At 33.6% G+C, this 72,089-nt stretch overlaps 3 protein-coding genes across 4 annotated transcripts in view; all 3 read right to left on the bottom strand.

Annotated features, from left to right (window-relative positions):
- The window catches only part of LOC113857282, a 23,880-nt gene extending 16,566 nt beyond the window's left edge, over positions 1–7,314 (bottom strand). The window contains exons 1-6 of the mRNA XM_027489097.1: positions 7,059–7,314; positions 6,460–6,613; positions 5,339–5,513; positions 4,575–4,690; positions 2,397–2,456; positions 1,684–1,831 (exon numbers count right to left, since the gene is read on the bottom strand). Coding sequence (XP_027344898.1) covers positions 1,684–1,831; positions 2,397–2,456; positions 4,575–4,690; positions 5,339–5,513; positions 6,460–6,613; positions 7,059–7,271 — 866 coding nt within the window. The 5' untranslated portion in view covers positions 7,272–7,314. The remainder of the gene's footprint in view (positions 1–1,683; positions 1,832–2,396; positions 2,457–4,574; positions 4,691–5,338; positions 5,514–6,459; positions 6,614–7,058) is intronic.
- Positions 7,315–33,010: 25,696 nt separating this feature from the next.
- LOC113854759 (protein FAR1-RELATED SEQUENCE 5-like) lies at positions 33,011–34,353 on the bottom strand. Its single transcript, XM_027485966.1, has 4 exons — positions 34,195–34,353; positions 33,782–34,096; positions 33,194–33,630; positions 33,011–33,107 (listed from the first exon to the last, which is right to left on the bottom strand). Exons 1-4 carry the CDS (start codon positions 34,351–34,353, stop codon positions 33,011–33,013), a joined length of 1,008 nt encoding a protein of 335 aa, XP_027341767.1.
- A 4,483-nt stretch (positions 34,354–38,836) lies between these two features.
- Positions 38,837–55,896, bottom strand: LOC113856972 (probable plastidic glucose transporter 1). Of its 2 annotated transcripts, XM_027488695.1 has the most exons (11): positions 55,517–55,896; positions 54,152–54,352; positions 53,555–53,654; positions 53,083–53,195; positions 50,412–50,505; positions 50,179–50,335; positions 49,770–49,916; positions 49,608–49,681; positions 42,322–42,410; positions 39,201–39,315; positions 38,837–39,083 (listed from the first exon to the last, which is right to left on the bottom strand). In XM_027488695.1, the coding sequence occupies exons 1-11, from the start codon at positions 55,834–55,836 to the stop codon at positions 38,901–38,903; spliced, it is 1,593 nt and encodes a 530-aa protein (XP_027344496.1). In that variant the 5' UTR covers positions 55,837–55,896; the 3' UTR covers positions 38,837–38,900. The 2 variants fall into 2 exon arrangements, with proteins under 2 accessions (XP_027344496.1, XP_027344497.1); XM_027488696.1 differs by lacking the exon at positions 49,770–49,916.
- Positions 55,897–72,089: the final 16,193 nt, after the last annotated feature.

Genomic DNA, 72,089 nt, shown 5'->3' with positions numbered 1-72,089 from the left:
AAAGTCAAGTCATCGTAATCATTTTACAAAACACAGCACACTGCCATTCTGTATCTTAGTTACAACCAATAGCTCTCATATATCTACTACTGTGATACAAATCCATTATATGCAATCTCAATTCATATTTGACCTATATGTATAATTTGTGAATTCTAAATCTTAAACTAGAGCACTTTTAGGAGCTTTCTCAAACAAGAGCACTTTTAAGAGTTAATTCTCATTTTCGTCATTCCAAGCTTTTTTCTTCAACAGTAAGCATTTATTTTTCAATTTAATATTAATTTAAAATTTGAAATTTTCATAATTTATTTTATAATTAAAAAAATTATCTTTATTTAACTTTATTTAATAAAATAAAACATTTATTATTATTAACATTTACTCTTTAAAATAGTCATGCAATATTTTTTTATTTATTTAAAAATTATTTTAATTTAATAACACTTGTGCAGTGTATAGGAATTTTACTAGTTAATAAAATGAAGCACCTAAAAAGTCAGGAACATATGACAATAAAATGTCAACTAAAAGAATTGTGAATGTTCAGATTAGAATCCGTCTTAAAAAGATAAAGCCAATTCTTTTATATAACAATACCTCAAGTAATATTTTTTGCTCCAAGAACATGTCTGCAGTATATTATTAAGTAACAATTCTATATTTGGGTAGACAATTTTATAATACTTTTTTCAACTTAAAAGTTAAAATATGTTGTGCTCACATAGAAATGAACTCCATTCTTCTTTCATATTCAGTCACTGTCATCTTTCAATACAATGAAAAAATATGTACAATAACAAGAAAGAAACTAACGAGTGGAAGGATAGCACACATAGCATGTATATTGATCCTATAATATCCAAGTGCCAATTGGACTAGTTACAAGGGCAAGGACTAAAGGTTCAAGGAGATACTTAGTGGGCTAATTCAAGGCATTTGGCAAGAAGCATGTCTGTGGAGGCCCAAAGAAGATCAGCCATGCACGTAATAAGACTGGTGAACCATTTCATGTTGTGAAATAACAATTTAGGGAATCCAGCCAACTAATTGGCGTGATTGGAGTACATTAAGTTTTCCTTGTGGTTAAGGCACAATTCAAATCTAATTAGGATTTGGTTATAATTTTAGTTTCTTGTTACTTAGAGATCACAAATTTTATGTATATTCCTTATCATTGAAGTTTTAAAAAAATCAGAAATTCCAAGAAAATAGAATCTTTAACACTATAAAAATAATATATAGGAGGGCTATATACAGAAGAAAGATGATAAAGACTAACGAAAGCATATCTAACACAGAAATATTCCATCCATTTGTCCTCCCAAAAGTCAATATAAGGACCATTAGCTACCTTTAATGAAAGCAAAATCTTTAAAGGATAAAAATGTGATATATTTCGATGAACTAAATGACAAGCCTGGACTGCTGTGCAGGCATCATACCCACGTACTTTGATATAAGCACCATACTACCAATAAATAGATTGTAAAGGGAATGGGTTCTAAAACAAAAGGACAGGGAAATACTAGGTAGACTTGTATATTCTACCTTATATTCTAACAAACAAGTATAAACCAAATCAAAATAAACAGGTATGAAGAAAACTGAGGTGCAAACATCCAGGAAAGTAACATTTTTTATCAATGAGAAAATCCAAGAGGAAATAAAATATATTCTTACAGTGGCTGATCTGAAGCCTTAGCTCCAGCCCTTATAAGGCAGTAACTAGTTCCACCAAGTATTGATGAAAAGATGCCGAATAGGATAGCAAATATATGACCTGTCTTAGCATATGCATTACTTGCTTCCTTAGCTTTGACTAACTGTCCTGGAAAATGGAAATTCTGAAATTAGGAAGAGTAATTAAAAGTATACCAATTATTCTTCCTGAACCAAGATGATGCAGGCTATAAATCCTCAGTCAGAAATGAGTAAAAATATCACAAGACCTCCTGTAACTAACAAGATGAAGTCCTGTTGGCCGTTTTCTTCTTTTTTATATGCATTATTTATTCTAAATTATGAGTAAACCTATTATAGTTAAAGGGAATATACCAGGAAAATTATGTAAATTAGCACATTTGCCTTGCATTGTACATTTATTATCAAATTAAAATAAAATTCTAAAATATTTTTAAATTTAAAACAAATAAATATTTCTATTAATAATAAATATCTTATTATGTTAAATAAGACAATATTAAAGAGATCAAATCTTTAAATTATAAAAAAAATTAAATTAAGAATGAATTAAAAATATGGAAAAAAAAAAACTAACAACTATAAACACTCTCATCTAAGTTGAGCTCCTAAAAACACTCAAGTATAAGAATTTGGAGTCAAATTATATAGAGGTACATGAAAAAAGAATAAAAAATGGAAACTACTGTTACCTTGTGTAGCAAGCATTTCTCGAAAGAAGAACAGTACACCAAAGAAACTACAAGCAAGACCTGAACAATAGGGAGCATTAAATAATTAATCTGTAAATACAGTTGATGATGAATCCATACTTTTATAATCATATGTCTTCTTGTACAAGTAATATGGAATTTAGGGTCTGTGACTTTGGAATTGTGATATAATTATTAAGAATTCTCTCATTAGTTTTTTCTTGTTTGAGACTTAAAATATCTTTATCACTAGTTGGCTTAGGATTTTATTTCCTAATGTAGGTTAGCTTTGCTTGAGTTTATAGATCAGCTTTCTTATCTAAGTAGAATGAGGTTTAATTGGGTGCCCTACATAAGGTATAGTATGCCTCTATGCCTACAGCTCCATTGTCAATTTGTCACTAGAACCATCCATAATAATTTTGAGCTTGTCATGTTTGCTGTCATGTTCTACATCATCCTGTATGCCACAATGGCTTGTATAAACAAAAAGATGACACCATTTATAAGATCTTAAATGGTAGTTACAATTAATAGAATAAAGTTAACAGTTCACTAACTGCTTCGGCTTCTAAACAGGATATAACTGCACAGAATTTAAGCAATATAAATGTCATTCATAATGTAGACAAGTAATTGAGTAAAAAATCATAATTTAAATTTTCTCCTAATTTAATTTTGAAATACAGGTGTTAGGATCTAATAGCAAGAGCTATAAGGGTCCCACATACAAAGTACGAGATTCTAGTGTTAGGCATATTAGGCCCTAGCATAGTGCAGCTGACTCCAAAACTGCTATAACGAGATAGCGGGTAGCAGGATGACCACTATTGGGAAGCTTTAAGATACATCTTAAATAGATTATTCTATACATGTATAAGCTGAAAAAAAATATTCAAATTAAAGACATATTCATAATTAATGATCAAAAGTATTTGAAAAAATATACATGCCAATAACAGCAAAATAAAGGAACCAAACAAGAAGAAATTGATACAGAGGCAAGGCTTTGTCAGGTTCCCTGTGGCTGATTGGAGGTCACCATTGCAGTATTAGACTTTTGGAGAGTTCAAGAACAGACAGATAGCAAAGAGAATGGGTAGGCCAATTGATAGATGGGATCTTTGCCAAATAACAAAGGATATACATAATCTCACCGGAGATGGCGAAAGTGACAACCTGGCCGGAAACGTTGTGCAACACCAGATTCTGGCCAGAATATGTCATGTGTTACTGTGAATCTTGTCAGACTGAGCAGGAAGCGCTGAAGATGATGATTGAGAGCGGAGAGTAACTAGGGTTCACTTTCTTTTTAGGCACACAAGAAGACCATGCTTGGCTCCCAGAACATCTAAATATGTACATGCGGGTGAAATTCCTCCCCAAAACAGGCAAAGCAGGCTTTATTCAGGCAAAGAGGATAGCAGCTAGGTCACGATTTTGCACAAAAGACCCGTTAATCACACCACACTGCCCACGAACTCAAGGTTGGACACTATGGGCATTCAGGGAGTGCTGGTGCTGCCATTGCACACAATTAACAACTATGGGCTTTAAACTCTCCAACTAATAAGAACTAGGAGCAACACTGTTTAAAGATGACCGGAATTTGGCCAAAAAAGGACATCAGGCACTGTTGCCCCCTTTAAAAGCCTTCAAATGTTAAGAAAACAAGGGTAAATTTGACATTTCTGTCATGCATCAACTAGCAGCAGCAATTTTCTGCAATTTTGGCCACAATTTATGCTGCACCAGCTGCTACACAAAATCGCAACGCTATGCACTGTGTTGCGGCGGGGAGCCACTCTGCTCTACTCCACCGCAATAGCGCCGCTATCATGGGTTATTGACTACCATGGTTGAAATATTGAGAAGGTTATAGAGATATCCCAGCAGATATTATATAAATGTGATTGAATTGATTTTATTCCTATTTATCTCAGATTTGATCTGCATTGATGTATATTTAGGAGGTTTGCTGTATATTATCTAATTAGGGTGATATCATTAGATTTAGTTTCATTCTTTCCTCTCTTTGATTTCTCCTTGTGTCAATATATTTGTGTACCCTCTGTACAATTTGAATCCATCAGAAATACATACATATTTCAGTCCCTTTGTGTAGTCTCAACTGTTCTTATCAAAGGTCAGTTTAAGAATAGAACTATTAAACCTTACCTGCAATATCAGCAATTTTTAATTTCTCACGCAAAAAAACCCTTGCCATAATTGAAGCCATAATAGGAGTTGTTGAATTCAATACAATAGCATAAGAGAAAGGCAACCTCTGAAAGCTGAAAAGGAACAGATTTTTTATTACAGTAGGTTTTTATAGTAGGTGTGCTATTCATGAAAACCTCAAGAAGCAAAATAATTCCAATGAACATAGAGAAAAATGAAAAAAAAAAGGCTAAAAAATGATGAAAGGAGTTGCATGTAAACTCATTTTGTTGATGCAAAAATTGGTGATGTCAAATTACAAAACAAGGTTAACTGAACTTAATGTGAAGAATATTGTATGCAAAAGAACACTAGTTGTCAGCATGGAGTTTCATATTTTAGGAGACAGAAAGATAATAAAGTATTACATTGATTTGTCTTTACATAGTTATTATTTACATGACAAGAATATGCAATACAAATCCCTATGCTCAAACCTTTATTGAATATCATACTAGCAAGTAGTGCAATCACTGTGCAAACCCAAAAGCTTCATAAACTATATTCTGTGTGAATAATTATCAATGTTAAAGATCACTATATTATCCAATATCCAATAATATTCTAAAAGTAAGATAAAATATTATAAAATAATGACATTTCACAAAAATAGAAAGATAAAGAATGAACAAGAAATGTCCAATAAAGAAAATATCATACCAAAATCACAAATGAAATGCTGAAAAAGATTAATGTTGAGAGGGAAAAAAGTGATTACTTACCAATATACAAAACTAGACATCGATATACAACCTGTAAGGGCCCTTAAAAGTAAAATGATTCTAACATGGGATGTTCCAAATAGTGGCTGTTCACTCCTTCTCAACCACAAATATGACAGTATCAAGATAATTGCACATCTTGTAAAAGCAGTCTCAAACAAAGGAATTGCCTGAACTGCCAAATCAAAATTGTTATTGCAAAAATTAAAATGAGCAACAACTATAACATAAAAAGAACAGAAGATAATTGTAGATCTTGAAAAAATAATCTTAAATGCAACTGAGTAGCCAAATAAGAAAAAGATAATAAAAGATTGATAGAATTGGAAGGTAAAACTATCATAGATAGTTTGTCAAAATTTTTAAGATGCAAAACTATTTACTGTAACGAGAGAGTTTTTGTGTTTGCATCCATTGTCTCCTTGACTATCCATATATTATACATACAAGAAAAGCACAAAGGAATAGAGAGAGTAATCTCCCAAAAAATGACTCAAAAGCTGTGTTTAAGGACTGATGTATGAACAATTTAGCTCAAAAAACAGTAGAAGGTTTTAATAAAATATTTGGCAAAAAAATCCAGTAGTTGTTTACAGGGTTTGAAATTGCAGGCAGCATCACATGATGTGGCTGCAACATCTCATCTGTAACTGTATCAGATTCTGATAGCAGATTGCATTGTTTGTAATTGACCGCAACAGTCTACAATAGGTACAACACAACAGTGACCACAACCACGATTTAAGACCATGGACATGGATCCATGCAGGGGGATTGGAGTAGTTTGAGGGAGATCTTAGGAAAAATAATTTATGACCACCATGCAGTGAAAACCAATGTTTGACATATATAGGATTTGTCAGACGAATATCAATACTGAAGAAAATGGAACGGAAAGGGGGGAAAATTTACAAGTTTACCTTCTCCCTCTCACTACCCAGAAAAAAATGATGAAAACAAGCTCAACATCATGGAAGTTGAATTCATAACATTTAACTCCTATCAGAATTACTAGCTAGTTGCAACTAAATTCGTTTTTCACTTGTTGTTTCCTTTATTCTGCAAATGCATAATGTGCAAGTAAAGAACACGGCATACTATGCAGATCAGCAGAACATTACCAGAAAAAATATTGGTCAGAACTCCCATTACAAAGTAAATGGTAGATGAGAGCGCCATACAAAGTAAACCAGAGTATCTGGACCCATTCCATACCCACAATGCAAACTGAATTAAAGGAGATGTCTCCGACTCAAGTAATCTGGTCACTTCATCCTGCAGCCACACACAAGTTACAGAATTAACTCTGCTTCATCAGCTTCCCTTTGCTTAAATTATCTTTTTTCTTTGACAGAAACACAAAAACCATCTTTTTTTCAATCTATAATTACAGACCATCATGAGAATCTGACGTAAACAGAAGTCATTTCAAAGCATTTGCTGTTTGATCCAGGTGTCTCACATATAATCCATCCACAGGTGACTAACTAAGGCAAACTTAGCTTGAGTTTGAGTTCTACCAAAGATTTCCGATTAACAGAAAATTCTAAATAGAGCAACACACCCATAGACAGAAATTTATAGTGTATATACATTTATAATCTTTAAACATATTCATAAAGGGTAAAATGTTATCATATAAAGAGCTGACCACAAACCGTGTCTTCATGTATACATTTCCTATGAAAAAGAGAAAGAGAAAGAGAAGAAAGAGAAGTACTCTGGGTTTTCTGCGAGGGTAAGAAGCCGTGAAGATGTTGATCTTGGGTCTCTCGGAATGGGAGAGGAGAGGGGCAATTTGGTCTTTATCATCAGAATCGGTATCGGCGTCGGCATCGGTAACAGCAGAAGAAGGTGCTGATGCATCGCACACAATGAGCTCAACCACGTGATCTGATGAAGCCTCGTTAGATTCAGAGGGTGGCGTTCCCATAGTGGCCTTTCGCACTCTCAAACGTAACAAACTCAAATCATTAAATTTTGGTGAATGAACGAAGAACAACAAAAAGAAGAAGAACTTGAAAGCGACTATGAAACGGTCAAGAGAGACCAAACAAAGGAGTGCTGTTAGCCCTCCCACCGTGCAACGCACGCCCTTATTACTTTTTACTATATTATATATTTTTATCTTACTTGTTTGAGTTTTTTCCCGTAAAATAACAAAAAAAAATAAAAAAATCTTCTGCCAATTTTTTTTTACACGAATAGACCTGTTTCTTTTTGCTATTAAGATGAATCTTGATATATTAGATAGTTTTTGGTTTTTTTTTTAATAAATAAATATTATTATTTAAATTATATTTATATATTATTATTTTGTTAAAACAAATATTTATAATATATTATTTTAATAAATATTTTATTAATTATATATAATAAAATAATTTTTATTATTTAAATTTTGTTTTTATTTTTATATTATTTAAAAATAAATAAAAATAGTAATAATATTAATTTTAAATGTTTATTAAAATTTATTTGATATATTTAAGATAATAAATAATATTATTATTTTTTATTATATTATTTAAGATAAATTTATTTTTTGAAAATGATATGAATATTATATTCTAAAATTATATTTTTGGTTATTTAATATTATATATTTATAAAATAAATAAAGTATTAAATAATAACCAGTTTATTTATTTATTATGATATATTAATATTTATTAAAATTTATACATAATTATTTATTTAAAAAATGTTATTAATATTAATAAATATAATTAAATAATATTATGTAGATATATTATATATATAATTATATATTGAATATAAATTACAAATACTAAAAATTTAAAAGATGCAATAACATTCATAAAATTAAAAATGACATTAAGAAAATTTTAAAATAATAACAACATAAATCAATGACAGGAACTAGAAGCTTGACCGATGTTTGGACATGTCTTCCTTGTGTGACCAAGGGTATGACAATAAGAACAATTTTTTGCCCGACTTTGTTGTTCTCTAATGTCCATCTCTGTTCTTATCTTACTGGACCTGGGTCGACCCTTTGAAGTTCTTTTTAGTTCTAGATTTGGACACAAAGTTGGGCCCGTGTAAGTTGGCCAATAGTCTTCATGTCTGAGTTCTCCAAATTGACTTTCGTATGCCCTAGAAACTTGTTGTAAGGTATACACAGGAAATATGTAGATGTCAAAGTTGTGGTATGTGTGTAAGCATGAAGCAATTACATGCGAGCATGGGATGTGAACTTTTTGAAACTTGTCACAATCACACCACATTTCATCTAACCGTATTGTAAATCTTCCTACAAGTCGAATTTCTGTCGGATGTTGCGTTTCTTCGATTAAAAATCTAGTGTTTGTTCTGTCAAAGGTGATGACTTTATGAGTGTTCGCCTTTGACTGTGCATCTTGAATTGCTTTAGTTGCAACCTCCGAGTACATATGTCCAGCATTAATCATTGCATCTACTTCCTTGCTTCTGTCAATAAAGAACTTATCGCAATGGGTGTATGTTGCCATGATCATGGAGCAAATTGGTAAGTTTCTGGTTTTCTTTAAGACCGAATTGATTGACTCTGCTAGGTTTGTTGTCATGTGTCCCCATCGTCGTCCGTTGTCCCATGTCAGTGTCCATTTTTTCTTGGGATGTTGTCCAACCATTGTGCAGCTTCAGGATTATTATCTTTTACTATGTTGTAATAGTAAAAGAATCTCGGTTCAGTCATCCCATATGCTGGAAACAAGATTACAAATTAAATTAATATAACTAGCTAAGCAATTGTATAAAATATTAATGATAATATAGACTATGTAAAAAATTAAAATTACCCATATTGACGACATCTTTCTTCAGTGTAGCATTTTTGAATCGTCGCATGAAGTTTTATGCAATGTGTCTAATGCAATAGACATAGACAGAATTGTTTTCTGTCCAACCACTTCCATTTCTGAAGTATGCACTTCTTATGGCCTCGTGACAATTCGAAATGAGGCATAACCCCTCTTACGAGGTTACGTACCTCCTTAAGTTTTTTTAAAAAAAGAACCATGCATCGCTAGTTTCACCTTCAACCACAACAAAGGCAATGAGAATTATGTTGTTGCGGCCGTCTTGTGCAACTGCCACTAATAAAGTCCCTTTTTATTTGCCAGTCAAAAATGTTCCATTCACTTGAACAATTGGTTTGCAGAAGGCAAAACCATCAATGCATGCCTTGAAGATCCAAAACAACCTCTTGAAGAACACATTCCCCGCGTCAAGCAAGCCACCATTGTATGCCGGTTGTGTACTCAATTTCCATATGAAGCCTAGAACATACAGTTGCATTGCAAGCAACTGTCTAGGTAACTTATGGTAAGACTCCTCCCAATTTTCGAAGATATTTTCAATGGCATGTTGTTTCCCCAACCATCCTTTTCTACAGCTGATTGTATAACCCATTGTGGACTTTATGTGGGCTAAGATGGTTGCGATAGGTGTGGATGGATCAGTCTCAATAATTTCACGAATGGTTTGAGAAATCATTCGTGATCCCAACTTGTTGTGATCCTGTGAAATGATTGGGGAAGCACATGTGTGGCACCCTTCAAGCTTTATTATTTCCCAGTGTTGCTCTTTGGTGCGCAATATAGCGCGACATCTCCAAGCACAGTCATTGTGAATGCATTCAACGACAAGCTTAGTTGTGCTTGACATTTTCACCGTGTAAGTGCAATGATTGACAATGTGAAATCTATTTATGGCGTCTTGGACTTGTTCTTTTGTTGAGAAGCGTTGGCCAACAAAGTTCTAAACGGATACACTACAATTTCACGATCAAGAACATGGCCAAACTCAGAGTCATGTTCTTGTATTTGACTGGGAATGTTTAGAAAATGTGGAGGTTGGTTGTATAATGGTAATGATTGTGATAGTGGAATATTTGGAAGTGGGAGGGAGTCTTCTTCATCATCTTGTTGTTGAGATAGGATTTCATCTTCGTCCTCGCTAAAAGGATCAAATACTTCGATTGGGAGACCCACAACAGCATATTCTTCAAGAGGCTAAGAGGGTAGGGTTTGCTCAAATAGTTTGGAGGGTAGGGTTTAATTGGAGGTGTTTTGATGCCTGACAAAACAGGCAACAAAGTACATCTTATGTATTTAGCTTTATTAACTAATCTTAGAAGAACAAGATGATATAGTTGGGGTTCTAGTTGTTTAGCTATGTTATACAGGGAAATGTGCAGAGCCACGGAAGTTGGTAGCAAAACAATGGGTGGTTGCTCATCACTGTTAATGTCCTGAGCATGGTATCGCATGCCATATATTGCGTCAATTTCTAGTAATCCACCAACATACCCTCTCATGTGCAGATGGAGCGGGGGTAGAGTACTAAACTTTCGAAATAAACCTCACAATGATGTTGTGGGGTACAAATCAATGTTTAATCACATTCAAGCTAATCAGGTAACTCGTCATATTTATTTTCTTATCTTTTACACATCATCTTAAGTAATAAAGTTAAATATATTTGTAGTTTTTATGGGCGCCATATCAAGACTTGTAGACATCAATACCCATGGAAGCATATAGAGATGTCCAACTGTGGACTTCATGTACCGCCATCCTTTGTTTTGCAATTGTTGAATGACACTAAACAGATAGAGTCAAATTACAGTTTCGTCTAATCCAAGAAGTCTCTTCTCCACCGAATAATTTGAATGACCTCCACAAAATTGACATGAGAAGAAGACATGATGAAAATTGAGTTACAAAACATGCTCAATGGATCAAAATATGGAACAACAGACGTGAGCTGACAATAATAGGTCATCCAATTTAAGGCCTATTGTGTCACACACAAGAATACATGGAATGATACATTGCTAATTCTATCTATTTTCTATATGTGCCACAACTACTACAAGATTCAAGGACGAGCGACCAACAACAAAGGATTACCAACACATTTGAAATGGCCACACCGTCATACCACGAGACTGCATCAATTCCTCTGAACATTACGCCAGAAGCAAACATAATTAACAGAAAACATTTGTTTGCAACAACATCAGAGGATTTTTTTACAAACTTATTTGGAGTTGATTTTACAACTTCATATTCAGTACAAACTTACATGCAGTCTCTTTACCAACTAGATTTTGCTAATGAACCTGGTAATTCATCAAATGCATTCCAACAACTAGACCTTCGTGATGATCCAAATCCTCCACAAGTTCATCTTGAAATTCCAGAGCAACAACCACAACAATGAAACTCACTACGTCACAGACGTCGCCCTCATTGTGAAATTGACCACCATTACGGAGATAATTAATTATTAATGTTGTTATGAATTTATTATCATTTTTATTAATGTACTTTGTCTTCATCAATGTTACCTTAATAATATGAAAATGTTAATTTCAAAATATTTGTCTCAACTATAAATAATTAAATTATAATTTAATATTTTATTTACTTTTTAAAAATAAATTTTTTATTCTCAAATAAAATTTATTCAAAATTATAATAGTATAATTTTATAGTTTAGGATATTAAAAATTATAATATTAAATAATAACATTTTTAAACAAATAATTTAATTAAAATAAAATTTATATTCAAAATATCATTTTATCATACTAATATTTAAAATTTTAAGTCAAAATTACATATTTAAATTAATAAATAAATAAAATAATATTTAATATATTTTTTTAATTTTGAAAAATATATTTAGTATTCTTTAAGTATAAATTATTTAAACATTAACATTATTATGTAAAATAATATACTTATTATTTAAATATTTTAAATAGTTTTTAAAAATTAACTAAAATAATTTATTTATTATTTAATTATTTTTTAAAAATTTAGTTATTTTTACTTTCTAAAAATATTATTTATTATCTTAAATATGTCAAATAAATTTTAATAAATATTTAAAATTAATATTATTACTATTTTTATTTATTTTAAAATAATATAAAAATAAAAACAAAATTCAAATAATAAAATTTATTTTAATATATATAACTAATAAAATATTTATAAATATTTATTAGAATAATATATTATAAATATTTATTTTAACAAAATAATAATATAAATATAATTTAAATAATAATATTTATTTATTAAAAAAACCAAAGCTATCTCAAAATTCAGTTCAACTGAATTCTGAATAGCAAAAAGAAACAGGTCTATTCGTGAAAAAAAAATGACAAAGAGTCTATATCAGGATTTTTATTTTATTTTTTGTTATTTTATGTTAAAAAAACTCACTTGTTTTTCTCAATAATTGAATTTACTTACAATTTTAATTGTTTTGATTTTTACTCCTTATATTTAATTTTTTAATTATTCAAAAGATTAGGTGAAAATTATGTATTATATAATTTATAAATAAGTTAGCAAAATGTATTATAATAAATTTTAAAAGTTACAGTATTTATAATTTAATTTTTAGCTTAAAAGTTTTTAAGTATTAAATATTTAAAATAAATTTTATAAAAATATTTTTTAAAGTAAATATATTTTAAAAATGTAATTGTAACAGTTAACAAAATAATTTTTTAATTATATAAAACTCAAATTTATTCTCTTAAAATCACTTTTTTTAATCTTTGTTTTTAGCATTTCATTTATTTTTATAGCAACTAGTTTAATAGATTCAAAGGATATAGTTAAAATTTAAGTAATAAAAGTTTGAAATGGATATTCAAGACAACATATCAAATAGAATCAAATAATTCTGACTTGATGATGTTATAAAAGTTTTGTTTAGTTCCTTCTTATCATACTTCAATTTTTTTGTATTTTTTTTCTCAAATAGCATGTAAACATGTTTCTCAAATCTAATAATCTAAATAATTATATTTTCATTGTACTGTCTCACTTTGAATTGTAATATTTATAAATAGAACTAATTAAAGTTGTAAACATCATATACTCATTTCAATTCTCTTAGAAATAAACAATTTGGTTAGATTTGAATAGGGATAATGACTAGAGAGACATGGTTGATCGGTTAAAAACGTAGGAAAATCATTTTATGTAATTTTTACTTAAGCTAAAGCTAATTTTACATAATGATAAATATACAAATTTTGTCAATAGTCGCTTAAGCCATGTTTTTTAGCTTAAGCTAAGTCAATTTCACTTAAGTCATAATAATTTAGCTTAAACAAAAATATGATACTCAATCTTCGTTTAAGTTAGACTTTATTCTTTAAACGAATATTAGAATATCTTGTCTGACTTAAGTGAATTAATGATTGCTTAAGTAATATTCATCCAATGAGCTATTTTTATCCTGTAATTTTTGCTTAAGCGAGAAAAATATGACTCAAGGAAATTTGCAGAAATTACGTGAAGTGTGACCAATGTACAAGGAAGGCATAGGAAATATTTAAAATTATATTGAACAATCTATCAATGTAAAAAATGATTTTCATAATGAGTTGAGACTATGAGAGTAAATATAAAAATTTTAATTATAAAAATTATAAACTTCATATATAAGGATTGCAAAGAACCCTAAAGATCTAAAATGTCATTTAACATTCTATTAAATTAAAAATTATTTTTAATTATAAAGTAAAATTGCATTAGTGCATATGAATGCAAACATTCTTAAAATCATCGAATACATACAAGCTTTATTTAAAAAAAATAAAAAAATCGGCTATCAATACAATATATGAAGATATAAAATAACAAGCGTTGCAAGGTTTAAAGATCAATTTTACACATTTTTGCATAGGATTAAATCATAAATATATGAAAAATGATATTCTTAAGTTACACAACAAAGATCTAAACCATTTATTTTATTTAAAATACATCTAACAATTTAAAGAAGTTCACTCACTCTTGCATCACTTACTTGCTAATTCATGTTAGATTGAGCCAAAAGATTATTAATAAAAAAATTAAACCCTCATTTTAGTTCTCAAAAGATTTTGAGTCTAGCATTTTAGTCTTTAAAAAATTTAATATGACATGTTAGTCTTCAACTTCCTTTTCCATCATTCATTTTAGTTTCTAATTTCAGATTCTGTTGAGAAACAGTAATAGAAAACTGAGTTGTCACGTTAAGTGACATGTTAGAAGCATAGTTGGCACTCCATGATGTTATTTTAGAAAATTAACCTGGCAAGTCCTTTACAAATGTAAAAAATGGCATTGTTCTGCGAAATTGTGAAGTGTACTATTTGTCCAAATATAATTACAAATTTCCTCATTTGTTTTGGAGAAGAACCCCTAAATGTATACATAGAATCTCACCTAAATTCGTTTTCATAGTTGTATTTGGCAGTACAATATTTGTAGATTGAACTTTAAATGGATGAAAAATTCATGCAAGCTTAGAAAGACCATCTCTATGATCAAAGTTTTCATTTCATTTTATTGTGTGGTGTAAATTGGTTGTTGACTCTGAATGGATAGAGAACTTTTTGCCGGTAAAATTGACAAAGCTAGTATCTTGTTCAGACTTTAATATTTGTTGCTTGAGGCTTAAAAGTACTTGATTTTCTATTTGGTTTTCTTTTCCATTGGCTTACTTCATTTTAGCTGATTGCTTGCCCAATTATTGATAAATTGGTTCCCCTTTTCATGCCAAAGTTTGTCAATTGAGTTGTGTAAGATAAGATCACAAAATTGAAAGTTTTGCCCTATTTTTCTAGCCTTTTCACACTACTTTGAGTGCTGAATTTGGAAAAATTAGTTTGAATTTTCTAGTTGAGGTTTGGGTCTAGTTCTTCAACGACTATTACCTCATTCAGTCAAATAATTTAGCATAAAAATTTCAAAAATTTTCATGTTCATTTCCTTGTCCAATTTGAGTTATCATTCTAAGCCTATTCTAGAGGTATTTTGGTCTTTTTGACTAATTTTGCAACTTATATTTGATTTTCTATTTTTATTTCCTCTCAATTGATTATAAATTTTGTAATCCTTATTTTATATGGTCTAAAATTATATAAAAATTTTGGATAATTAATCTTTATTAAAATTGAATTACCCTATAATTATGTTACTCGATTTTTCCTTAATTCATCTCTTTTTTGCGTAAATTTTGCTAAGTATGTTTTAGTTTCTAACTTTTCATATATGATCTAATATTAATTTATTTAAATTGATACAATTAGTAATTAATTTAGAAGTAGTGAAATTTTGAGGTGTTACACTTTGCTCATTTAATGCTATATTTGAGCAACGATGCAATGATTTTATCTTATTTAACACTATGTTTGAGCTATACAATGCATTACTTTTATGTAAAGACTTAATTCTAATACAATATCAATGTGAGTGATTTATGTATATATTTCAACAAGTTTTATATTAGTTGCCAAAAGTCTAACACAACCATCCTACCTAACCTTTGAACTGCCTGAGACCACAAGCAAAATTTATGAGACCATATGAGACATTATTAGTATTTTTTAAGCTTAAATGTAATTTTAAATTTTTTATACTTTGTGAGATTTTTATTTAATTTTTTAAAAATATGTGAGAAATTTTGAATAAACTAAATTTTTTTGTGCACTGCATAATTATATTTAAATATTTTTAAATAAATTATTAAAATAAATTATATGACTCTTGTTTAATTTAAATTTTTTATAAATTTAAAAATAAATAAATATCATAATTAATAACAATAAATATTTTATTACATTAAATAAATTACAATAATAAAAATTAAAAATGTAATTTAATATTAAATTTAAAGAAGAAAAAAAGAAAAATATATAATGTACAAAAAAACTCTCGACATAATAAAAAATAATTAATTCTTAAGACTTTGTTTGAGAGTTTAGAAGGAGAAAAAGTAAAAAAAAAGAGTTTAAGAATTAAAAGAGAAGGTAAGAGACAAAGAAAGAAGGTTAAGAAAAATCTTTTAAGTTAGAAGAACTTAAAATTATAAGTTTAAGAAGGTTAAGAGAGTTTATAAAAAATTTATCTCTTATTTGAAAACTATCAAACAAGGACTACCATCAAATAACTTTTCTCTTTCCCTTCCTCTCCTTTCAAAACAAAACAACAAATGAAAACTAACTCAAAAAAAGTCTAAATGCACTCCCATTTCAGAATATTTTGAAAATTACTTTTGTTGATAAAAAATAATCTAAAAAATACTCTTGTTGAAGAAATAATACTCAAATTATATGTTGAATTCTTTGTTCCAAGAATTTATAATCTTTAATTTATAATATGTACATGCATTTAGAAATGCATTTAGAAGCAAATACTAGTAAGCTTTTCTGTGTACTACATAAATATATTTAAATTTAAATAATTTTGTTGAAAAAAATTTAAAAGTTTATCACACAAAACTAATAATAAATATTTACAATATTAAATATGACTAAAGTAAAGAGATAATTTTTTTAAATTGAAAAACAAGCTATGGTAATTTTCAAAACATGAAAAATTAACAAGTTTGTATACACTATTAATCTCTTAACGGAAGTGAAGAGAAAGAATATATTTACCTAAAATAATAATGTGATATTGCATTATTAATAAATGCATTATTTATGTTTTTTATTTATTTATTGAAATATCTCATTTACATTGTTATAAAGCTAATTAATATGTTAACATTTTTTATAATCATCGAATATGATAATTATAACACTCTTTTTTTGTTATTTGTCTAATTACTTCATTTAGTAAAAACACAATAATTACTAGAAAATTGCTTTTAAGAGAATAAAAATTGAGTAATATAAATATTATTAGTATTATTATTGAATACATTATTTAAGTTTTTTATTTTTTTATTGGAATATCTTATTTGCACTATTGTAAAACTAATTAACATGTCAATACTATGTTCTTTGTCAACCGTGTTTATACTAAGAAGTGAATTTTATTTAAAGCTAAGTAATTGATTTTTGAAAAGTATTAAGAAAATTTAGTAAATATATTTAACTTTAAACCAAATCCTTGGTCAGAAAGGATAAATGACACTAAAAATTAATGAATATGAAACCAATTTGTTCAATGTCAAACTGTTTATAAATGCACTCACCTAAGTCTATTTAAAATATTATCAATGATCTTGATTGGAATAAAAACTAATTTCTTATTCCACATGAGAGACTTAAAGACAAACTTAGTTGATATATATGCCACATTTAAAGCAATAAAACTTAGTTCTACTCCCATTTGACTAGAAGTGACATAAAACTAACTCTAAGAAGAAGAGATAGACTGCATTCTAATCGAAGCCTATCACTATTTTGCATCTCTGAACTCATAAAATCAACTGCAAGAAGATCAAGAAGTGCCATATAAATTAAAATTCCAGATGATGCTGCATTGAAGATTCCTTCCACAATTAGGGCAGTGGAACTGCTTTCATCATCAATATTAGTGATTTCTCTACCAATTCCAATTCCCACGTGTTGAGATTGATGAAAATAGTACATCTTGAAAATCTCACATTAAGGTATGTTGCAAAAAGTCCCACATCGCTTAGGATGAACAAAGGAGTAGGTGAATAAAGCTATATAATGAACCTGAGTCCATGGTATCAAGGCACCCTAGTTAGAAACACTTTAAGTTTGTATTTGACTTTTCTTATACTCTTGTATTAGAGTGTTATAAGATTTAGTTTAATTACTTGCTTTGGAGAGTGTGGGTGTAATTGGGACTAAGGAGAATAGTCTATGTGTTATAAAATTTTCATATAGTACCATTCTCTGGTTGTACTTTTATTCTTTTCTAACACCACGAGAGTAGTTAAAGCAAAAAACAACCCCATGATTATGACAGATATCAAAAGTGTTTTCCTAAGTATACGTATGATGTTGTGATTTTTTCAATAAAAAATTAAATTAAAGTAATTTTAAAAACTCTGACCAATTATAGTTTAGTATCACGACCATAATTTTAATTAGAGATGTCTATTTGTTCCCTACCCTATAAGCCTCTCACACAATCCACTCTAGAGCCTCATAAACAGTGGGCTTAATATATAAACAAAATGTGGGTTAGAGTTAGGGTTAAAGGTGAACCCACACTTTTTAAAAAGTAATTAATAAATATTATACTATTTTTCTAAATAAAAGGCACATGTGTTATTTATCATTTTTATTAATATTTTATTTAAAATTAATAAAAATATATTTTAAAAATAAAAAATTCTATTAATCTATGATCAACCAAAATTTAAAATTATAAATATTTATTAATTTTTGCTAAGTTTACAAGTTACTTTTCTGCATAAATGAATATTGCAATATTAAGTATCATTTGTCTACAATTTTTATGATGAGAATAGTATACTTATTTTTCAACACATTAAATTTTATTTAAATAAATTATTTCAAGCATTTTTATAATATATGACTTAACAAATATAGTTACTGTTATTTTTTTTATTGTTAGTTTTGTGTTTTTATTATGACTTTAAAAATATTCATGGAACACATGATCTTCTTAAAATAATTTTGTCAAAATAAATAAATAAACACATTTTTATAGAATAATTAATAAATATTTTTTAATAAAAGATACATGTTTGTTTATTATTTTTATTAAATTATTTTATTTAAATTATATTTTAAATATAAAAATATATTTTTAAAAAAATATTTTTTTATCAATTCTGTCTAATCAAATTATTTCACTTTAAAAATAAATTATATTAAATTAAGATAAGTCAAATTTTAAAATTTCAAACATTTATTAATTTTTACTAAGTTCATTAATTACTTTTCTGCATTTATGAATTTGGTAATATTAAGTATCACATATTTATAATTTTCACGATGACAATATTATATTTATATTTTTTTAACACATTAAATTTTATTTAAATAAAGCATTTCAAACATTTTGATAATTTAATAACAAATGACTTAATAAATTTAACTAATATTATTTTTTGTGATTAATTTTATATTTTTCATTGTGACTTTAAAATTATATATTAAACATGTGATGTTCTTAAGATAATTTTATAAAAATAAATAAATAAAATATAATAGTATAAAAAGATTAAAACATGACAAATTTTATGATTAATACTCAAATAAAATTATAAAATAATATGTTAAAAAATTTTATAATTAATAATTTTTTAAAAACTAGTTAGTCCATGGATTAGACCTAACCCACTTAATTTCATGAGTTTTTGGGCCCTATGTGCTTTTTCATATTGTGGGCTTTTTGGTCTAATGGGCCTTTTGGTCCTGGTCTACATGATTAGGGCTAAATTAATTAGGACTAATCTATTTGACACCTCTAATTTTAATGACAAGTAAGTTTGATAAATTATATATATATTACCTTAACTATAGAACTTTCAAGTCCCATGCCTTAAAAATATTATTATTGTAAAAGAAAATCAACATTTATTATTTTGAACATAAGAAGCTCCATTTAATAATTCATCATTTTGTATCTTATGATTAAAAATTAAAAAATTAAGTACTTAAAGCAAGAAATATTATGTAAAATAAGAAAACAAAAGTGTATCTAATACTAACCTTGTTTTTTATCTCTTTAGAAAAAAAAACAAACTTTTGATTACTGTATAGCAGAATTTAAAATAATTATAAATTAAAAAGTTTATCAAATAATTTATCAAAATAATTTTAAATATATTTATTTTTAAGTGTTAACATAGAATCGTAGAATATGTTTATTTAGTTAGTTTAAATACTCAAATCAAAATTAATTAGTACTTCACGGCAATTAAAATTAAAAATTTATACTATCATCTGACTCTTCATTTTCTAAGTCCATGTCCTCATCTTCTTTCATAGAGTGTTGTTGAAATTAAGCAGTGATATAGTATCAACCATAAGGGTCCCCATGGCAAGGCACGTAGCCACAAACCCAATGAAGGGAAAGTCACCCCATGGATGCTCACTCAAACATAGTGAATTGAGGTTCTCAAAAGCATTAGGCAGCACTTGAATGAACCCTGTCGCCAATATCACTCCCGCAACAAAGACTTTGATAATGAAGAAAATGTCGTTCTCAGGACTCAAAACTGGTAATTAATTACAAATAGCTACTAAATATATTTTTAATCTGAATTTGAACGTTTACCTAATTCAATCGAATAATCTAATTGAACTAGATCACTGATTAAATCAAATTATCATTTAACCTAATCACGATTGAATCCTAATTTGAATTTTAACCACAGAAAAGTTAATCACGATTGCAATACACAAATATGAGATTAGATAAAAAGAGAACAAACTCAGAGTAATTTGGCTCAGAACTCAAATCGGATGTACAATGTTTGGATTCTGCGGATTGAACGGGAGGTTTAATCTTTCATCAAAGCACTTAACCCACACGAAAATGAGAGAATTTTAAAGAAAGTAAAAAATAAGGATTCTTATTTCGGCTAAATCTCAAAAACTTAAAAGTGTTTAATCGCACCCCCTAATTAAAAACCTTGTTAGTCTATTTATAGGTTCTGATTAGGGTAAATTAAGTGGCAAAAATTTGGGCCTCAATAATATTTAAAAGCCCAAATAGAATTATTAAATAACAAAGGTCCAAATGCAATCTTGGAATAATATTCAACAAATCTGTCCTAACTTCAAAAAATCATAAAAAATTGAAAACAACTCCAAATCCAGTGATCCATTTATGCATTTTGAAGTCTTGGATGTGTAGAATCTAGTGCAACTAGAATAAGAAAAAAACAATATCTGTAGAAAAAGTTATGGCCAAAAGAGTAGTCAAAGGTCAAAATAACCGAAAATACAAAATTAAAGCATTTATTTGTATCAAGTCCAAATTATTCAAATAACTAGAAAATGATAAAAAATCTAAAAATAAAGCATATGAAAAGTGTTTATAAATCAAAATAAAACTATAAATGTAAACTTAAAATATATTACATCAAATTCCCCTACACATAAGACTTTGCACTTTGGGACAAATCATAAAATCAAACAATGGGAAACCAAAAACAAACTAAGCTATGTACAAAGCCAACCAAATTCAAATATCATGGCTGGTACAATGGAAATCAATCCTCACACTTCAAATTGACAAATGAACTTTATCAAATCAAGTGAATGAACCATAAGAAATGGAATCATCATGGATTCGGATCCTCTGCAGTCTTGGCGAGAACTGTAGGGCGCAGTGCATTTTTGCTTAAGCGAAATTTGTGGGCCATTCGCTTAAGCGGGAAGAAAGGCTTAAGTTAATGGTGAAAAGGCTTAAAAGCGCGCCCAAGCCAACCACAATACACATGAACCATGTCTCGCTTAAGCCCCTAAATTTGCTTAAGCGATTTGCATTTAGCTTAAGCCTTACCAAGCGAAAAAAATTAAACCTAAGCGAAAATGGACCGGAGAGGGATGCATTTGAATCACCCTTTTTGCTTTAGCGGATTGTAAATCGCTTAAGCTATTATAGAATCGCTTAAGCCTTGACCAGCGGTTTTAATTGATATTAAGCGAATTTGAGGCAGAGAGCCATTATTTCAGGCATACGAAATGGCTTAAGCGAAAATGAATTGGCTTAAGCGAATAGTGGCAGGGCTTAAGCCCAAGTTTGAATTTCTCAGCGAATATAAAACCTCTTAAGCGAATATATCAGAATTTAAAAAAATTATGCAGACACAACAACATGCAACAAAATGGCTTAAGCGAAGATTAATTGGCTTAAGCGAATGGTAGCTGGGCTTGAGCCAAAAATTTAATTTTCCAGCGTGCCAATATTCGCTTAAGCGAATAAATAAGAAAATGCAAACATTTTGCAGAAACAGACAGCATGCAAGGGGGCTAAATATACTGGATTACATCTGTTCATACATCTTCCACCAAAAACAGTTTATAAATACAAATTTAGCTTAGAAGCAAAAGAACTTTTGCCAATTGCGAAATTAAATTTGATCAAGGATTGAAGTATTGGTATCATCAAGTTGTTCCTACAAAATTAAAAGAGATGTAAGACACATAATGAACAAGAATGGATGACAAAAAAAAAGAATGGATGGAAGTTGATTAGTCTTACCTTCAACAAATCTATGAAACTTAATTGATTGACTAATGTTTTAGGGGGATTATAATATGGAGGTGTTGAACAATGTACTTGAAATGAATCACAGAGCATTGGTTGATATTCCTTAAACATTTAAGGACAGTAAAATTTATGATATGGTTATAACAAGAAAGTTAAAATAAATGCATTAATCGACAATAAAAGTCATTATAAGAAAGTACCTAGATGCTGATTGACCTAAAGTTGGACTTTTGTTCTTCTTTTTTGCTTATAGCTCAACCCAACTTTTGAATCTTTTACACCATTTCCTCTTGGTAGTAGGTCTATGCTTGAATCCCCTAGGTTGTATACCATGAATATTGACCTTATCAACACCATTATTGTTATTGTTGTCATTATCTTGTGGTTGTAAGTGAAGCTTTGTGATTTGACTGATTAAAGTATTAATATTATCATCCACTAATTGACAATATTCTTGTGAACTATAAACCTCAGAGGCTAACCTAATCATTTTACATGCTAGGTGTCGATATCTGCGTCTAGTACTCAGTTTAGGATCTCCTTCCACTGGTATTCCTTTTACGTTGTGAGTAATACCACAACGTCCTTGTGTTGTCCATCTCTTTAGTATGTTTTTGTCAGGAATAACCTTTACATCATTGGCTTCAAACACTTTCAAAGCATGACAACAAAGTATATCAAATGTTTCAAACTTTTTACAAGAGCAATTGATAGTAGTTGAAGAATGATCAAATATAACTGTCCATGATCTTTGTTGATTGACTTTAGTAATTACATATTCAATCAAAGGAGGAGTTTCAATCCTTTGCGATATGCAATAAGCTAAGAATTGAGCAAACTCTTGTAGAAATAAATTATACACTACATGTGTGTAAACCTTGGCCATTTGTATTAGTATTGGTGATACCTCATATTGCAACATGGCTAGTGTTCCTGTTTGAGAAACGATTGTCTTCAAACCTCTAATCAGGCGTCCTTCTGACGATTGTTGATATGGAGGGTACCTGCAAAAGGCACTCCGATGGTAAAGTCAGGATTCGGTTCTGAGCAATAAATGTTATTTAATGATGAGAAGTCAACCTCTTACCTGTATTTCCTACCTTCCTTTTATAGGCATTCTATTGGGCTGATGGGCCTGAGTCAACCTTTATACTGTGGCCCATTTTCCTGGTTTAAATAATACTTTGATTATTACCCTTAATTGGATTATTTACCTTTTAATCCTGACGAGGGGTACTCGGTCTAGTATGCCGAATAGGTACTCGGTTTCCTTTTCTTATAGGTGGGACCGAGTTGATTCCTTTTCCAGTACACTAGCCCCACAAGCCCGGCGAGTTTCAAAGCAAGGGCTTTTTAAATGCTAATGGTAATGTTGCAATAGGTAGTCGGTCAAGGTGTTTCTGACTATACCGAGAGAGTCATTCGGTTAGGGTAAGTTACAATATATCGAGGGGGGTATCCGGTCTCGAGTGATGGTAACATTTAAACAATGTGTTAGGTTTTATACTAAGAGGTAATCGGTTTAGTAACAAAGCGATACAGGCCGAGATTATAATATAAATAATAAATTTGCGAAGGAATATTCTAGAATGTTGGTTTTTAGGGTTTGTCAGAGGGTATATGAAATGAAAGAGTGCTCCATCCAATCCGTTGATCTGGAAGGGATCTGACGGTTCGAAACGAAAGGGCGTCTCTTCATTTGTCCGACATCAGTCCCTTATAAATATGTGGTGGTCCCTGCATCCCTTTCTTACTCTTTTGCTCTGTGCCGAAACCTGCATACCGTTGCTCCAAACCGACGAGTGTTCAGAGATCTTAGGCTTTTCTTCCCTACCGACTACTTGTAAGGTGCATTTCATTTTTTCACTTCTTTTCTTTCATGGCTGATCGTATTGAGTGGGAGGATTCCCTATCGGATGCCTCAGGGCCGAGTACTATTGAGGTGGACATTATGAACGGAACTGAGGGGAGTGGCGAGGTTTCGTTTATTTCAAATAGGAGGGCTGAAGAGGCACAGGTCAGGGAATGCAGCAACGAAGCCGAGACGTCAGCGTCAAGTGATACTGACGCTCCTGAACCCTTACCGAGTACTAGTCCTCCTAGGGAAAGGCAAGTGTTTCCTCCTTGTACGATACCTGGTTATGAGTGGGTGCACGGTGAGGTGGCCGCATACTTTTCTCGTTTTAAAAGAAATAAAAGTCTTCAACTCTTTGTAGATAATTGTTATATTTCTTTAGGGAGGCTTGTGACCCGTATCCTATACACCTTGACCCCTGTAAAGGGGACGAGGGCGAGAACCCAGACTTTGTTTTCCTGGGAGGTGTCGGAATGGCCGACACTTTCTTCATGTATGAGTACATGTTTAGGGAATTAGGTATCAGGCTACCCTTCGACGATTTCCAAATGGGGGTTTTGAGGGTATTGAATGTAGCGCCAACACAACTACACCCGAACGGGTGGGCGGCAATTCAAGCCTTTAGGATACTTTGTAAATTCCATTACATAGAGCCTAGTGTAGGTCTTTTTCTTCATTTTTTTTGTACACGTCCATCTGACCTAGCGAGGTGGGTATCTCTAATAAGGCAACCCGAGTTGCCTTTATTTAAGCCATATGCTTCGTCTTTTAAGGGTTTCAAAACCCGTTTCTTCAAGGTAACTGTGGACCCTGTAGGTAAAAACTATTTTTATGATAGCGAGAATAATCCTCTCTTCCCTTTTCACTGGACTCGGGTGCCGCGTTGATACGACACATTCCCTGAGGACATGTTATCGGCTAGGGAGCTGTCGGATTTGCAATTCCTGAAGTCCCTTCCCTGGGACCTTCCTGCCCGACATGTAATCCTCATGCTCAAGTCTCCGCGTCCTCGCTGGGATATGGAGGGTATGTGTCATTTCGTTTCTAACTTGTATTTGGAATTGAGCTATATTGATTTGACTTGCTATTGTTAATGCAGGCTTACTGGCTCAGCGAGGTGTTGACGTGCCGACCTTCCGGCGCAATCTGAAGCAAAGAATGCCGAAGGGAACGCCTGTTGAGGAGCATCGCCATCCTCAAATTGATCAACTTCCCAAGGTGCCAGAACCTCGCCCTCCTCCCCAAGATGTTGTTCCGGCTGAAGGCCCTTCCAAGAAACGCAAGGACAAGGGTAAAGGCAAGGAACCCGATAGGGAGAGAAAGAGAAGGCATGCCCATTCGGGTGAGCCTGGCGGCGCATAAGGGGCTCAGAAGCAAACCCGAGTGGTGGCTGCTGCGGAAGGAAGCAGTTCCTCCTCCCCTGTGGTTCCCTTGGACATGCTGGCCGAGGGCTTCCTGGTGAGCGGGACACATGCCGGCCAGCTCACTACTCCCAACCTGTTATTTGATGCAGGGAAAGAATTGGTTGACAGTCTGGACTATGAATCACTATGGCGCTACTACGCAGAACTTCATGTACGGTCAACAGCGATGCTCTGAAAGCTAGTTGGGGATCCTATTATCGAAGTTAAGAAGTTAAAGGCTGCCTATTCGGCTTCTGAGGAAGCTTTGGCAGAGAGTTGAGAGATTCAAGCCAGTCTGGACGAGACCGTTCAATCCCTGTAAGGTCAGGTTAACCAATATAAAGAACACTTTCGGATAATGGAAGACTGGGTGCATGCAGCCGAGGAGGCGGCGAGGATCAAGGAGGAGGAAATGGAGGCGTTAAGGGAAAAGTCCTGTCAAATAGAGGAGGCTTTACGGGCCAAATCTGCTAAGATGGAAGAAGCCTTGGCGCTGGAAAAGCAAAAGGCTGAAACCGAGATGAGAACCTTTGCCGAGAAGTGTTCTCAGCAAGTATCTTACAAACATGAAGCCGGTTTTAACCATGCTATTCGCCAGTGTCATGGGTTCTGTCTAGTACCGGCAGACTTTCATTTTGACATTACGAAGGACTTTTTTGGCGGGAGGTTCATTCCTTACACCGAGGTTGATGACGATGTGGAGCCTAACGCTGAAGTGCCTAGACGCATCATTGAGGATGCTGCTAATCCTGAGGCAGTCGGTCCCGATGCAGCGGAAAGGGAAGAAAGTTAGATTATTTGTCTTCTGTACTCATGGGTCATTAGTGCCCAAATTTTGTAATTAGTCATTTTGAATAGAATTTTGTCTCTCTTTCTCTTATGCTTTGTATCTTGGTCATATAACTTGCACTAATATACGATATGCTTAATATAATCGTCCTTAGCCGAGTAGGGGACACGAGAGGTAATTAAACTAATTCATCTTTAGGTATTTAAAAAAGTTTTTAAGTTTTAATGGTGATTCAACCTTAGTTAGCGGAGTAGGAGTACTCGGGAGGTAAAATTTAAATAATTCGTCTTTTGCCGAGTAGGGTTAATCGGTTGGGGAAAATTCAACCTTAACCAAGGGATAACTGGGAGGGACTTGTAATCCGTTCATTTTGACTGAGTGGGGGTACTCGGGATGGAGATAATTCGACCTTGGCCAAGTGACACTTGGGAGGGAAATATAATTGATTCATCCTTAACCGAATGGGGGTACTCGGGAGGGAACTAATTCAACCTTTGCCAAGTGACACTTGGGTAAGAAATATAATTGATTCATCCTTAACCAAGTGGGGGTACTCAGGAGGGAAATATATCAACCTTAGCCAAGTGAAACTTGGGAGGGAAATATAATTGATTCATCCTTAACCGAGTGGGGGTACTCGGGAGGGAACTAATTCAACCTTTGCCAAGTGAAACTTGGGAGGGAAATATAATTGATTCATCCTTAACTGAGTGGGGGTACTCGGGAGGGAAATATATCAACCTCAGCCAAGTGAAACCTGGGAGGGAAATATAATTGATTCATCCTTGACCGAGTGGGGGTACTCGGGAGGGAAATAATTCAATGGCGCTTGAAAGATATTCAGTGCATAAAAAACCGTATAGGCGAAAAAAAAGAAGAATTTTATTGATAAGGTGCCTCGTTAAAAACCTTCCCAGGAAAACCCCTTTTCACTTTCTTTTAAGAGGATAAAACCTGGGATAGGAAAAGAGTACACCTGTGTATGTATTACAAGGTTTTAACTATAATAATGCTTCAAATGTGTGACATTCCATGTCCTCGGTATTAATTTTCCTTCCAATGTTTCCAACTTGTATGCTCTATTATTTAATCTTGCCGTTACCCGAAAGGGGCCTTCCCAATTAGCTGCCAACTTCCCTTCTCGCCGATCTTTGCGTGCGTCTTCGGTTACTCGCCATACTAGGTCGTTTTTATAAAATTGTCGTGGACTGATTTTGGAGTTGAATTTTCTAGCCATCATTCTTTTACTAGCCTCGGTCATAATGGCGGCGTGGTCATGTATTTCATCTATTAAGTCCAGGTTGACGGCCAGAGCCTCTTCATTAGCTGATTCCTTGAAATTCTCCCTCCTGAATGAGGGCTCTCCAATTTCTACTGGCACCATGGCATCAGTTCCATAGGTAAGCCGAAATGGGGTTTCTTTTGTTGTGGTTTGCGGCGTGCACCGATAAGCCCATAATATCTCAGGCAGTTTCTCTGCCCACTCTCCCTTTGCCGAACCCAACCTCCTTTTTAATTCATGTAAGATCACTTTGTTTGCGGCCTCGGCCTGGCCATTCGTCTGAGGATGTTCAACAGATGTAACTCTGTGTTTGATATGCAGGCCTTCCAGAAACTCTTTGAATCGACGATCTGTAAATTGAAGCCCATTATCTGTAATTAGTGCATGAGGGAGGCCGAACCGTGTAATGATGTTTTTCCAAGTGAATTTCTGGACGTTGTTGGCCGTGATGGTGGCTAGGGGTTCGGCCTCAATCCATTTGGTGAAATAGTCCACGGCGACGAGGAGAAATTTACATTGCCCTTTTGCTAAAGGGAAAGGACCGAGGAGGTCTATTCCCCAAATAGCGAAGGGCCAGGGAGAGCTAATGTGGCGAAGAGTATCGGCGTGTTGGTGCAGGTGAGGACCGTGTTGTTGACAGGGAATGCATTCTTTTACAAATAAATGACAATCTTGAGTTATCGTTGGCCAGTAGTATCCGGCTCTGAGTACTTTCGCTGCCATAGTTCGTCCGCCCGAATGGGTTCCACAAATACCTTCATGGATTTCTCTCATGACGTAGTTAGCTTGATCGTCGTCTAGGCATTTAAGCATGGGGGTTGAAATTCCTTTTCAATACAATTCTTTACCGAGAAGAAGGTATTTGGCTGCATGTGCTTTTATTTTTTTAGCTGAAGCTGTATCCTCTGGTAAGCTGCCATCAGTGAGGTACCGGATGAGAGGGGTCATCCAATTATGAGATGAATTTTCTATGTCCATGCATTCTTGTTTGGCGACACTAGGTTGGGTGATTTGTTGGTGAACCACGCTCTGCAACTGCCCTGGTTTCCGTTGGCTAGCCAGCTTAGCTAGCCTGTCGGCTCGTGCGTTCATGTTTCTTGGTGTGTATCGAATACATACCTCCTCAAACTCGGCTTTTATTTTCTTGAATTCCTCGTAATATTTAAGCATGACCGAGTCCCTGATCTGATAGGTATCGTTAACTTGTTCGGTTACAATTTTTGAATCACTCCAAGCAGTAATGCGTTTAACCCCCATCTCCTTTGCTAGCTGAGACCGGCGAGTAAAGCTTCATATTCGGCTTGATTGTTGAATGCCTTAAATCCAAACCGGATAGACTGTTCAATGGCGAATGCATTCGGTCCTTCAAGAATGACCCCCGCTCCACTGCCTAATTGATTTGATGATCCATCAACGTGCAAATTCCACATGTCTGGAGTGGTATTATGTTGTGTAGTGAACTCATTGATGAAGTCGGCTAACACTTGGGCTTTAAAGGGGCGTCGGTTCTCGAAATGGATATCAAATTGAGATAATTCAATTGTCCATGCCACCAACCGGCCAGCCAACTCTGGTTTCCTCAAAATTTTGGCCATCGGACAATCTGTACGTACCACCATCTGATGGCTCTGAAAGTAGTGTCTTAACCGACGAGCTGTGTGGACTAAGGCAAGTACCACTTTCTCCATTAATTGATACCGGGATTCAGGACCTTGGAGTGTCCTGCTAACGAAATATACGGGGTTCGGTTCAGGTGTTTCTTGAAGTAAAACCGAACTGATGGCGTGATCGGACATAGCCAAATAAACAATCATTTCCTGATTTGGTGTTGTTTTAATCAACACAGGTGGCGCTGCCAGCACATGTTTGTATTGTACAAAGGCGTCCTCACATTCATTGGACCAAGCGAATTTTTGAGATTTCTTCAACAATTCAATGAAAGGCCGAGACCTTTCTGCCATTATTGGCAAGAATCTAGCAAGGGCTGCAATCCGCCCGGCCAGTCGTTGCACGTCCTTGACAATGCGAGGGCTGGCCATGTCGATGATGGCTCTACATTTGTCGGGGTTTGCCTCAATCCCCCTTTCAGACAACATGAAACCCAAGAATTTACCGCCAGCTACACCAAATGTACATTTTTCAGGATTGAACCTCATTCCATGCTTTCTGGCTTCTCCAAATACCTCCTCTAAGTGGTCAAGATGTTGCTTCAATGCGAGGGATTTAATTACCATGTCGTCTACATACACCTCCATGCATTTACCCACTTGTTTTTCAAAAATTTTGTTCATGAGTCGCTGGTATGTTGCTCCTGCATTCTTCAAACCAAACGGCATCACTCGATAACAAAAATTTGCAGAATTTGTGATGAATGTTGTTTTTTCCTCATCCGAGGGATACATTCGTATTTGATTATACCCAGAATAAGCATCCAAAAAGCTCAGTATTTTGTGACCGGCTGCACCATCGACCAAGGTATCAATGTTTGGTAGGGGGTATGCGTCTTTTGGGCATGCTTTATTGAGGTCCGTGAAGTCCATGCACATTCGCCATTTGCCGTTGGCTTTTTTAACCATGACGATGTTGGCTAACCATGTTGAATACCTGACTTCTCAGATAAAGCCAGCCTGTATTAGTTTTCTGGTTTCTTCTTTTACTGCCTTTGCTCTATCACCACCAATTTTTCTCTTCTTTTGAGCTACCGGTTTGGCCCCTTTGTAGACCGATAAGTGGTGACACAGAAATGCTGGATCAATGCCAGGCATATCCGAGGCTGTCCAAGCAAACAAATCGGCGTTATCTAATAGCATCCTTTGGAGGATTTGCTTTTCTTGTACATTCAAACAGATCCCTAAATACGCAACTTGTTCTGGCTTTGCTCCTAGTTGGAAGGGTTGTTTGTTTTCATTGGGCTCGACTCGATATTCCTCATCCACTCTAGGATCGAGTTCAACATCCAACTCTTCTCCCAACCGAGGGGATACAATATTGACATCTCGGTTATTCCCATGAAAGGGCTTAAGGCGTAAACTTGCAAAGTAGCATTCCCTGGCTATTTTTTTATCAGCATGGACGGTAACAATTCGGCCTTTTTCAGATGGAAATTTCATGGCCAAGTGTGGAGTGGACACTATGGCCTTCAATTTGTTCAGGGATGGTCTGCCGAGTAGTATATTATAAGATGTGTTCGCATGTACTACAAGATAAGTGACTCTTATGTGTTTTCCCTCATGCTCTGATCCAAACGAGGTATACAAGTCAATACACCCCTTGGTCTCTACTCGTTCCCCAGAAAAACCGACCAACGATTCGTGATATTCTTTGAGCTCTTGTTCTGAGATGCCTAATTACTTGAATGTATTCCAGTATAGGATATCGGTCGAGCTCCCTTGGTCAATTAGTGTTTTTCGAACAGTGCAGTTAAGAATGTCTACACTAATTACCATGGGATCATCCTGCACCGGATCGACTCCTTGAAAGTCGTCGTCAGTGAACGTAATAGGCGGGATCCAGATTTTGCTGCCTAATGAAACATTATTAACCGAACGGACATGTCGAAGATGCCTCTTTCTAGCCGAATGGGTAGGTCCTCCACCAGCAAACCCTCCGGCTATGGTGTTAATGACCCTTTTCGGATACTTCTCTTGTTCAAATCTTCTAGCTGGGGGTTCTCTGGACCTGCTCCTGTGTGGTTCAAATTTTTTGTCGTCAGATCTCTTTGGTGATTCAGGGTGACGGTCTCTTCCTTTGTTAGGTTGCTTTATGGGATCTGTCTGTACAAAATCTTTTAAGTATCCACCTTTAATTAATTCTTCAATTTTGTCTCTCAGTGCTATACACTCCTCGGTAGTGTGACCCCTGTTCTGATGGTATCGGCAAGACTTACTTTTATCTTCCCGAGGAGAAGTGTTGGCACGTCTAGGCATTCTCAATATTTCTGTGGCCAACGCTTGATCAAGTACTCTGGACCGATTAGTGTTGAGCGTTGTGTAGGAAGGATACTTAGGTCCTCGAGGTGGTCGTTCAAGTTCATTTCTTCTGTCGTTTCCCTGCCTTGCTTTAAAAGTCTCCCTCCTTTCTGTATTTTTTGCGTTAGATCCTTGATCCATCTGTACCTGGTTCCGGTATTCAGATAATTCTTCCATCTGCATATACTTCGTAGCCCGACTCCTTAACTCGTCTAGGTCAATTAGGGGTTTTTTACAGAGGCTATTAACGAAGGGTCTTGGCTTCAACGCTGTTGTGAGGTGGTGCATAGCCACTGCTGGTTCCAAGTTATGAATTGAAAGAGTCACTTTGCCAAAGCGTTCCATGAACGCTCTAAGTGATTCTCCTTTCTCTTGGCGAATATTGACTAGGGCCAAGGATGTTAAAGGATGAGGTCGGCTTGTGGCAAACTGCAAGTTGAAATGTCTTGTGAGAGTTGCAAAAGAGTCGATGGAGAAAGGGGGGAGTCGGGTGAACCAACTGAGTGCAGGTCCTCGGAGTGAAGTAGGAAAAATTCTACACCATAAGGCGTCGTTTTCTGTGTACAGACCGACCTGTGTTGTAAAGACATCCACGTGTTCTTCGGGGTCAGATGTGCCATCGTATTTGTCTATTGCCAACCCTCTCTAATTATTGGGCAGCTTAGCTTCCAGAATGTGGTGAATGAACGGGCTCCGGTTCACAAGATCGTCCCGGTCATTTCTGGCTACCGATTGATATACCTGTCTTAATTTCTCTTGCAGCGCTGAAGATTCCCCTTGATCTTGGATGACGGGTGTAGTTAGGGAGGGGACATGTGTCCTTATCTCTTCCCTTAGGCTGGCATTTTCCCTTCTTAGGGCTGAGAGTTCCAGTGCATCTCTTTCGCGCTCCTTCTTCATCTCCATCATTTCTGCCTTAAGCTGCCTCAGTACAGCTAGAATGCTTTCCTCTGTTCCTCCCTGCAACACCACTTCAGGTACTGGTTCCTCTGGTGTGACGCCCTCCATTTGTTGCCTAGAGGTTCCTTCCTGCTGGCTTCTCGTCATTACCATGCTTAATCCTGAAAAATGAAGTTAATCGGGCCCTACGGTGGGCGCCAAAATATTCCTGCTTGAGAAACGACTGTCTTCAAACCTCTGATCAGGCGTCCTTCTGACGATTGCTGATATGGAGGGTACCTGCAAAAGGCACTTCGATGGTAAAGTCAAGATTCGGTTCTGAGCAATAAATGTTATTTAATGATGAGAAGTCAACCTCTTACCTGTATTTCCTACCTTCCTTTTATAGGCATTCTATTGGGCTGATGGGCCTGAGTCAGCCTTTATACTGTGGCCCATTTTCCTGGTTTAAATAATACTTTGATTATTACCCTTAATTGGATTATTTACCTTTTAATCCTGACGAGGGGTACCCGGTCTAGTATGCCGAATAGGTACTCGGTTTCCTTTTCCTATAGGTGGGACTGAGTTGATTCCTTTTCCAGTACAGCTAGTTTGTGACAAGAGTCATACTCACACTTGAGCTTGTTGTAACGTTTGTCTTCAACCACCCGTTCAAAGTGTTCAAAGAATTACTTGATGTCAACACCAGGGTTCATACATGCCTTGAAGTCAGAATTTAAACTTTCACTTAACTGAGTGCTATGCATTCCAAGGGTTAAATAATCCTTGAGATAACATGATGCCCATTTCTCCTTTATAGCATACAGTGAAGTAATCCAAGTATGTTCTTGAACATTGTATTCTGTAATCAACCTTATCCAAGCCTTCTCAAAGTCATATATGCATCGTTTCAAATCTCTTAATAAATGACTCCCTCCTTTCATCAAATTCCCCAAATGCTTTATTCCATTTTGTATTACGTGCCACGTACATAAAGCATGACGTGTCTCAGGCATTACTTGGACAAGTGCCTTTGCCATTGCTTGGTCTTGGTCTGTAAAAAAAGTTTGAGGTTTTTTTGTTGTTGTGTGCTTCCAAGAATGTCTCGAACAACCATTGAAATGATTCCGCTGTTTCATCATACAATAAGGCTGCTCCAAAGATAACAATGCCTCTGTAATGGTTAAAACTGGAAAACAATGCTAGAGGTTTATTAGCTCGATTGGTGCAATATGTAGTGTCTAGTGATACAACTTCACCAAAAAACCCATAATCAATTACCATCTTTGCAACCGCCCAAAAAACATTTGTGATTTGCTCCTCTGCATCCATTTGGTACGCATGAAAAAAAGATGGGTTGTCTAGTAATTGTTGCTGAAAATATTGCATTCGACAACCGACTTCTCCGTATACCATTTCCCTTTGTCTCTTTGCCTTCAAGTAATTTTTTGCGTCTAGGCGAGTATACCCAACATTAGCTTGGTGTCCGACAAGTGTGCTCATTAGTTGAAGTGACGCCTTTTGTCGCAATCTGGATGCCTCAAGCATGTGTGTTGTTTCTGGCAATTGTAACGGGTGATTATGCTTTTCAACAAACTGATGAATGAAATATTTATTATTGTTTGCCAAAGACAATGCTATTCTTGTAGTGGATCCCTTTTATCTTCTTTTCGATGCCCCTCTTTGCAACAAACATATCTGCAACCCGTAATGACACCATCTCTCTTTCGCTTGTTAAAGTATTGTTTCCTCACTCCAAATCCTGTTAGCCTTCCATATTCACACCAAAATTTCCATACTTGTTCAAGACTCTCAAACTCTAATCCGACACTTGGTTTCGTTGGGACATCCATCTTTGTGACTATCTCTATACTCCAATAACATAATAATAAAGATGAGCTATATTCATTTTTGTAATCATATGCATTAAAAACATTATGGAGTAAAGGTGTACCTTATTTACGCCTTATCTCTTTGAAAATGATATTTGTCAAAAAGTTTCCCAAAATGGCGAGCAAATGATATGAACTTGTCAAAAAAACCCCTCACCATTGAACTTCCTTTATCAAAGCTTCTAAGAATATCATCTACTCAGTGTTTCATCATTTTCAACATTAAGGAAAGCCTCTTTCTTAAGAAATACGTCAATACACTATATTTGGCGCCAATTTTTCTACAAAACTCGCTTAAGCCTTCCACATTCGCTTAAGCGAGACTTCGCTAAGTAATTCGCTTAAGTGAGACTTATCGCTTAAGTGAATTCTCGCTTAAGCGAAATATCCGCTTAAGCGAAATCTGCGACTATTGGTTTTGCATAAGATTGAATCTCCTCCTTTCCTTTCATTTTTGCACTTTAACTCTCTGCTACTCGCTTAAGCTGAGCAAACCTCTGTCTTGTATTCCACAGCTTCAAAGCCTTCAGAAAATTGTTTCCTCAGGTACAAACCTAAACCCTAAACCATTGTATCTCTCCTATTACTCTGTTTCATTTACATTTCTTCCATTGCATTATGGGGTCTTCCCCTTCGTGTTATTTGTGAACTTTTGCATGGGTTTATAACCTCTGTTTCATTTATATTATAAGAGATGCATTTTTTAACTTTTATTTTGATGTTGGGCTAATTGAAAATATTTTTGCTAGATAAAATGTCACTTTGACCTTACCTTGATGTCTGTCTGTATTTTTTGCTTAAGCAAAAATGAGTCGCTTAAGCGAATAAATGTGAATGAGAAAACAAAGGGTGACATAATTTCGCTTAAGCGAGACTACAGGCTTAAGCGGGTTTTACTGAAATTTCTGTTCTGGTTTCGATTGCAGGATGGCACCAAAAAAATCCATTCTTCAAAGAAAGAGGCAGACACCAAAAGTTGGCCAAACTTCACAACAACATGATGAACCTATTGATCAACATGAACATTCGTCACCTCAAACTCAAACACAAACACAAACAGAAGTCATATCATGGGATAGATATAGGTTCAAAACCAGGGCCAAGGATCAAAGATTTCTTGACTTACAGGCTAGGGAATTGCTACCTGAGAGAAAGATAGCTTTACAAGAAGGAGAGTATGAAGAATTTATGCAAGAGGTTAGGAGAAGAAAATGCGAATTCTTGGCAAATCTCCCCAACCAAATTAATGAGGTAATCGTCAAAGAGTTTTATGCAAATGCTTGGCCATTGATACCAAGAAGGTCAAAAAGAAGGTCTTGGGTTCGAAGGCACCCAGTTGCTTATGACAAAGATGCAATTTCAGCCTTGTTACGCAACCCTTTGACCTTGGAAGAAGGGAAGCTATGCCAATACCAGCAACGCCGAAAGTGATTCTCAGGTTTTTTGGATCATAGGGTAGCTGAGACCTTATGCATCCTTGGAAAATCATATGAAACAAATACTACTAGGAAGCCAATGAGGTTCAAAAGACAATCTCTGAATACTTTGGCTCAAATCTGGACATCATTTCTCTTTGCTAACATTGTCCCAACCACACACAACTCAGATCTTCGGATGCCTTGAGCATATCTCATATACAGTATCATGCAAGGGATATCCGTTGACATAATAGCAATCATTTCAGATGAGCTGCACCAATTTGTTATTTCCAATACCTCCTCTACTGCATCAGCAACAAAACCTTTGGGATTTCCAACACTCATCACTGCTTTATGTGCTTCCCAAAGCATTATCATTCTAGAGAGCGCCGCTCAAACTATCAGTTTGAAGAAACCAATCAATTCCCAGTTCATCAGAAATTATTGCACCAATCAATTAGAACAGCCTGCAGGACCTTCCTCTCAACCCTCCTCATCTGTACCACTTACATCATAACCAACACAACCATTCATGCCTGACATGCCACAAATGGATTCAAGTGTCCTATGTCATCTAACCCACATAGAGCAATAATTGGCAGCAACCAATCGCGCTTACACTCAGTTGAATGAGTCGTTCTACAAGTTAGTCCTTTTCTTATTTAATATTTTAATATATCTAATCAATTATGCAACCATGCCTGATTTTCTCTTTCCACAGGTTCACTCTACATCAACATCATGGTGAGCCATCTGCTTTTCCATGGCCAACACCAGAGCTTTTTGCAGCGACTGTATCGTGGCTTGGAGACAACCCTACCTTTTTAGCTCAAGAAAAAACTCCAGAAGATCATGTATCACATCCAGATGAAGGAGCCAATGAGGACATTGACGATCATCAAGAGGGAGATGTACAACAAAATCAAAACTTAGGGAAAGAATGGGACATGATGAGGGAGATAGGCCACAACCAATGCAAGAGGAGGACAATGTAGAAGACCCATGATTAGAATTAGGATTTTATTGTAATGGATATAAATGACTAAACATTTTCTGTTATGTAATAGACTTTATTTTTACTTTCCCAATGCTGAATTCTATACTTTTTCATTAATGGATTTTAATATTTGTTCACAATCATGCCAAAGTCATTATAAACTATTTTTGGTGGAAGATGTATGTTGAAGAACAAATGTAATCTAGTGTATTTATCCCCCTTGCATGCTGTCTGTTTTTGCAAATATTGATGCGTTGGAAAATTAAATTTTTGGCTCAAGCCCTGCTACCATTTGCTTAAGCCAATTAATCTTCGCTTAAGCCATTTTGTTGCATGTTGCTGTGTCTACATAATTTTTTAAAATTATGATATATTCACTTAAGCTCACATATTCGCTTAAGCGGTTTTATATTCGCTGAGAAATTCAAATTTGGGCTCAAGTCCTGCCACTATTCGCTTAAGCCAATTCATTTTTGCTTAAGCCATTTTGTATGCCTGAAATAATGGCTCTCTGCCTCAAATTCGCTTAATATCAATTAAAATCGCTGGTCAAGGCTTAAGCGACTCTATAATAGCTTAAGCGATTTACAATCCGCTGAAGCGAAAAGGGTGGTTCAAATGCATCCCTCTCTAGTCCATTTTCACTTAGGTTTAATTTTTTTTCGCTTGGTAGGGCTTAAGCTAAATGCAAATCGCTTAAGCGAATTTAGGGACTTAAGCGAGACATGGTTCATGTGTGTTGTGGTTGGCTTGGGTGCGCTTTTAAGCCTTTTCACCATTAGCTTAAGCCTTTCTTCCCGCTTAAGCGAATGGCCCACCAATTTCGCTTAAGCGAAAAAATCCGCTTAAGCGAAAACACACTGCGCCCTGCAGTTCCTGCCAAGACTGTAGAGGATCCGGATCCAAATCATCACATGACATACTTTCAATTACTTAAGTGTATAAGGTAAAGTGTCTCACTCAAATGCACAACATGAAGCATGATCAACCATAAGCTTGCCCATTGCCTACTTCTTCACTAGAATTCACATATACACACAAAAATCAAGAGAACTTTGCTAGGTTATAAAAAGGAGGTAAGGTGAAGGTGAAAAAATTACAAAGGTAAACAAGCTAAAACTAAAGAGGATATAAGAATAATGAGAAATAAATTTAAAGAAAATAAGTATGAAAGGATTACTTTTGCTAGCTATCAAATGCTTCTTTTCCTTTTTACTACTTACTTTTCTTTTTCTTTCTTTTTCTCTCTCTCTCTTTTTTTTTTAACTTTTTTTTTACTCTCCTCTTATTTTTTTTATTTACTGATTTTTTTATTTTTTACTTTTTACATTTTCTAAGAGAATCTCTTCCACACTTATTTTTATGATCATTCCTAAAATAATTCTAAAGTTCTTGTATCCCCTTAAGTTAGGTCATGTTATTGTACCCAATAACTCACCCGACACAAAAACATTTGTTTCATGTTCCCAACGTGAGGAGGACCCCTCTCTTTCTCGTATATACTCTGCCTTTTTTTCTCTCTGCAAAATCTACTCCGCAACATGTTCACCAAAAATGTGGGTTTCTTATTGATTGCATTATTGGAATTCTGGGTTTTAAAATAAATTATGGGCACCCTTTTGCGGTGTTTATTATGGATTATGTTTTAATAGAAGGTATGATCAAACTGTGAATTTTGCGAGTTTAGGCTTTACATAGTTTCTACACAATTACATACATCAGAGAAGCGATTGAAGAATGGGAATAAAACAACAAAATTTAATTTTACACTGACTAGATGTAAAGGGAAATACGGTTGCAGAGCTACAAACTCAAGTTCATGCCGTTTAGATGTAGACATATTACATTATTAAGGATCCCCAGGCTGAAATGTGAAACCAGTGTGGTCTAAAACCATGTGGTTCCAGTCACTTATTTTGCAACACAAATGCATTTTTCTCATAAATTATTAGGTTTTGACAGATGACATGAGTGGCTGGAACCACATGGTGCCAGACCACAATAATTTTTCCAGTGTCCTAACATGCTTAACCACAAAACAAATCTCCTGTCCTGTATACATGGATTGGTGTCTCATAAGATTCATCGTTGCTTCAAGCTTCTGGGTTTAAGGATCGTTCAATTTCTTCTAAAGAGCGCCCCTTAGTTTCTACTAAGAAGTAATAGGCAAATGCAGCAGCTAACAAGGAAACTGCTCCAAAGATGGCATATACGGGTGCAACTCCAAATTTTTCGACTAACTCAAGGAAGAATAATCCAACCACAAAATTGCAAACCTGGATATAAAGGACAATAATTAAAATTTGTAACCAGGAAAGTTCCAGCACAAGTAGTTAACTAAAAAGTGACATGAAAGAGAGCTTCCAATAGAGGAAAAAGCATTCAATGCCCACCCAATGGGTAGAAAAACTGAACCCCATGATCTTCCCTCGTGTTCTGGTGCTGCTAAGCTCTGGTATGATGATGCCAGTTACCGGGCCAGCTCCAACTGCGAAAGAGAATATATACCTGTAAAATTGTACAAAGGGAAAATACGCATTATACATGTGCCAATTTTCCAGAGAATATAGAATACTGGAAACTATCTCAGAAGTCAGAACATCCTCAAGTTATTATCTATGCTCTTGTTAATAAATAATGAAGGAATTAGAAATAATAACATCCTAAAAGTAAATATATTGATGAAAGCTTTGGCGACATTGTTGAATTTGAAATAAGAAAAAAAAAAAAACAAGATATTCCAATGCCAAGCAGGTTAGTTAATTGCATACTGCCACGGCAGTGTGCGTTGTGTGAGGTGGCAGCTACAGGACCATATTGTTGAGTTTTTCTGTTTGATTTCTGATTCATAACCTACCAATCAGTCTTTGTTGAATGTGTTTTTGGTGCTCTGATCACTATTGTTTTTCTCATTGCATAGACTTCTCTTTTTATTATTATTAATTATGATGCATTTAACTTTGGGTGATTTTTTTTTTTTTGGAGTATTTATGTGTTATATAAAATTATTTATCTTATACTGTAGTCTTTGGTACAGCAGCCATCCCTCCCTCTAAAGCATTTTTGGGGTTGACTTTGCTACCCTTCGGTTTAGGATTAATAACCAGGTGTTAAATATGTATGTTAATTAGAAAAATTAGTATCTTTGTAATTATGGTAATTAGATAACTATATATTTTATAATCATTGCTGATATTATTATTAGCAATATAAATATTTAGTCCGTTGTGTAGTTGAGACACGAATTCAATCAATACTCTCTCTCTTTCCTCTCTCTTAACATGGTATCTTGAACCTAGCAAAAAGGTAATCTTAAATTCGTGCATACTTGGTGTGGGCTAACTTCCCATTGGTGATTTTTTTTTTTTTTTTTCTAGAAATGATGCTTCAGTTGTGATTTCCGGTCTTCCCCCCAAACAAGATCATCATCCATTGTCAGCAACCATCTTTCTCTAATGGCTAAAATGACTTATGTTTGTTTATTCTTATCCATGGCTACCATACACCATTGGCCTCTATATCAACTTGACATGAAGAATGTTTTTCATAGTGGTCTTAATGAGAAAATTCATATGAAACAACCTCTCGGATTTGTTACTCAAGGGATTGTTTAGGATTAGTTTGTCATCTACGAACATTCTTGTATGGCCTTAAACAATCTTCAAGAGCAAGGCTTGGTAGATTTACCTCTATTGTCCAATTGTTTGAGATGTCTCAAAGTGAAGTTGATAATTCAATTTTTTATTGACATTCAACCATAGCATGCATTTATTTAATTGTTTATATTAACAACATTGTTATTATTGGCAGTGATCACCATAGCATTACACAATGGAAGAACAATCTATGTAACCAATTTTAGACAATAGATCTTTGTAGACTTCAATACTTCTTGAGAATAAAGGTGGTGTAATCTAACAACAATGTTGTAATTTCCCAGAGAAAGTATGCATTGGATATATTAAAAGAAACAAGTTTGGTAAGTGCTAGATCTATGGATACTCCTATGGATCTATAGAGAGAAAGTGTATGAATGTTGTGTGTCACATATAGGGTACAATAGAATCAATCATAAATACAAAAGAATAAAAATAATTCTCTAATTTACAGTTACTTATAACGGGATATCTAATCATATCCCTTGTTTTGTGATATTTTTTGTTAATAGATCCTAATTCCAAACTTATAAATACAATAGAATAAAAATAATTCTCTAATTTACAGTGATTTATAACTGAATATCTAATCATATCCCTTATTTTGTGATTTTTTTGTTAATAGATCCTAATTCCAAACTTTTGCCAAGTAAAGAGGAGCATCTTTTTGATCCTGGAAGGTAAAGGAGATTGGTGGAAAAGCTAAACTATTTCATTGTTACTCGTCTAAACATCTTTTTTAATGTCAATTTGGTAAGTCAATTCCTTAACTCACCTTGTGAAGAATATTGGGATGCTTTGATTCACATCTTAAAATATATCAAAAGAGTCCAGGAAAAGGTCTCTTGTATAAAAACAATGGTCACGCTCAAATGGCAGGGTACTCTGATGCAGGTTATGCATGTTCTTATGACAGGAAATCTATTTCTAACTACTGTGTTCTAATTAGAGGTAAAATAATTTTTTAGAAGAGTAAAAAGCAAAATGTGATTTCTCTTTTTAGTGTAGAAGCAAAATATTGACCCATGGTCTCACCCACATATGTACTTATTTGGCTAAAACAACTTAAAAATATGAGATTTGAAGAGGTCACACAAATGAAACTTATTTGTGATAATCAAATAGCCTTGCATATTGCCTTAAATCCGATTTTCCCATAAAGAACGAATCACATTAAGATAGATTGTTCATTTGTGAGAAGATCCTACTTTGGAGTCATCATCATAAGTTTCGTGATTGGCAAATGTACTCAAAGTCTTTAAGAGGTCCACCTATTAAGTAAATATATAACAAACTTGGTGCATATGATTTATATACTCCAGCTTCAGGGAGAGTGTTAAATAAGAGTAAAATGTTAACCAGGGAAATTAGTATCTTTGTAATTATGATAATTAGGCAACTGTATATTTTGTAATCATTGTTGATATTATTATTATTAATATAAATATTCACTCTTTTATGTAGTTGAAATACACGGATTCCATCAATGCTCTTTCGATTTCTTCTCTCTTAACACTATGGTTCCAAATTCAATCATAACAGAAGCCATTCATAGAATTATGCTAATGGCACAGCTATCATGCAGAGCCAATTAGATGCAAATTAACTATTCAAAGTCAAACCATATCTATTTAACCAAGTCCAGTAAAATTTTAAACACCACTTTCTTCAAACAAATGATAGCCAAGCTAATGAACACATTCAGAAATAAGAATTTGGGGAGAGTGAGAAAAGCATGTCAATCTCAACAAGCATTTAGTAATTGTCACCTATGTTTCAATTGGAGATGAAAAAGCTAGGTTGCTGTCACAGAAGGCACATGGCACTAGATTCTCAGCACCAGCAAATAAATGCTTACATTATAGTTCCCAGTATTGATAAGTTGTTGCTGAGTTGCTCATCCAATGGAAAGATGACAGCATAGACCACGAGAAACATTGAAATTGCCTACAAAGAAACAGAATCAAAAGTCATCAGTAATAATATAGTGAGAAAAGGCTACTTAACTAGCAACAAGATCTAAATGAAGTCAGTGTACGCCTGTTCATGCATGATAGAAACTTTAAGTATGCTTACATTATTTATTATGCACACAATCTTTGTCTATTACAGATTAGGAGCATGAATTAGTCCAGGAAGGGGAATATACACTGCGTAAAAGTGAAATAACAGAAAAATAGAGAACAGAGAAATAGAAAAACAACTGTCTCCTTTCCTCGTATCATTTTATTACCTCTAAGACAGTCCCCCGCTCTTTCTGATGCACAATCAAAGATTTTTTTGGGTCAAATATTGTATATATATATATGTGTGTGTGTAAAACAAGATCTTCTCATACTAGTGTAAATCTAAAAACTCTTACACTCAATTTGAACTTTTCACTTATTGTATTAGAACCAACTCTTTTTTACTCACGCTGTAGTATGGCCAGTAATGACAACATGTACTCTTCCCCTCCTAGCAAATTACTTCTTACTACTCTGCCAGATGTTGCTCATGTAAGTTCTTTGCTTCTCCAAGATGAAGCCCAAAGGACACATACATCCCCCATTGCCTTCTGAATGAATTGCCCTCCAAACCCACCCAGCACATGTTTCTGCAGATTACACTTCTCATGCTTTTTTAGCAAAATCAACACCTTCTCACAATTGTCCCCGATGCACACATTGTGGCACCCTTTGCCACACTGAAAACAAGTCCTATAAACATCATGGATATCCACTAGCACATCATTATTACTGCAAGGGTAACACTCATGAGCAGTCTTCCACATCATCCACCTGTGTTGCTCCTCATTCCAACAGTGTGGCAGAAGACCCCTTATCAACATAATCCTTACATCATCATCTTCAGCTATTGTGGGAGGGAAACAGGCCCAAAGCCAATCTCACAGGTATCTCTTTATTCTACCCTTTACATGCCTAATCAATGGGTCATTGCTACTAGCGCCAAAGATCATGTTTCTTTCACTCTTTCCTCCTTTCTTCAGTAACCCCTTCCTTTCCTTCTTCTCTCCACACAACTATTTGTGTACCTAATGGTAATTCAGTTCCTATTCATGACATTGGTACTGTACCACTTACATCACACTGATAGAACTGGACCAAAGAGATTAGAACAGAAGAAAAAGAAAAGAAAAGAGACAAAATCCAAGAAAGAATCATATGTATTATTAAGAAATGACTCTTGCTGAGGAATTGATACCCCTACACTAGTGTAGAATGCTTTACAACAAATCCTGTCCCTATTAGGTATTCGAGAGCCTGATCTCTCCTAGTATAATCCAAGTGATTAACTAAGATGTCTCCCACTTCCCTCTCTTTCTCCTATTTACTCTCCACTTGTGACAGTCGGTTAGTTATCAGTTATTCTATCAGTTATTCTGTTGCTGATCTGGGGCTGGCCCACCTTTCTTTTTCCTTACATACACCTTCCTAATTAGAAGTCTAACACACACACATCATTCTTATAGATGTATTATTTGTCTCCTCATTCAAATTCAATATTTTATCAGTGTCAAAGCTCACCCAATCTTTGAACTGTATTGTCCTTTTTTATCCTAATCATTGTGTATTTTAGGACCATTTGACAAAGAAGGAGGTTGGTCGAGGCCATGAAAAGGATGGACTTTTACTTCCTTCGATGCATCTACCACTGCAGTTGCCCTTCTTGGCATGCTTGATTTGGCCATCCTTCACCAAATGCCCTGAAATATTTAGCTCTTGTTCTTGGTTTTAACAAAGACTCATGTGACCATTGTGAAATCTATCATTTGTCTAAACAAACAAGACATTCTTTTCCTTTGCGTATGTCCACTACTAACTCTTTGTTTGATTTAATTCATGCTGATATTTGGAGAAAATATGCTACACCTACTTAAAATGGTCATTGTTAGATTATTGTTGACAACTTTTCTCGAGTTACATGGAATTATCTCATGTACAAATTGGATGCATATTCTTTGTCAATCCATTTCTTGACTAATGTTCACAATCAATTTAATACATGTGTCAAAAATCTATCCAATCTTATAATGGTACTGAATTCACCAACCATTCCTATTAGAAACTACTTCCTCTGGCATTCTACAACAATTTTCTTGTCCTGGCAGTCCCCAACAAAATGGCATTGTCAAACGTAAACACCTCCATCTTCTTAATGTTGCAAGATGTTTTCAACCTGGTCTTCCAATTTCTTTTGGGGAGATAGCATCCTCACTGCCATTCATTTAATCAACTGCACCGGATTTCATGGCCTCTCACCCAATTTCATTCACCTATGTACATTTGATTGCTTATGTTGCACATCTACTTCTCATGGTGTTAGCGTTAAGAGACAAAATTCAGGAAGAATTAAAGAAGGAAAAGAACTTTTATTAATTACTTGAAGAACTAGGATTACAAAAATTCCCCCAAAGCGACAGCTCCTCCCAGAGAATGAAATTCTCCCTTCTCTTATTCAAAAGCCAAAATCTAATAACCAAAACTGACTGCTTAAATAAAGAATAGTTAAACTTATCTAATCCTTATCTCTTGAAACAAACAAAATGTTAGACCACAGGATACAAATAGAACATTAAAAGTGTATTATAGGAAGAAGGGTAAAAATAGAAATTGAAACTATTCTATCCTTTGACCTATTAGTTAGGTTTTTGGTAGTAGTTAGTTAATTGGTTAATTTGTTTTACATCAGTTTGGTATAAATAAGTCCTTTGTTAGGTAGGAGTAGATAGAAATTGAGTAAATAGAAAAAACTGAACAGATTCCAGTGTGAAAGGAGTAGCCTCCTTTGTGTAATCTTTTTTTTATAATCAATAAACTTCAAGGACGAATAATGCCCTTTTCCCCTCTGACATTTCCGAGAACCTAACACAAAAGCTAATCCTTATCTCTTCTAACAAACTATCCCAACTCATCTTGTTCAAAATCCTAACTAACTTCCTATTAAGCCTTTTAAGCCCTTTTTACTAATTATTGGCTTTCTTCTTATGGGAATTAACCCGCCAAACAATACCCTTCATCGGACTTGTATCAAAGAGGCCTTCATTGCAGGTTTTGGTCCCATCAATACCACCCCTTGAACTTTCACTCTTACCCTCAAGAGTGAGTGAAGGAAACTGACTCTTGATGACCAATGCCTCTTCCCAAGTAGCTTCCTCAGCAATGAACACCTATTTCTGCCGTTGACCACCTTGGGTAACAACTCGAGTAGCCAGAACAGCTTTTGGCTCCGCAACTTCTGCTGTTATTAACTCCTTTGGTAAGGTGGCAGACACAATCTTTTGTCCTATGACCTTATTAAGCTGCGAAATGTGGAAAACCGGATGGACCTTTAAAGACGCTGGGAGAGAGCATGTAGGATACTTCTCCTACATGCTGCAAAATCTGGAAGGGCCCGAAATACCTTGTGGAGAGCTTTTGATTGATCCTATGGATCATAGATTGTTGCCTATGGGGCCTCAATTTGAGGAAAACCCACTCCCCAACTTCTAGCTTCATCCCCCTCCAGTGGCTGTCTGCAAAAAACTTCATATGCTGCTGGGCCCATTCTAAATGGAAGCGCAATTGTCGTAAGGCCTTGTCTCGGTCTCGTAGATCACATGCCATGGTCTCAACCCGCACCTATCCTTCAATCAGTCTAGGAACCACCGAAGGCTTCCTCCCATATACTACTTCGAAAGAAGTGGTCCCAACTGATGAGTGATAAGTTATGTTATACCATAGTTTAGCCCAAGGGACCTAATAGGTCCAATTTTTGGGCTATTCCAATGCAAAACAGCAGAGATATGTTTTCAAACATCAGTTTACTACCTTGGTTTGTCCGTCCGTTTGTAGGTAGTAAGTTAAACTCATACGCAGCTGTGTTCCTTGCAACGCAAATAGCTCTTTCCAAATAGTGCTCACAAATATTGGATCACGGTCCCTACATATTGATGCCGGCAGCCCATCTAGTCGAACCACCACTACGAAAAAGATTTCAGCTACCCTTCTAGCCGTGTATGATCCACACAACCAGTACTGCATCAGCACCCAATGACCGAGGTAATCCGACTACAAAAGCAAGGAAATGCCCTCCCACACTTGAGAGGAAATTGGGAGGGGTTAGAGTAATCTGCTAGGAGTTGCAGCCTCATACTTATTTCTTTGACAAATCTCACATTCATGGACAAATTTCTGCACACACTTCTTCATACCGACACAACAAAGATTTGTTGTTAAGCTCAAAATTCATGCAGCAGTTGGGAAATCAAGGAAGAAGAAGCTGGAATTACCAAACCCCTTTTGTATTTCAAGACTCCTCCTACCAATGAGTGCCTGGGTTTGGCATCCGGATCCCCCTTCAAAGCAATGACAACTTGCTGCAGATGAGAGTCCTGTAAAATCTTGTCTTGCAAATCTTGTTGCTGCTCCCATACTGGAAAAGACGCAATTGTAGTAAGTTCCCCATCTTCAAGCCGCCTTGACAATGCATTCGCAGCCTTGTTGGTGGATCCTGGTTTATAAATGATTTCGAAATGGTAGCCCATCAATTTTGTAAGGCAGCACTGTTGATCGGCTGAAACTACATGTTGTTGTAGGATATATTTAAGACTCTTTTGGTTTGTAAGCACAAGGAATTCCCTCCCTAATAGATAGTGCCTCCAGTGTTGGATAGCAAGGACAATTGCCATCAACTCATTTTCGTAAACCAACTTGGACAAATTTAATGCAATAGAGATTTACTAAAGAAAGCAATGGGCTTCTACTGTTGCATCAACATTGCTCCAATTCCTCTACCTGAAGCGTCACATTCTACTTCGAATTTTTCCTCAAAGTTTGGCAAGGTTAAAATAGGGGCTGCGGTGATAGCGGTCTTTAGGTCTTGAAAAGCCTTCTCGGCCTCAGTTTCCCATCTAAAGCCATCTTTGCAGGTCAACTTTGTTAAGGGCCTTGCCATATGCCCGTAATTCCAGATGAACTTATAATAGTATCCCAAAGTCCCAAGAAACTGTGTACCCCTTTAACACTCCAAGGGATAGGCCAATCTAAGACACTTCGGACCTTGCAAGGATTAACACGCACCCCTATAGCCGACACGTGGCCCAAATACTCAACCTGCGTCCTTTCAAAGCAACATTTCTTCCTATCAGTGACAAACTGATTAGCCTGCAAGGTCTAAAGGACCAAGGTCAGATGCTTCAAGTGTGAGTTCTAGTCCTTACTATACACCAATACATCGTCAAAGAATATCAAAATGAACTTTCACAGAAATGGCCTACAGATCAAGTTCATTGTTGACTAGAACATAGTAAGAGCGTTCATCTCGCACATGGTTTGCTACCTCTTCCCAAGCCTTGCTTAAGGCTGGCTTTACTCAATCCAAAGCTGACTATTCCATTTTCACATTTACTCATGACTCATCACCATTTTCCTTCTTTATATTGATGATATTGTAATTACAAGAGATGATTTGCTAGTTGTTCCACTTCTCAAGCAATATCTTTCTAACCAGTTCCACATCAAAGATTTAGGACCATTAAAATATTTCTTGGGTATCGGACTGGCATGCTCACAGGCTGGCATTTTCTTAATCAACGAAAATATGCACTAGAAATTCTTCAAGACAATGGCCAGTAAACCAGCTAAAACCCCATTGGATTACAATGACATCTTGGCTGCTGATGTTGGTAATCTTTTACCTAATCCTGCTTCAAATAGACTACTACTTGCTAGACTTCTATACCTTGCAGTCACCCATTTGGACATCACTTATGCAGTAAACTTATTGTCAAAATTTATGTCCTCTCTTCATGACACACATTGGGAGGCTGCACTTAGAGTGGTGAGATACTTCAAATCTGCCCTTGATTATGGTACCTACTCTCACTGCACAATTATGCTTGCATGCTTACTGTGATGCAGATTGGGCTTCTTGCCCCACGTCTAGAAATCAACCTTTAGTAAACGTATTTATTTTTGGGGTCCAAGTCTTCTTTCTAGGTAAAACAAGAAGCAATCCACTGTTTTGTGCCCCTCAACCAAAGCCAAAGGTCAAACTATGGCTAGTATTGTTAGTGAACTCACATACCACACACTCTTCTCTATGAGTTAGGTCTTCCATCACATCCTGCAATGTTATATTGTGACAATCTAGCTGCCCTCAATATAGCAAACACTCCCGTTTTTCATAAAAGACAAAACACGTTTGTTAAGAAACTTGAGCCTAACTCACTCCTAAAAGCTAGCTCATAGGAGAAAGATTGCCCTAACTCTTATAAGAAGTATTCTGGTTCTATTCCTAACTAATGTGGAACATCTTAACACACTCCCTTTATGCCCAGGACTGGACATCTGGTGTGTGAAATTTGCAGGACTGAACACCTGCATGGATGGACCCAACAAGACTAGACATCTGTGGGTAGTTCAATGTTCAAATTGAATAGGCTCTGATATCATGTTAAGAAATTTGGGCCTAACTCACTCCCAAAAGCTAGCTCATAGGAGGAGGACTACCCTAACCCTTATAAGAAGTATTCTATAGTTCTATTCCTAACCAATGTGGGACATCTTAACAATGTTGAAATTGATTGTCATTTCATTCAGGATATTCAAGGTCAACTTCAAACAACTTTTGTTCCCTCCCACCAACAACTAGCAGATGTCTTCACCAAAGCCCTTCTTCCAACTTCACACACGCAAAGATATGATATCACTGTAATATTATCTTGTATCTTTGTCAAATATTGTATATAGATTAATTTAGGATACTTACCTAGGATAGAAAATACTTGCCTAGTTTCTAGAGATTTAATCTCCCGGCATTATGTAATTGACCAAATCCCACTTGTATATATATATATATATATATATATATATTATGATTGAATAGAACACAGCCAAATATTTTTGCTTTTTTTTCATGCCTTTTTTTTCTCTCCTATTCATCAATATTCACTAGTTAGTTATGCTTTTCAGTATGAATATTCCCTTAGTTTCCCATTCTATCCAACCGAGTCACGCACTAGTGTTGATCCTCTATTTCCCATCCCCTTCCTACATGCACATTAGTAATAGGGATCTATCCACATTCACTTGGTGATGACTGGATGTCTTTTTCTGACATATAATTTACCTAGCATGAAGTTATGAACATGTACACACTCACCATTCCTAAGTAGCTTCCTACAAGAAGTTTCTGTCTCCCTTCCCTGTCGATTAAGTATAAAGCACAAAGTGCACCTGAAGAAGGACAACAGATTAGAACAATCTGAATCAAATTCCTAGAAGAAATTTAGAGATAAAATGAAAAGTAGTGCAGACTGCAAACCTGTAAAGTTAGTAAGCCCAACAAACAAGCTTGCTAAAGCACTGCTTTCAACACCAACATCTTGAAAGGTCAGTGATGAAAAATAAAGAACCCCATTTATGCCTGCAAACTGCTGAAGTACAAAAAGAGTACCTCCAATAAAGGCAGCTGCAATCATACAAGAAAATCCACTATGAGTTTTATACTTAAAGTTGCATGTGCAAGTAATTATTATAAATTACATGTTTATCAAAGAAGTTCTATTTTATGGAGCTAAATTCATTCCCTTATCCAGCTGAAACTATTACTTTAATGTACTTGTATTTTTCTCCTGACCTGGTAATTAATCAATTAGGATGGGAAAATAATAGTTTTCCATGCACAGAATGCTGTCTATTGTAAGAAACAGCCAAAACCACCTTGACACAACCTCTAGAATGTGGTTCCTCCAAGATCTCTGACCATCTGCTGTCCAAATCACTACCATCATTCTTGCTGACAGACTGAAATTCTTTAATTGCACTATCAACTTCAGCTTCTCCCCAAAGCTCACTTACTACTTTTTTAGCATCATTTATTCTCCCAGCCTGAGCAGAAATATTAAAGCTTCACGAACAGTGGAAAAGCTTAAAATTATCAATTAAGTAATCAATAAACTCCTACCTTGCAAAGCCAGCGCGGACTATCAACAGCAAACTGCATACCAAGTGCAACAAGAAAACCTGGGATGCTTGCAATATACAGCATTGTCCTCCACCTGAAATATGTATTTGTTGGTTCCAAGTAGGCATTATTCAGAAAGCAATTTTCTGTTTTCAAACACTATAAACATACAATTGAAGGAAGAATGGATATCACTTTATGATTTGAGTGCAAGTTTGACTTCAGTTAAGCTTAGAAAGGTGTGTTCCTGTTACATTAAGGGTCTGTTTGGCATATAGAATTGGAATTAGTTCAGAATCATAATTTCTATGAGTGGGTTATGCAAAGAACTAGAGCATAAATTATAATTTAAAGATGAATACAAATTCTATTTTGACACCTCTAATAATTAGAGGCAGTCATGGCTATGGTTACATTGGATGTGAGTAAAAAAATTTAATGCACATGATAGTGACAACGGTTGGGTAAAGAGATGGTGACAGCAGGTGAAATAGGTGAAGAAGTGATGGTGGTGGTGGTGACAATGCCGGTGACGAGTGTAAAGGTGATTGGTGGTGGAGGTGGCCTTGGAAATTGGTGGTGAAAGGGGGGGGTTTGATATCGGAAGAGGTGACAACAAGAATAGTGGTTGTGAGATGAGGACATGGTGGCACAGTAGTGGGTGGTGGTGAGGCTGTGGCAGCAGTAGTGGTGGTGAAAGCAGCAATCAGTGGTAGTGATGGTAGAAACAATGGTGGTGGTAGCAATTGTTGCAATGGTGGTAAGAGTAGCAGAGGTGGAAGCAGTGGCCACAACAATGGTAGTGGCATTGGTAGTAGTGGCAAAACTAGAGAGCAGATATACTCAATGTTGGTGAGGTTAGGAATTGTAATTTAGTGGATACAGATTAGAAATTGAGAAATGCTAGTTTAGTTATACTAGAATTTCATGGAATTCCGCCTTAAAATTGTGATCCAATTCTAAAAGGATTTATAAATGTCATTATTAGAATTCCAAGTATTAATTACAATTTCAAAACCCAATTCCATGTGTCAAACAGAAGTTGGCATGGGCATGCGAAGCTCTTTGCATGGCTGTGCACAATGCTTTGGGCCCCTACATGAATCAAGTCTAATCATTTTCTATAAATAGGAAGCCAAGTTAGTCATTAGACACATCATTCTTATGACCTGTTTTACTTACAGTTCTAGTTTTCTCTTTTGCCGCGCTTCTCTTTCTCCCAATGTACTTCGAGGCACACCCTTAGATCTAGTTCATTTTTGCAACATGGATTGGAGTTGATTGATGTTTGATCAACATTGCTTTTATTTCCGGTTCCTGCTTTTCTTTTCTTTTACTCTTTTAATTGATTCAATGTTTTGGTTTAAAGTATGGATGGAAAACCCTAGCGAATGTGAATTTTCTGATCATTTTATGTTCTTATAGTGAATGTTTCTCTTTTTTCAATTATGTTTATCCTATTGGCTCATTTGGTGTGGATGGATTAAATCATATGCATATTATCTAATTTGTGAAAGAAGAGCAAAGGAACTACTCTTAACCAACGGATAGATAGATAAAGAGAATCATGAGTTTTAGACGGTCAATCTAGAATCTTGGATTTTCAATCAGTTATTGGGTTAAGAAACCCATTGAATCTTAATGCTTTTTTATATCTATATTTGACATGATCATTGGAGATAAAGCCTTTAGGAAAATATTAAGAATATTGCATGATCATTAGGTATTGATGGAATCAAAATAGGTGATTGATAATTAGTTAAAGAATTATAAAAACCATAAAAGAGGTAAGATAAGAACAAGGTAAAACCACCTAGTTATAAACCCTAGTTCTAATAAATCTAAATTTGTATTTATATAAGTGCTAGAGTCTACAGGATTCTTTCTCCACTTCTCTTTCTTTTTCTTCTCCTTCTCTTACACTCTTGCTTGCACAACAATCCTTACTAATTAGGGATCAATAGTCTTTGTGGGACAATAAATCAAGGTCTTAAATGCCCCATTTATTACTCATCAATGGTACGTTTACCCATTGTTGCGAAACACAAACAACACGTTTTTAGAATTTGCAAAACAAGTCTGCAAGTTTGTGGCCGGACATTATATCCTAGAAGTCCAATTTGAGATGACAGAAAATATGAGCATAAGCTACATTCTTGGCTCTTACATTTTAACACTAATCCATGAAAATTTAACAAAGCAGAGAAAAGACACACATATGACACAATACAAATACAAAAAAATCATTCTTGAAAAGAAAAATAGAAACAATACTGCAAATATATGAATAAATTACTAAAACAATATATATTTACACACATTAAAACAGGACAAAAGAAAAGATTATCCCAGAAAATTAATTGCAGTGTTTAAACTAGTCATTAAAGAACATTCACACAAGCAAAGTCATAATACAAATAGTTAAAAGCCTTCAGTCAATAGAAGTGACAAGGTTCTCACACCAATAGACAATTTGAGTGGAAAAGCTCAAGAAACCTAAAACTTATTCATCCAAAAACACCTGCCATCCTTGTTTAACATACACCATATCTTCCAAATTTCCAAGTAAAACCATATGTTTACATTAGACAACCACACAAACACAAGTGAAAATTGTAAGTTAAATACCGATTCCATGAATCTACAAGGAAGAAAATACAAAGAAACTCACCAATGTGGATCATTCTCAGCAGCTATTCCAAGAAATAGTGAAGCAATAATGCCAAGACAAGTGCCAATTTGACATAAGGACCCTAAGGCACCCCTATATTTTGTTGGAGCTACCTATACCACATATGTTAGCAAAGATACACGAGTGAGAAGGACTTGCTATGGCTGTCTTAAAATGTCTTTCCTCCACAGTCCATGCACACGCACACACACATATATATAAATAGTAACTATATCATGTTTGAACTACTTTCTTTTGAAGTATGAATACTTCTACATGGAAGGGGCCCTTTAAGTATATCATGTTTTATTTCCATTAGAACCAATAAATAAACACCACTTATCAAAAACATCACATGGATTTGGTATATGGTGTAGAGTTTAGACCATAGAGGTCAGCTAAGTCAACCCTGTACTGTTGGAGATATGAGAAAACAATTCTGCTAAAAGCTAAAGTTGATATCAACATGTACCTCAGATATATATATTGGAACAAGAACAGTATTCACACCTATACCAAGCCCAACAAGAAACCTTCCACCAATTATCTCGTTTAAGGAGTGGGCTTGTGCACTGTCACAAATAGAACAGGTATGTTAACAATATCTGCTCACAAAACAACTATAATTTCAAATCAAAATGCTTGCAATATGTGGACAATATATATTGATGATCAAGAAAATGGAAAAGCCAATAATTTTAAAACCATAATTGAGCACATTGAATAGGTCAAAGTCAAATCCTATTAAAAAAAAAAGTAATTCTTTGAAGATTGGAGATTTCATGGAAGGTAAAAACAAGAAAAACTAATGATTTTAAAAGAAATGCAAATGAATTAGTAGTCAAAATCATATTATGAGAAGCTTTTGCTATCTAGAAACTTTACTCAGATAGTTATGGGATAAACAGCATGTTTGGTTATACATTTTTAGGAGAATGAATGTGCATTTACGCATGGATGACATGGAACTAGACATGTACTTTGTCAGTTAGGAGGTTTCATTTTCAAAATCTACACATGAAAGCTAGACAAGATTCACAAGAAGAATAAGATGCTATCGATACACTACCTTATTATTGCCCCAAGGATCAAGGGTATGCTGTCAATTTGAAATGTGAGCCGACAACCAAGTTTATCTACCAAAGAACCGGTGCTTATGCTCCCAATAAATGCACCAGCAATAAATATGCTGACCACGAGTCCCTCAACGAATGAGTTTCCCTCAAAACCAAGCTCTCGGGCAATGGAAACAATAGGACCATTCATGACCCTGCAAAATATGCAATCCAGTTGCAAATAGTTCACAAGAGACTATAAAAAAACCAAATCATCATGTTTTAAAAGTTGATCAAGTTGTACTCAATTAATCATATAAAAGAATCACACATAATTCCTTCAGTATAATCTGTCAATACTAATCATCATTTTTTGCTTTATGAAATGGAATACCATCCTGGCTTTTACTTTCGCAAGCTCAATGAAACACATTCAACAACTTTATTAACTTCAACTATAATTATTGAACTGTTTAATTCTAATCCTCTGTCAATGGAAACTTTTGCATCACCAAATCAACTCCTGCCACATCACAAAGAATTTGATCTTTCATCACCATTAATTACAATCACAAACCACATGACATGATACTGCCGAAACCACATTAGACCCTGATTATAGTAAACTAAATTCAAAAAATTAAGATCATGTACTTCAGTACAGTAAAACATCAAACTTGTCTGTATCTTTAAAGTAGCTTCTGAAAATTTAAAATAAAATAATAAAAATATTAATGTTGATAATTATATCTCAAAGATATAAATCACATAAGAAAATTCAACACTAATAGATCATGTGAGAAAATAGAGAGTTTTTGTAAAATTAAAAATTCGAAACATTGTAATAAATTACAAAGATTGAAAGATGTAGAATTGAAAATTTTATAATTATTATTTTTTACAACTTTAATATATATATATATATACGTGTCTTTTTGAATAATTTTTTTCTATTTTTAGATATTAAAATAAGCCTGCTGAATTAAAAAAACTCATTTATTTAATTAATATCTATTGTTACTAAAATCCTTAAATAAAACTTCCGGCATCTAAAATAGAGGAGTATTGAATAATCTATTTAATATATAGTTTTTATTAATATACTAAAATTTATTAGAATTAAAAAAATACGAATAAAAAATTTATTAAATTAAAAATAATTTTTTTCATTTTTAATTAATTTTAAAGAACGTGTCTAAAAAAGGTGTATTTATATTTAAAGGAAAGAGCCCGTCACAAATTCATCAAAGAATTTTATCTTCAGTCGAACCTCACTTCCCCATCAAAGAAAATGCCACGTGGCACAAAGAAAAATTTCAAAACATGGAGAGAGAGAGAGAACAAAGAAAGAAGAAAATGGCATGGAAAGAGAAACTGACCCAATGTGATACCCAAAAATGAAATTGGAAATTGAAGCAACAAAAACGTGAGGAAAAGCACGCAACCATCCCGAATCAAAATCTCCGCCTCCGCCGCCGTTTTGACGCAGCGAAACATTCTCTATTCGTTCGTCATCGCCATCGTTGTGAGTCTGTGACTCGGGAAGCTCGTTCTCGAGGGCTGAAACTTTGAGCTTAGAAAGGCGAAAGGAGCATTTGAGTGGTTTTGGCTTCGTTTTGGCTTTGGAGAAGGAAACGAGTTTGGGAATGGGGTCATGAGCAGAGACGATCGCTGCTGAGACAAACCGAATCGAATTCATTCTTCCAAATTGAAAAATAATTGGGGAAAGGATACACTCTTTTATTTCTAATAATAAAAATAATGGATACTGCGTCTATCTATGCCAATGGAACTCAGTCATTATTGATGATTTTTTATTTTTTTTTTGTCCACCGGGTTAGCCCAACCGACTCATTTAGATTGCCCTGTTGAAACTATGAACTTTAGTGAGCAGACTTAACTACGTTTGGATTTTTATAAAAGATATGTTTAAAATAAGTAAAGTTTGTTTTTATTTTTCTAATTTTTAAGGTTTAGTCTGCATCATAGGTTTAAAATGTTTAAATTTAACATTTAAAACTTAGTCCTCCGTGTTAGGATTCATTTACAAGGTATAAGATTTGAGTTATATATTGGAAGTACGGAATTTTAATGTAGGATTTACAACTTTGTGTACTCTCCAACTACAATTAACTCCTTTAAAATTGTTATCAATTGGTATTTGTTTATGGTAAATTTCGCAATTAGTAAATAAATAAATTCAGATAAGCAATATGGGAATTGAATCTTATATTCTTTTCTAGGTTGTTTTAAGTTTGTTCTTAAACATATAAATGTTGTAGCAAAAGTTGTGAAACTAGAATAGAAAGTAATAGAAGCAGAATTTCAATTACTAATAGATCTTTTTTTTTTTGCAGGTGACTTGGATACTTGGCTTTGTGATAACCGGACACCGGAGGAATGGAGTATTGTTTTTGGGATGACTATCTATGAACTTTGGCAAAGGAGAAATGATTTTGTTTTTTAAGATAAGAAGCATTCTATAGAGAAAACTATATTTGTAATTAGGAATAAAGCTAAGGAGGTTTCTAGTTGTTGTGCAATGAAGACTTCGACAAGAACAATAGTTATAGATGGTAGCCACAATGGAATTAGATGGTGATGCCCACTAGAGAGATGGGTCAAGCTGAATTGTGATGGGTCTCTCTATCCTTAGACAAATCTTGCCACATGTTGAGGTGTTCTCAGAGATCAATCGGGGGTCTTCTGCTTCGCGTACGCCTTTAAACTGGGTTCTTGTTGGGTATCTTACATGGATTGGATATTGTCATAAGACAGGGTTATAATCATATTGTGATTGAAACTAACTCCCTTCTTGCTGTTAAGATCCTCGATAAAGGATGTTATCCTTGTCACCCATGTGCACCCATAGTTACAAGGATTAGACAAAAAAACACATGCTATCATCTGTGTTTGGACTCATATCTACTGTGAAGCTAACTTCGTCGCAGATGCCTTAGCTAAACATGCCCATAACATGAGTTTTGATTCTAAGATTTTTCATGTTGTCCCATATTTCCTTTACATTCCTTTGTTACCTGATTCTTCATCAACCCTTTTTTATAGGAGGATGTAGTTATTTTCCTTGTTTTGGGCTTTAGCCCCTTTCTTTCATAAAAAAAAAAAAAAAAAAAAAAAAGAAGCAGAATTACAACATGAGAGATTAAAGCAATAAAGATTACAGAAATTAACTAGAATTGAATTGAATTAAAATATTAAATGTAAATGTACAAATTTGACTATGATAAATATAGGTCCATTGATTTCTATGTCGCTGGCTCTAACTGGTGCATAGAATTTTGGCTTACTGAGATTTTGGATAGTGTGTGTAAAAATTGTAATCCTTATAACTTAAAATCTCACTACTAAAAATGTAAATTACAGACAAAAAAAGTCTACTTGTATTACAAACGGCTTTATAAAACCAAATAAATAAATAAAATTATTTTTTGGGAAGATCCATCTATAAATCCGTTTGTAAAATTTGTTAACGGCCTGCCATTTGGTGTGTAACATTATAGATAAAAATTATAGATATAGAAAAATTCAACTGTAATTTGAAACACAAAAAATATTGAGCAAGAATTATAGATGGAAAAATTCATCTATATTTTGAAACATATTTCTGATTTTTCATATAGTTTTTTATGGATGGATTTTTTTGTTTGTAATTGCATTAAACGCAATTATAGATAGAAAAATATGTTTGTAACTAAGATTTTAAAATGTTGCGTTTTATTAAAGCAGTTATACATAGAAAAATATGTTTGCAATATGTAAAATAAATGAAAATTGTGTCTTTTCTTCTTCTTCTCACTTTGCATTTTTTCCTTTCTCTTTTTGATTTTTGCCCCTCTCTCTCTACCATCTAGAGTTCTTTGCCTTTTGTGAGTGAAGCATCAATTTAGAAAATAAATTGCATCATTGTATTTCTAGTATGATACTCTAACTTTTAATTGGTTTAATTTTTTTATGTAGAATAGAGACATGATTTTTAAGAAAAATTTCTAGGACCAGAGATTGTATAACTAGAAAATGACCGTAGATGTTCTTCCCCAAACCTTATTATTGTTTGCTATAGGATTATTTGTGATTGTGGATAATGTAGAATTTGCATGTTGTGGAGTTATAAGGGGATGTGCTCTAGAACGATTTCATGATTGTGATGTATATGCTTATGATTTATTAATTAATATTTTTTTTAATATAATATATAGATATGTGTGACTTATTTTTGCATTAGGTGTTAACATACGCAAGAAAATATTTATACATTAGGAAAGATTCTGGAAAAATTTACATTAAAAATCTGTGTAATGTAAAATAAAAGATGTTCACATAGTATATGTGTTTGTGCTTGAAGAGGTGGAAGACATGATTTGCTACCAATTCCATGCTCTTAATGAAGAGCTCTAGAAGCAAAACGAGGAGATGTAGAAGAGCAAGGAGAGTACACGAAAGAAGACGTGAGCCAAGAAAATGAAGAAGATAGAGAAAAATGTGACATTAAGGGTGCAGAGGAAGGTGCAGCAGTAGATGGATGCATACTTTGAGCTTATGAGAATAAGTAGCTTCAAACATCTTCTTCCCCCTCTACCAGCTCCAACACTATTAGTATTTGGACCAATGCGACATTCATCATCCTTCTCCTCTATAGATGAGGACGACGTTACTCTTGACAATTACTCGTGATAGATATTGCTATTTTATTTTTCACGTTATAACTTTAGGTGTTTAATTCTTGAATTGTAATGACATTTTAATATTACATTTTTGAATTTTAAATTTTGATTTTCTAATTTTCATTATGTTTTAAATTATTATGATTATTAAAAATAGTGAGGAATAATTATATAAGTAAATAAAAGAAAAAAATAAATTAAAAATTACAAATGAATTTTTCTAGCTGTAAATTTGTCTGTAATTTACAAATGGATTTGAAAATCTGTTTGTATTGATTTACTGACAAGGAATATAACATCCTATATTTTATTTAATATGATAAGAAAATAATTTTAGAGTTTAGTAGGGAATATTTAGATTAAACTCGTTGCAAGTCAAATATAACGTGCGAAAATTTTGAAACATTTATATCTTCTAAATATTGTAAATGAGTCTTAATGTATTTTGATATATATTTTGCTAATATCAACCTCTTGTAAACTCTTTAGAACAATATATATATATATATATATATATCCACTAAAAGACTGAAAAAGATACTAGTCGTTCCTATGTCATCCCTTTATTGCAGCAAGGTCTTCAGAATTGAATCATCATCCAATCTGAGATAACGATCACCTAAATCCACAGTGGCCTACCTGCCAGTAATTCACTTCAAAAGTCCATCAAGTTAGTCTTCCGAGGTGATTGTAATCATGATATATGAACAGGTAAGTCACAGCTGCTGGAGTTCTAACTGTGCCTTGATAAAAGTACATACACAGGGTATGGTGGATTCTATTATTTACAAGAAAATTAAAAGGTATACTATAAAATAGTTACATTTCTAGCATAATAATGTTACGAGGTATATTATCAACATGTAAGGCCAACTTAAAATAACAAAATCTATGGTATTCATTAAATACATAATTTAATCTACACTATACAAAACTATCTATGAGCCTAATGCTCTCTCTGGGTGTTGTCATCCTGGTCCCCTGAAAGATTTATGTAAGGATGAGTCTCTATTCTTATTATCAAGCATACATTCACAATTACATCAAATAATGCAAGCAAAGGTAATACAATAATCAATCTTGTTCATATATATATGCAATGATCATTAGTTATCCAACTTATTACATTTTCTTTCTATTAACACTCAGAGTTCTCATTTCACATTTTCACTGCCCCTGGAATCCTTCAAAGTTTTCTTTAGCATAGATAATTGCTAGATAACCGTAGCTACACAGATACAACGTGTGCTAACCTGACACCTTTTAGCAAAAGCGTAATTAGGAGTTTAAGTCAGGAAATAAGTGTGAGGCATGTGGTGCTTTTATTCTCATGTGTTATGCCTAATTCAAGAAGATCATCCATTACCCTCATTTCTCTAAGATTTCTCAATCGCCTCCGTCTTCTACACTTCTAGTGTACCTCTGAACTATCAATACTTGTCCTTATCATATTCCTTCCTTTTTTCATTTCTCTTTTCATACTTTCCATCTCGTTTCTATATTTCTCATTATAGATTTACTCTTCTTATTAGTCATTATGGCCTAAACTCATTATTTACTATAACCTGAACTCATTATCTGTTTACTATAATGTTATTCATCCCTTCATTTCTCAATTTTATCCAAGTTCATTACTACATCATATATCAATCAATTATTACTAAGGGTTGGGCACCTTCAAACTCAGTCCACAACATACACGCATATACACTCAAAACAAGGATCATATACACCATCAACACCACAAAACATACTTCAAACATAACAAAAACATGTTCTCATCCAACATATACTCAAAATCATGCATTTCATCGTAACACTTTTATGAACACAAACATATCACTTTCTTAGTAACAAGATAGAGCTCTCCTTACCTTGAAATGGAAGTTTAGGAAAGGGTTTGTGAGGAATATTGTTAAAAACGTTGGATTCTTCCTAAATATCACAAGAGGTCCTATTTAGTGGAGGAAAAATGTAACACCCCAAAATTTCACCTCTTCCATGTGTGCATGTATTTATATTTAGGAACTCTCTTTCTTTGTTTTAGTTACTTATCCTTGGCGGTTGTCTCAACGTTGGTGAATATCATTATTTATCTAAGATATTCCACCGTAATGACAATGCATGAAGCCCTTCCACGACAACTCAATTTTTATTTTACTTCGAATTTTAACAATGGTTATGTGTATATGCATCTAGTTTAACGTGTGACCAAAATTTTACCCTTTCCACACAGACTATAGCCTCAATAAACGACCATAAATTTTGTAAAAGGTGGGTGCATTGCTATTCTAAAGGACCACACACGTTCTAGGATGAAAAGTTACGACCTTGAGACCTTTAGTTGTTGAATCACCCCATGAACTTACCATTAAACATTCCCCATTATTTGTGTGTGAATGTATAGCATGACCAAGGGATCCCTAATTCTCATTTTGTTCCTGCATGATATAAATTTAAGTGGCCATTTGCTCATGCTGCACGTGTACCCCACTACCAATACTCCTCGGTTTGGCTGAACGTCTTGCACTAACATTAGCACACAATAGGAATTAGACATTAATTCTGTCCCGAATCCTATTAAAATGTAGTGCAGATTTTTGCCATAAATGCTCCTTTCATTTAGTCATGAAACGTGTCCCTCCCTTCACTCTTGTATCCGTCACCTAGAATCCTTCAATCTAATCGTAAATTAACCACTCCACTACACACTTCATTCGTAATCATGACCAGCCACTCCTCTTGACATTCACATTAAGTTTAAGTGGCTTAGAAATTTGCAATGGACTATTTATTGTCTTGTCCAATTAAGACTTACCTACATCACACTCTCAGAAGCTCTCCTTAATGCAAAGGAACCACTAAAGGGAAAAAAAAAAATCTAACTTTAGGAAAGTTCTGCTCGCAAACAAAAAGTGAAGTATGTGTATAATGGCAAGAATATAGCCCTCGATCCCTTAAACACTTAGTTACAAAATATTGACTCTTCTTTCTTTTCTTGCACTTCCCCGTCTCCCTGCACCTTTTTTTCTTATTTTGTTACTCCAAAAGACTGCACCAAGGCCTGCAACTAGCTGAACCACAGTTCTCATCACACAACATCTCCTCCTCTTCCAAAAAGAAAGAAAATCTTTGTTAGCAGGTAAAGGGGAGTCCATGTCGCTTGATGTAGTGAGAATAATCTGTTGCATGTGATTGAGTTTTGCTTGTTGCTGTGAATGATAAGTGGAAGGGATCATCTAACATGAGAAACCTGAATTTGGATTCTAAAAATATCAGATATTCTTTTTTTAACTCATGCATGCAAAAGTATAATGTGGACATTTTAATTGGAAAATAAACCTGCCAACTAACTGAATATAACCTTGATGAGAGTACGGGTGACGTTGTTTTATGTGATAGGAAGTGACTATTAGTCTAGTGTATGAGTATCATGCGTTTTTGCTTGAGAATTCTTGTTCTTTTGTAAGATCTAGTGTGGTTGTGTAGGCGATAAGTAAATTAAATAAAGAGTAGGCCTATAAAGGAAGTGGAGCCGAGACCAGTAAAAATGGGAGGAATTAGTGGCATCTTAAATTGCATATAACCCAATTCGATTCTAAGTTTAATTGCTACTGTATAAAAAAAATTAATTAAAAATTATTTTGTGACTGCACGTTATTCTTAGATCCTGATTAAATTACGAAGTAATATCTATTAGTATACACTTAGGGACAAATGGTGTAGATATCGTGAGAATATATATTGCGCGTTGACAGCATTTTGATTCTACATGAATTGTGATATATCTATATACACATATAAGCTTATTATCGCTGCAATATTCTATATAGTGATGTCCGTAATATATATATATATATATATATATATATATATATATATATATATATTATATTTTCTTGTCTTTTACGGAAGAACCATTTAGAAGGGACTATTAAACAATTCACCATATAGATAGATCAAGTGAATTGATTAAGTTAGAAATAGATAAAGGAGTCAAGTATGAAAGGAAGAGAGAAATAAGACATTTTAGGCCATAATAACCATACTTTATTTCATAACTTAATTAAATTCTACAAATACTGGAACAGTAGAGCTTTTAATAAGACGTAAAAGAATACATATAAATCTGAGAACTTCTAGCAAAATTATCTATTACGGAACAAGTCATGTATAAATAAACCTTGGTGAAATAAACAATAATAGTTACGAATGAATAAAATTCAAATAATAGGACTACAACTAAGAAATTCCATTGACATCTAGGATTCGAAGGATCAAATTTCATAGGACTAAGGGACCTCAATAGGGAATCTATGGGAGAAGACTAACTGGAAATGTCTCTCTAAAGAAGAGCGAAGTGTGATGTGTGTTTGTTGTATTGATTGAATTCAATTTCCAAAACAAACTCTAAGGTATTCAGAAAGTACAAGCATAATAAAATCATACATCATGCATATAAGGAAAAGTAGAATAAAGGCTATAGTTGGCACAACTATGAAATGATTGTGTTAGGTTCAATGGTGAATTTTGGGGGTAGTAAAGGGGATGACCCAATGGTACAGAGTAGCTCACTGCGATTGGGTCATGTTGTCAACAAACCCTTGCCAAGCCTGGCGTGAACATCTGTTACCAAGATTGCAGTAGGCCCATTCCTGAACGACACTTGCGAAGTGTAGGGTTGACCATTATTGCAAAATTTTGATGTGCTGGATGTGATAGTAGGGAATGGAGTCCTCCGAACGCCTTGAGATTGAAAGTGAATTAAATAGAAATTGGTACATGGGATCCCCATGCATTGCATGACAACAAGAAATTATCATAAACGAAGAAGTAATCTTCATAATTTACCTGCATCATGTTTTGTCTTATTTCAAATGTAGCATTGATTTTTTGATAGACTTACTTTTAATAAAGTATTTCTTTTACATGTATTTTATTTACTTTGATTGAAATTATGGACTCACCCTTTCTTTTCTCCTTTGTTTTCTTCTTTGTGGTGTGTGTTTGTTTGTTCGGTGTATTGTGTGAATTGTGTGTATATGGGTTTTGACATGATGAAGGTGTTAGTGCTTCCAATCGAGGATGACTTGTGGATCTATGATGATACCACCTAGCAGACGATCTACCAAGGATTCGCCAAGATGACCATTGGATCATTTATTGAGGTGGGTTGGGAGACCCGCTGTATTACAGATATGCCCGTCGAGATTGTCTTTCCTTTACCTTTGTATGCTACCAATATACCGTTTCCTCTTATTCCACCTATGACTGCCCCTGCTCCGATGGACACTGATATCCCCGTTCCTTTATCTATCCCAAACAGTACCTCCCGAATCTCATATACATTGACCCTCTTCTCCTCCTCCCATTGAGCCTGACTGTGTTGATGTTCAGGTAATTGAGTCATCCCTTAGACCTTGCCCTTCTACTCCACCCCGCTGATTGCCACCCATTGACGAGGCCAGACTCTCATACTATAGTCTCTCACCACCCTTGTCCTCTCCACTCTCTCGCATACCTCCACCTACTCCTGGCTGACTAAAAGATGTAGACGAGGACCTGTCCAGTCTGCCTTTCGACCCGGATGCTATCCTCTCCACCTTGCCTGACTCCAATCCTTCAGAGGAGTACACTCCTCTGGACTGATAGTGTCTTATGTATATATATATATATATATGTTCTCTTTTGTATGTTGGGGCTGTTTTGGGAAGGGTCTTGGGTATAGTAGTTCTTTTACTCTTTTTGCATACTTATCTTAATGATGTGCTCCAAGTATTGTTAATGTTGTAAACTTTCATTTAGCTCTTTAGTTATGGTGTGTTATATGTGGCTATTGGACTTTTCCAAACAGTAACCTGGAAACACCTTTAAGATGTTATATCCTATTTAATATTAATCTTATTTTTACTAATTGGCCCTTTACCGTTATTAATTATCTAAATCGTATATGCTAATTATTATATGCCCTTATGTGTGAGAGATTCTACGCTCGAATGCCATGTCTTTAGATATACACTCACCGTACTTGAGTTTGTGATGTTAGGATGTCACAAAAAACATGAAAATAATCAAAGAAATGGATAACCAAGCTTCAAGAACTTACCAAGGAGCAAGAAAAGTGAACTCTCAAACTTGGATCGAAGAAAGATTAGAGCTTTTCAAGAATTTTTTGAAAAAATAAGGAGAGATCAGAGGAAGTGGAGAAGGGTCGTAACTTCGATTATAATCCAAATTTCTCAATTTGGAGACCTTTGAATACCCATTAAACACGACATTCTTGCTATAGTGAGAATGTCTGTCATTGTAGTTACAGCGATAGCTCCTCGCTACAGCGAGAGCATCTTTGCTACAGCAAAGGAGTGTCAGATAGCCTAATTCTAGATGCTTATTTCTTGCTACAGCGAGAAATTTTACAACTCACACACCTAAAACTCTTCTAATTTCCAATAACGTGCATTAACAATTCATATAAAATACACAATTAATAAATAACAAAAATAGGAGTGTTACAAGAAAATTATAGACAAGTCGAACCTGTTTGTAAATCTAAAATATGTCGATAACCTTTAAAAAATTTATCTGTAAATCTAAAATCTGTCGATAACCTTTGAAAATTTTTCTGTAATTAGCGTGTTTTTAGTATTTTATACATAAATTAGACTTAACTACTTCTCTTCCCGCTTGAGTGCCTTTCTCAACCGCTTTTCAATTGTTTCTTTATAACCACTCCTACTTTCTCACACGCAATTTGTTTCACATGTTTGGATTCTCAACCATTGATAATTGCTAACAACTCCTAAAAACTGCTTTCAAGATTGACACTTTTCCATATAATTTTTCATCTTTTGTACTTCCCTTTATTAGTTGGACTTGTAAAAGTTTCCACCTTACAAAATCTTTATTCTTCAATGAGTTTATGAGAAATGTAAGTCAAAACACCTTCATTCTTCGACAACTTTATGAGAAATGTAAGTTGAAACACCTCCTTTTTTACCATTTTGGTATCTTTCAGTCTTGAATAAAAATCCTATCAAAAAACTCCTTGAAGTGTTTAATATCTCCGACTAAAAATAAGGTTCTTCCAAAAAAAATTTGTTGAAGACAACATTTTTGGACTTTTAAACTAATGTTTTATGGGTCCCTTTTTTGGATAAAATTGATTGAAATGTAAAGTCCCATCACTACATCAATTTCAGTTGAGAGCATGGTAATTTTCAAGAAATATTCGTATACCTCTTCTTTTTTTGTGAAAAGAAAACAATTTATCCTAAGTTTGGCCAAGGACTATGCTTTGTACCTTAGAATTTTTTTTTTTATATTTTTTTTGCCAAACAGTATTAAAACTTTTTATGTGGTGATGCAGACATTGCAGTGTTTATCCTAGGACTAGTGCAAAGCCAGCCCTGTATTTTGATATGCTTTTAAAGCATATATATTTATCTGTGACTATTATTTTATTAGGATTTTGCACCAATTACTATACTAATTGTGCAATTTAGCATAAGAAGACAGTAATTAAATTTTTAGTGCATTTTAGGCTTAAATTGGATGGAAAATAAGGCTTCGCTGCATCTAGCATGCCTATACCCTAATAGTCGGGAGTGCTTCAACCATAGCATGGTTGTGCATATTGTTTTGCATAGATATGTTTACTTGTGAGAAGTCTAACTTTAAAGAAATATTAGGGTTTTAAAACTTTATCAAAGGAACCTCATGGACAGCACTAAAGGATCTCTTTCACATCTTTAACACCATTAATCTTAGTTTTAGTCAATCGCTGATGACTATAACTGTTTTAGTTTGCTATTATATTAAGTCTAGCTAAACCCATAACTAGAGTTATGGTAAATTCTTTGCATGACTTTATGAGATCTTTGTGATTAATGATAATTTTATATTTTCTTTCTTAATTAGTGTTTATCTTATTGTGCTATATTTGTATGTTCAGAATTGATAACTCTTAAACATATCATAATTAATTGAATTGTAAACGACCGTACCATATATAATTAATAGATTTATAAGGTAAAACGAGACAAAGAATTAGCTAGGTGGACTAAGCTTATTTTTTATCTTTCAATCGTTATTAAATTAATAGTTTGTAGGCTCTTTATATTTTTTCTTCCTCTTACCTTGCATAATTATTAGAAGTAATAGCTTAGGGAAAAAAATTATTATTGCATGACTATTCAGTGTTAATAGATTTAGTATAAGTAGTTAACTATCATAAGAAAATCGTAATTAGAATTAATTGAAAAAGGAACATAAAGAAGTGTAAAAAGTGAAATCATATGCCCTAATTTCTTCTCGATTAGTTTATCGTTATAAGTTGTGCTATTTTTAATTATTTCTTAATTACTTTTATATTTAATTCATATCCCTTAAATTCAAATAATTAAATGCTATTAAGTTCAATTCAAATAATCTATGCAACTTCAACATCTCTTGGTCAACGTAATTTAAAAGAAAGAATAGCTTATTCCTCAGTATCTCATATAGATTTTAAGAAATTCTTAATAATTAAAAATAATATTTGTAGAACGGTATTTTAAAAACTTATTTTAGAACTTCTTTATTATTTTTTTATGTGTACACTTACCTATGAGCATATTTAAAATAAATTTAAAAAATATTTATTCAAGAAAACAAATTAATTTTTTTCAAATTAATTATTTTTAAAGTTTATATAGTTAAGTTAATAAAAATTACAAAATGTATGGTAATATTTTTTATGATATTAAATTTTTTAAAACCAAGTTAATAAGTATATTAAATTTAGTAACATAATAAATTTAGTAAAATAATAAAGTAAAAAATTAGTATATTATATTATGTATAACGGGTAAAATAACTTTTGATGATGTTATAGTTTGTTAATATAAACTCGAGAAAAGTAATTTTTTAAATATTATACTATATTTAGTAACATAACATAATTATAGGAAAGAATATTAAAATGATTTACTGAGTAAATTATATTTAGTTGAATAAATAAAAAATAATATTAATGTTATGTTAATTAAAATGAAATATAAGTTAGCATAATACTGCAATAATATTATACTAAAATTAATGTTATTATATTTTATTTAAGTATTATTTGATTATATTTAAAAAATTTATATTTTATATTATGTTTAATTATGGAATTTTAAAATAGAATAATATTTAAGTGACTGTTGTAGATTGTAATTCTAATATTATATCAAAAAATATTTATTAAACTCAGTAAGCCTATTATATTTAGTAACTAAAAGAATATATAATATAAATTAAGTTAGTATAATATGTAGTATGATAATTAGTAATTTAATACGAACGTGACATGTTATTATATTTAATTTAGTATATATATTGTAATAGTTTATAATTTGTATTTATATTATTACAATATAATATTTTTTAGGCTTAATTTTTATAAAAAAATAAATTTTATTAAAATGTGTTAATTTTTTATACCACTTATTTAATTTTAATTTTGTAAAATTGACTTCTATATTTTAACTAAATAATGATGATTGAATCACTTTTTAAATATAATTAGAAAAAATAAATTTAATTTATAAAATTAAATAAAAGAGAAGAGAGTAAAAAACTGGAGTTGAGAATAAATATTGCAAACTGATTCTCAAAAATGTTGTATTTACTTAATCTTCTAATTAGATAATAAAAATTACTCTTTCATAGATGGAAGAACATGAAAATTCAAAGTTAAGTGAAAAGAGGAGAAGATGAAAAAAGAAAACTAAATTGTATGTTCTTTCTCTTTTTTCCCTTTTAATAAGTTTAAAATTTAAAATTGAAAAAATAATTTAAAAGTATTTTTTAAAATTCATCATAACTAATATTATGCTTTATTTGTAGTATTTTTTTTATTTCCTTCAAACATTAAACCTTTTACTTCTCTATAAAATTTTATATTTTGAATACATAATTACAATAATTTGACTTATAGTTTAACTACTATTTAATTAAAATATATTAATGATTAAGTCTATTTTGATAAATTAATTTAACTAAATAAAAACATTTAAAAAATTACATACAATAATATTTCATCATGTTAACTAAAAATAATAAAAAGAATGTACAACTAAAATAATAATAACAAAAAATAAATCTTAAAATCAAAATAGTTAGCATATATGAGCCAGATAAACTTTACTAACGACAAACTAAATGTGTAAACTTAAAGCCTGCTCATGCTTTAGCATCTCTTGCTTTTCTCTCTTGTTGACAATTGTTGGCTCGAGGCAGCTGTGTGGTGCGTGATGCAGTTGCTATGTTATGTCTTGATTTAATCAGTTTTATAATCAAAGTTTTCCTCATTAAAAAAAATGGAAAACTAAAGTACTAACTTATAACTACAATTTTGGAAAGCTTAGTATAAACTTGAATGTTGCACTTTCTGTGATATTAGACTTTATTTCGAGATCTTTATAGGTTAATATGAATAAAAACATGAGAATTTTTTATATACAGGGTTAGGTACATGGGCAATTAATCTTTTGTACAGTTTCCTGTAATCACACTTGTTTGCCATTATTATGTTGTTCTCTTTATAAATTTGAACCAATGATTATAATGTTTTTCTTTTCATTGTCGACTTTGATATAATTGTAATGTTGGTAGTGCATGTTGCCTATAATCTTGAGTTGATTGGCCTAATTAAGAATCATCATGAGTTTCTTGTTTGTAACCCAGCATTTCCTCCCCAATCAAACTTTGGGTATATGGGAAGTTTTCACCTTTCTAAAATTCCAGGTTGACTACAAATTTCTTCACAAGAATTTAAAGTAAGAATCATGTTAATGTCACAAATAAGAAAAACCCATTTGAAAGAGTTTACATAAATAAATTATGATTTTTATATTTTAATTCATTTTACTAAATTTTATTATTAAACTAATATTATAAGTTCTTATATAATAAAAAATTATTAAAAAACATTTAATCAAGTTATATCCAGACACAATAAAGTTACCTTTGTTAGCGGGAGGAGATGTATCAATTTCTGTGTAAGTAATTTAGAATATGTTTGTTTTTCATTTTAAAAAAGAGTTTTTTTTAAATTAAAAAATAAATGTAATTTTTACTTTGAAAAAAATTAAACAATCATACTCTTATATTAACATTGAAGAAATTTATATTCATGTGACTTAGAATGGTTTTATACTTTCATATATTAAACAATAAATTATAAACGTAGATTAATTACCATTTAATCAGTAATTATCTACTTTGTTAATCTACATTTAATTTGATTAGGTCATTTTACCTCTTTTAAGACACGTTACGAATGTTACCTATAACTTAAAGATAACTAAAGTAACAATATGTGTATATTAGGAATAGATGGCAACTGTAAGCAAGAACACCAATTTTATTTTATTTTATTTTTTTACATTTTTCAATTATGCTTATTTCATTAATTTAATTACATTGTTGATATTACTGAATATGAGGATAACTCATGTAGTTTTTTTTAATTTAATCAGTAATTTTAAATTTGAATTAATTGAATGGATCGACAAACTTGTGACACAGCTTAGATAAAAGAAAAAAGGTTGTGATTTATATTATCAGTGTTATCACACCTTTTTTTTCTATGCTTTCTTTTGAAACAAAATTCTCATGTTAGCCTTGTTGACCAACGTTTACTCATTATAATTTTATTTGGAAAGCTACGATGCCATTTCAGCTGATAATGAAAAGAATGTAAACAGTGTTGCTTATACTTTTCATAATATTTTTTAAAACCCTAATGATGATGGCAAATGATTGCTACAATTAGCTGTAAGAATACCGATATGATAAGTAGTTTTAGATTGTGTGCCTCTCAACAGCTGTAGTATTTTATAATCGTGCCAATGAATAGAGGACATGCATGAAATTGGGAAAGTTCTGAGAGTCAAAATAATGTAAACATGAAAAAGAAAAGGGTGTTATCATCGTCAAATTATTAGAAAGTGCCACTTCATTTTGGTTCCAAAATCTTATCCCAAAGACAGAATGAGACATAGTGAAGAGAGAGAGTGGCAATGAACTTGAACATCATGTGCTGCCACGCACACCATACCCTGCTTCTTTCTAGTAAAATAGTAATTTTCAACTTCTAGTTTTTGCTAGCACCGAGGCATGCTCTAAACGTAATCCCCTAATAGCAGGTGCATCGCTTTTGATGCAATATAGTGACCAAACTTTACCCTTAAAGGAGTCATTTTTGGTTCAATATAAAACCTGTTCACAATGATGAACTAGGAGCATTTATGGCGCCAACATAGCAACCCTTCCCGAAGAACCCAGTCAGATCACGAAGTTTCTAATTCTTTACCATTCAGCTATGCAACTCTGACCATTTTAAATATATTAGGCCCTCAAATCCAATCTTCTGAATTAAATTAATCTTTCAGAATATAGGCATTTGGTTACATATACTTACAAGCAACACAAGCAACTATTAAGAGGTATGTATATATGAATTTAAGATAATAAAGAAAATATTATTTTAATTAGTATAATTTAAATTTAATTTAAAATATATTATACATCTCAACATAAAAAATATATATTATACATGTATTTAATTTTTATTCATGATAAAAAATATATTTTATCCCTTAAAATGTACTTTTTATTTAGTGGAACCACGTTCTAAATACATATATAATAATATATAATTTTGGTCTCAATATATAACATTAACTTTTAATTTGGTCTCTAAATAAAAAAATGTTGTAGATTTGTTTGAAGATTATCCTTGATGATTTTCCTATGTTCGGGTAAGAACAATAGAGGCGTGGTTTCTTTAAATAGGTAGATGAACCCATGTTTGAATGTGCAAGAGAGACAATGCAAAGGCAATAGACATTTGTTGTAAAATTGAAGAAAAAAGTTAGAAAGTACAAGTTTATTTGTTTGGATTTATCATGTTGCACAGTAATATTAGGAATAATGACTTTTTGGACCAGGATAACAAGCGTTTGATGTATGTGAGTGGGTAGATTGTTCATAAAAGTTGATGTAATTGTGGGTGAGAGTTTAGGTTTAAATGCTTTTTTGGTCTTTATACATGACACTATTTTTTAATTTGATCCCTAAACCTTATACATTTTTAAAATATGTATCATGTATAACAAAATGTATTTAAATCTAGAGTATGAAACACGGGGAATTAAACATATAGAAAACTTTTCAGCATTACATTTATTAGAAAACCAAAAATCAAAATGAAAAAAGACATTAATCATTAGATTTAGGTCTCTGA

Source organism: Abrus precatorius, unplaced genomic scaffold (genome assembly GCF_003935025.1).
Source record: "Abrus precatorius isolate BTA unplaced genomic scaffold, Abrus_2018 Scaffold1, whole genome shotgun sequence".
Lineage (NCBI taxonomy): Eukaryota > Viridiplantae > Streptophyta > Magnoliopsida > Fabales > Fabaceae > Abrus > Abrus precatorius.
The sequence above is the reverse complement of the archived record's forward strand: the minus strand, read 5'-3'. Positions and strand labels throughout refer to the sequence as shown.

What these genes read in the sequence shown, in the direction of transcription:
- LOC113854759 (XM_027485966.1), bottom strand. Translation starts at nt 34,353, where the DNA reads ATGGATGTCCCAACGAAACCAAGTGTCGGATTAGAGTTTGAGAGTCTT. An exon ending in TTTGGGCGGTTGCAAAGATG is followed by an intron (nt 33,631 to 33,781) that starts GTAATTGATTAT and finishes ATGATGAAACAG; the next exon opens with CGGAATCATTTCAATGGTTG. An exon ending in AACCCTGGTGTTGACATCAA is followed by an intron (nt 33,108 to 33,193) that starts GTAATTCTTTGA and finishes GTCACAAACTAG; the next exon opens with CTGTACTGGAAAAGGAATCA.
- LOC113856972 (XM_027488695.1), bottom strand. Translation starts at nt 55,836, where the DNA reads ATGAATTCGATTCGGTTTGTCTCAGCAGCGATCGTCTCTGCTCATGAC. An exon ending in GCTGAGAATGATCCACATTG is followed by an intron (nt 50,506 to 53,082) that starts GTGAGTTTCTTT and finishes TACATATTTCAG; the next exon opens with GTGGAGGACAATGCTGTATA. An exon ending in GGAGGAACCACATTCTAGAG is followed by an intron (nt 49,917 to 50,178) that starts GTTGTGTCAAGG and finishes GTATGATTGCAG; the next exon opens with CTGCCTTTATTGGAGGTACT.